Source organism: Setaria italica, chromosome II, assembly GCF_000263155.2.
Source record: "Setaria italica strain Yugu1 chromosome II, Setaria_italica_v2.0, whole genome shotgun sequence".
NCBI classification, from domain to species: Eukaryota; Viridiplantae; Streptophyta; class Magnoliopsida; order Poales; family Poaceae; genus Setaria; species Setaria italica.
Genome location: NC_028451.1, coordinates 14,282,654 through 14,353,112, shown reverse-complemented (window position 1 = coordinate 14,353,112; position 70,459 = coordinate 14,282,654). Strand labels below are relative to the sequence as shown.

At 46.4% G+C, this 70,459-nt stretch overlaps 5 protein-coding genes, 1 long non-coding RNA gene and 1 pseudogene across 8 annotated transcripts in view; 4 read left to right on the top strand and 3 right to left on the bottom strand.

Moving 5' to 3' along the window:
* LOC101765737 (uncharacterized protein sll0005) overlaps positions 1 to 8,665 on the top strand; it is a 10,657-nt gene extending 1,992 nt beyond the window's left edge. For both annotated transcript variants that reach the window (XM_004956079.4, XM_022824461.1), the window contains 12 exons: positions 1 to 156; positions 227 to 268; positions 657 to 728; positions 1,034 to 1,169; positions 1,307 to 1,464; positions 2,362 to 2,440; positions 2,594 to 2,763; positions 3,072 to 3,233; positions 3,895 to 4,044; positions 4,610 to 4,870; positions 5,569 to 5,847; positions 8,312 to 8,665. The exon at positions 1 to 156 is cut by the window's left edge and continues 88 nt beyond it. In XM_004956079.4, the coding sequence (XP_004956136.1) occupies positions 1 to 156; positions 227 to 268; positions 657 to 728; positions 1,034 to 1,169; positions 1,307 to 1,464; positions 2,362 to 2,440; positions 2,594 to 2,763; positions 3,072 to 3,233; positions 3,895 to 4,044; positions 4,610 to 4,870; positions 5,569 to 5,847; positions 8,312 to 8,551 (1,905 nt within the window). In that variant the 3' untranslated portion in view covers positions 8,552 to 8,665. The remainder of the gene's footprint in view (positions 157 to 226; positions 269 to 656; positions 729 to 1,033; positions 1,170 to 1,306; positions 1,465 to 2,361; positions 2,441 to 2,593; positions 2,764 to 3,071; positions 3,234 to 3,894; positions 4,045 to 4,609; positions 4,871 to 5,568; positions 5,848 to 8,311) is intronic.
* Positions 8,666 to 9,798: 1,133 nt separating this feature from the next.
* LOC101759015 lies at positions 9,799 to 11,185 on the bottom strand. Its single transcript, XM_004959170.2, has 4 exons — positions 10,872 to 11,185; positions 10,567 to 10,750; positions 10,212 to 10,412; positions 9,799 to 10,041 (listed from the first exon to the last, which is right to left on the bottom strand). Exons 1-4 carry the CDS (start codon positions 11,183 to 11,185, stop codon positions 9,799 to 9,801), a joined length of 942 nt encoding a protein of 313 aa, XP_004959227.2.
* Positions 11,186 to 27,314: 16,129 nt separating this feature from the next.
* On the bottom strand, positions 27,315 to 29,257 carry LOC101765331. The gene is made up of 4 exons (XM_004956078.4): positions 28,968 to 29,257; positions 28,129 to 28,287; positions 27,820 to 28,032; positions 27,315 to 27,705 (listed from the first exon to the last, which is right to left on the bottom strand). Exons 1-4 carry the CDS (start codon positions 29,187 to 29,189, stop codon positions 27,364 to 27,366), a joined length of 936 nt encoding a protein of 311 aa, XP_004956135.1. The 5' UTR covers positions 29,190 to 29,257; the 3' UTR covers positions 27,315 to 27,363.
* A 1,356-nt stretch (positions 29,258 to 30,613) lies between these two features.
* LOC101758201 lies at positions 30,614 to 31,927 on the bottom strand. Its single transcript, XM_022824700.1, has 2 exons — positions 31,166 to 31,927; positions 30,614 to 31,055 (listed from the first exon to the last, which is right to left on the bottom strand). Exons 1-2 carry the CDS (start codon positions 31,912 to 31,914, stop codon positions 31,028 to 31,030), a joined length of 777 nt encoding a protein of 258 aa, XP_022680435.1. The 5' UTR covers positions 31,915 to 31,927; the 3' UTR covers positions 30,614 to 31,027.
* Positions 31,928 to 37,509: 5,582 nt separating this feature from the next.
* Positions 37,510 to 39,873, top strand: LOC101765080. Of its 2 annotated transcripts, none has more exons than XR_002676378.1 (3): positions 37,510 to 37,669; positions 37,756 to 37,878; positions 39,645 to 39,873. It is a non-coding gene; the product is annotated as an uncharacterized LOC101765080 (long non-coding RNA). The 2 variants fall into 2 exon arrangements; XR_214622.2 differs by having other exon boundaries at positions 37,753 to 37,878.
* Positions 39,874 to 51,036: 11,163 nt separating this feature from the next.
* On the top strand, positions 51,037 to 52,344 carry LOC105913746. Its single transcript, XM_012843608.1, has 3 exons — positions 51,037 to 51,488; positions 51,675 to 51,932; positions 52,335 to 52,344. Exons 1-3 carry the CDS (start codon positions 51,037 to 51,039, stop codon positions 52,342 to 52,344), a joined length of 720 nt encoding a protein of 239 aa, XP_012699062.1.
* A 3,827-nt stretch (positions 52,345 to 56,171) lies between these two features.
* Positions 56,172 to 69,621, top strand: LOC111256370 (annotated as a pseudogene).
* Positions 69,622 to 70,459: the final 838 nt, after the last annotated feature.

Genomic DNA, 70,459 nt, shown 5'->3' with positions numbered 1-70,459 from the left:
GGAAGAATCTTGGGGTCAAGTTCGCGCAGGCTCTTTGCTGACCGAGGCTTTGGTCCATTCCTTGCACTTTACAGGGCTGCTACTATCTCTTTTCATGTTGTGAAGCTCACTATTTGGCATTTATTGCTCAACGACATGCACAAAAGGGCGGAAAAGGTAGTTTTCTTGTTCGTTCCTGGTGGAGAACTGAGCATCATGTCTCTGATTATCATTTTCCTTATTTCAGTTCCGAGAGACCTTGATACGCTTGGGTCCCTTTTACATCAAGGTATGCTGTATAGTACCTTATGAGTTGGCATAGATATGTACAATGTAACAGTAATCTTTTCAATTAGTATTTTTTGACGATTAACTTTTTAGTATGGTGAATATCTCCTAACTAAGTAGGGAACAACATCGTTGTAAAATGTCTTAGGACTGTTATAATCACTGTAGTTATTACTATGGTTTAGTAACATGATTTCTATCAGCCTTAAAGAATCAGACAGAATAAAAGTGGTGGATGTATCAAATACATCTTAATATCCCCTTATGCCCACATCATGTTTTTGAATTACAATACTTCATTATTTTATCTTGTCTTAGGTGTAATATTCCCTATTACCACTGGAAAAATTGATGATATGTTCCTTTGCCATTTCTCTTGAACCTTGCAGCTTGGACAGGCTTTGAGCACACGCCCTGATATACTTCCCAGTGCATACTGTCAAGAGCTTGCAAAGCTACAGGTAACTCCTGTGCATTGTATAATTTTGCTTAACGGTGAAAACCAATTGTTAGATCTAAGAACATATGCCTTCTCCAGTTTATGATAATAGGGACGGAATGAGGGTCATAAAGTTGAGGCCATGAAAGTGGGCCACTGAAAAGTTTAGCTCCTAGAAGGGATCATAGGTCAAAGTTGGGCCGAAATGGGGTCTCCAGCCCTTAGTAATGCTCTGTTTAAAACTGAAAGTCTGAGGAACCTGTATAGTGGATTTACTTTTTTTTTTGGTTTGCATTTCATTGTTTTTGTCGACTGCTTCCTTTTCAGGATCAAATACCACCATTTCCAACTCGCATCGCCCTCAGAACCATCGAGTCTCAGTTGGGTGCCCGAATTTCTGAGTTGTTTGCAGATATCAGCCCGGAGCCGATTGCAGCAGCATCACTGGGTCAAGTTTACAAAGGTTAGACATGTCTGATAAGACTTTTGCTAATAGTTGGTGATTATACTTCTGTACTAATTGTTATTTACCTTAGTATATATTTCAGACCTGAGTTCTCCAAGTTGAAATGCATTTCTTTGATACTTCAAGTCATGCAGCTCATCTACGCTCAGGAGAGCTTGTCGCAGTCAAAGTTCAAAGGCCTGGAATGGCGCCCTTGTTGACTCTAGATGCACTTTTGTTTCATATGATTGGAGGGCAATTGAAACGATTTGCTAAGGCTCGCAAAGATCTACTGGTGGCAGTCAATGAGATTGTGAGCTTCTACTTTCTGAACCAAACTTGTTGATTTCTCCATGCAACTCTGATCTGACTCTTATACTCCCTCCAGTTTTTAAATATATAACGTTTAGGACAAGCTAATTGCTACATTTAAGCTTAATTAGCTTGTCCTGAACATATATTTAAAAATGGAGGGAGAAGTTTGCTAACCTTTGTTGTAGCCTGCTGATTGCTTTAGTTTACTAATCTCTCAATCAGAATAAATTATAATGTTTTCCACGTTATATTGTCAATACTTCATATGCACATTGCAACATGAATAAAGCTTATTTTTGCTCCTCAATACACACAATGCATGGTAGATTCTCTTTGGACTATCTGCTGCATATAATTTTAGTAAGTGTATAATTTGTAGGACTGACTATGTTTATAATTATCTAAAAAATTGCATGCTCCACCTTGTTATGGCCCTCTACATGGAAACTTAACTTTCTGACTTACTGTAATTATAGTACTTTTGGTTTAGGTTAATGCTAGGCAGGACGCCCCCTGGTGCAGTGGTAGCTTCCCCACTTGTGGCCTCTAGGTCCTGGGGTTCAAACCAGCCTCCTTGCAAAATTAAGCAAGGGTAAGGCTCTCTAGAAATTCCCTTCTCCAGACCCCAACTTGTGTGAACTTTCAGCACTGGCTATGCCGTTTAGGTTAAAATTTGTTCTGATCATTTCTTGATTATATCTTTTTGGCTTTGGAGATGCTTGTTCCTTGAACTGAAGCTACATAAAAGAGAAGACATGACTGCCATGCAAGTTGTAGTACTAGTTTCTTATGGTTTTTCTTTTGGCAATTGTCATGCTTCCCCGTAAATTTCAGATCATTCTGCATAGTTTTAGCCTTTGGTATGTGCGTTATATTTTATCTTTGGTTTAAACAGGTCAGGCACATGTTTGATGAGATTGATTATATTTTAGAAGGAAAAAATGCTGAAAGATTTGCTACTCTTTATTCTCATGGTGAGTTCTGAAACATTTCTTTTATTCAATTCCTAATAATTGTTAATTTCCTCTGTATCCATCTCTCAAGTATGATCTCACAATACATTTTTCCTCTCAAGCATATGGACCTTTCACATGCTGACAGCTCTTAAACAATTCATTTTCTGGCAGGTTCAGATGGGGACAATTTTGATGGCAATACAAGTATCATGGTCCCCAAAGTCTACTGGAATTATACACGTAAAACCATATTGACACTGGAATGGATTGATGGAATTAAGCTAACTGATGCTGAGCGCATCAGCAAAGCCAACTTGAACAGGAAAAGGATGATTGATGAGGTATTGCTATGTTGTCTCATAACTGTAAATCGGATAGTAGTGCTAATTTTATTTAGATTGTCTTCTACACTGTTCTTTGTCTCCCTTGTGTGATTCTAATTGAAATTTGTATGACCATATCTTGTTTTATCTTTTTCTTAAAAAAACATTAGCTTGAATTTTTTGGCTAGAGCAAAATTGAAACTGCTCTGTGAAGGTGTTTTACCGTGTTCAGTGTATGTTCTTGCTCTATGCTGAGAGAATGCTGTCTGACTTTTACAGATTGTCATATTGCTTTTGTTTACTAATTTTCAACATAAACTTCACAGGGTCTCTATTGCTCATTGAGACAGCTGCTTGAAGAAGGCTTTTTCCATGCAGACCCCCATCCTGGTAATCTAGTTGCAACTGAAGGTGGATCTCTAGCATATTTTGACTTTGGTATGATGGGAGATATTCCAAGGCACTATCGTGTGGGTCTTATACAAATGGTACATGTGACTGTGTTCTTTACTTGTTCTGCATTCAGCTGATGTAAACTTACAAATAGTTTTGACTTTTCATTGCTATTGTTGGAAAATCAGAAATATTGAGACTTAGGTGTTGCACTGCTTAATCAGTTCTCTCTTTTGGTAATTTCAGTTTTAACAGGCTAAGCATTATTGGTAAGGTCCTCTGAGTGCAGCAAAGTTGGCAATGATTTATAAGTTGGTTAAACGTGGCTAGCATTGTTTCCTGTTCCAAATCACATTATGTAGAAACTAACATAGGAAGTGCGTCAAGGAATAATTTGCAGAAGGGCTTTACTGCTTACAACACTAGCTGTTTAGAATAAACAAAACTGAACTTTGAGACGTGAGTCGACAAAAATACAAAATAGTCCTGTTTTACCACCATTGTTGTGGAACATTATACTTGTAGCCTTGTCCAACCATCTTTGTGAGCTTTGTTGGATTACTTTTTGATGTATGAAATTTATACTATGAATAATCTTCCGTGTTACCATATACAAGCAGGTTATACAAGCAGGTAACTGTAAATTTTCTTTTGTGAAACGAGTGGCACAGTAACTTCATTTCTCTAGTTTGTCTTCTTTATGTCTGGTTCCAACTTCCAAATCAAGAAATAGAGAACTGAATTTATTTTTTTCAGCTCGTACACTATGTCAATCGTGACTCGTTGGGCTTGGCAAATGACTTCCATTCACTAGGGTTTGTCCCTGAGGGAACGGATTTACATGCTGTTGCAGATGCATTGCGGTTTTCTTTTGGTGATGCCAGGAGGCAATCAAATGATTTTCAGGTTAGCTAATATTTCCCTTTCCAGTGCATGTGCTATTTAGGGTGATTGTTGTTTTCTTGAGGGAATTCAATCTGCAAATGCTAACATGTTAGATGCAGTAGGTTTGCATTGGCTAGCATTAACATGGGCTAACAAACAAAATGGCACAACCAGATCATTGTGGCAAAACTTTGGAGTAAATGATGAAACATGTCTGAAATTGACATTTCAATGATGTTTGATAGGATAGTTTTCTGATTATTTTTTCAAAATATATTCTATTAACTTAGTTCCTTAACGATTTAACATAGCAATGCCCCCCCCCCCCCCCCTTGTTTTTTTACTTCTGTGCCTCCCATCAAGGCTCTGACATTTTGTAGGTAAGTCTAATAGGTTCTGTGGTCTGGCATTTACACTGCTGGTTGATTTGGATTTCTATCTTGTTTTTTCACTCAAAATTATTATTTTGGCTCAGTTTTCTTATGTTGTGTATGGTTTCTGCTCTCATCTTCCTGCTTTTATTTTCTACTGCCTGATTGCATCCAGATAGTATCCTTTCTAAATTCATTCTTTCCTTACCTCACAGGGCTTAATGAATCATCTGTATGATGTCATGTACGAGTTCAATTTCTCTCTTCCTCCTGATTATGCACTGGTGATAAGAGCTCTGGGTTCTCTAGAAGGGACTGCAAAAGCACTGGATCCTGATTTTAAAGTTATTGAGAGTGCATACCCATTTGTCATTGGGAGGCTCCTTGCAGATCCGAGCCCAGATATGAGGAAAATATTGAGGGAGCTTCTTATATGCGATGATGGATCAATCAGATGGAATCGGCTGGAGAGGCTGGTACATAGTTCTTAACTGTTATGCACTTTCTTGCTGTTTCTTTTTTTTTATGATTTTATACACATGGGGTACTGTGATTCCATCATAAAAGTAAAGGAACTTCATACATAAGTTTAAATTGAGTTATCCTAGCAAACCATACAATGAAACTACTGAGTCAGAGAGGACACCGCAACCAATAACTTTTAGTGATGGCCTGATGGGCATCCTATGTTTGGGTGAGTCCTGCAGTTTATTTTTCGCCGGTGCCGGTTCAGGGCAAAACCAATGCAACCAGCCAGGTCCAGGTCTAGTACCTAAAACTGTTCATGCCCTGAACACCTGTTTTAAATTTGCTCAGAGTAAATCTTACAAAACTACAACTATTTGTGCCAATAGCTGTTAATTCCTGTGTTACTAGGGGAGCAAATAGCTGGTAGTTCTTTGAAACTTGATGCAAAATTTTGTGCTCTTGTGAAATCATATCTGCAGCTGATATGGTAATAGGCTTGTTAGAGAAATTTAATTGTGAAACTTTAAAGTATTAATCAGGTGATTTTTCTGAAAACTGGTCTTGATCTCTCTCCTGTGGTGGGCTTCTTCAACTCTGGTGTTTCTTTTGTATGAGTGTCATGAAAAAATTGGCAGATATCTGTGTGATCATGTGTAATCTAGTTTTATTTATTTATTTGTTCCTACTAATACCATTTGGTATTCAGATTGCAGCTATATCTGCACAGTCAGCAGAGTCTTCAAATGGATCTGGAGCTGGCTCTGGTGAGAGTGCCAATGGAAGTTCTAAGTGGAGATCATTTGACATGCATTCTGTAGTTGCAGCTACAGAAGATCTTTTTGACTTCATTTTATCGAGGAAAGGATGGCGGGTTCGTGTTTTCCTTGTCCAGGACATCATTAAAGCTTCAGATGCATTCCTCCAAGAAGCAACATTCCCATATATATTTGAGGAGGAGGGAAAGATGGGAAAGCTAAATCCAGAGGTTAGTTGATGTTCATCATCACTTCTCATACATTTGCATGTGATGGCTTGAAGTCGTATGCAGTTGTATCCCATGTTAGCTCCCTAAACAGAAATCTGACTTTATTTTAGATTTGCATGAAGATCAACTAATATTACCCTCTTGTTGTATTTTTTAAGTATACTGCATGTGTTGCCGATGACTTACAGTCAGCTCAACTTACTTTTTATTATGATGCTCATAGACATATAACCATTTTGGAAACATATTTCATTTGCAAAGTTCAAAAGTGCTTCAATTTGACTTTTGAAACAAATTTGTTCATAATATAGTTCCAGACATGTAACTGGTTTAACTCTCTATCAGAGGCGCATTTTATTTGTCCATTTCCAACTACAGGCTAAGGACAACCTAGGATATTCACCTGCTATAATTGTGTCCCACGGTATCTTCTCTGCAATTTCTAGCATCTGAGCAAAAAGAGGAGTTTGGTGCCTCAATTCCTTTTAATATAGCTTGCTGCCCTATTTGAGGGTGGGCCTGATGCATTGGTAGTAAGGATGGCAATGGGGCGGGTTTGGATCGGATGGAGTGCCTGGGCACCCAAAACCGAAACCCGAACCTAAAACCTGAATCCGACCCGAAAACCGATTCGGGTGAAAATCCATCCCTGAAACCGAAACCCGCGGATACCTGAAAACCGACGGATTAACCGAAACCCGAACATGAACAGTACAGTTAGTTAGTACAAAATCAGTTAGTTATCTGGCTATGTTGTACAACACAAATCTGAATGTTATTTGACTATTGGCCAATGGCCACAGGAACTGAAAAAAAGAGAGGATTAAATCCATTACTATGCTATCAGGGAACATAAGGTTCGATGTTATGTTATACTACTCCATAGGTGCTTCGGACTTGTTTTCATATCCTGCTGAAAATCATCTAAGGCAACTGTTTTATTGACCTGCTAAAGGTCGGAAGAACGAAATTCAGAGGGGAGTTCCGATTTCAGATTCCAGTGAGTGGCCTCTAGGGAAACAACTCCGATTCCAGATTGTGCAGCATCTGAATCTCACCCAACGTGCACGATCGATCATCCTTCAACAGTTCAATCCTGCACTCAGATCTCATCAACAAGAAAAACTTAGCTGCTGCAGATTTTATTACTGCTAGTTCATCTCCAGAATCCAGAGACAATGGTGGGTCTGGCATAGTACGAGTCCCATACAGAGAAGAAAAAAAACCCGAGCTACATCATTTACATTTCACAAGTCGCCATCAAGATTCGCCGTTGTCAACTCCAGAGAGGTTCAAAGCAAAGAAAGACTTGCCTTTGGTTCTACTACATCAGCATGGCGGCGGGATGCTGGACCGGTGCACGGCGGCGGGGCGAGGCCTCGCTGGACACGTCACGCGTGTGGGAGGCAGTGGGGTGGGGGTGCCTCGCGGGACGGCAGCGGCCGGTAGCGCGCCGCGCTGGGACGGCACACGGCGGCAGGGTGCGGGCAACCCGGGCGTGCGGCCACACCTCGCGGGAGCGGGATGCTGGACGCGTGCGGGACTGGGAGCCGGGAGGTGGCGGGGTGGGGTGCGGCCGTGCGGCCGGGGGGTGCTGCCTGGTGGGAAGTGTGGATAAGAATGTTATATACCTAGGGTTTGTTATCGGGCTTTTAGTGGACCGAATTGTTTCGGGGGCCCGATGGAGCTCCGCGGGTGCTATTAAAAACCCATCCCAAACCTGCGGTATTTCGAGTATCCAAACTCGAAAAACCGTGGCCGAAAACTAGGAACCGAAACCAAAACCCGCGGACCCAAAACCTGCGGATATTCGCCCCGAGACCGATCCGCTGCCATCCCTAATTGGTAGTCTCTCTTCACTTGTGTGCCTCAATGCCTTTGCAAGGGTAAGGCTGTCTAGAAATTCCCTTCCCCTGACCCCACCTTGTGTGGGAGCTTTCAGCACTGGGTACGCACTCTCAAACTCCACTGCCAAGCATCGATACCAACAAGAAATCAACAGGTGGCCTGGTCGAGTGTGTTCCTTTGAAACACAAGATGATCTCTAGTTCCTAGCCAAAATTATCCCGTGAAGACAGTTATATTTAGACCAGAGGTGTAGGTGATATCACTAGTTGGTTAGACAAATTGGACATGATCTTTGATCATTCAAGCATACTGTTTTCTTGTTTCTTTCAGAAGATTATATTTAATGAAATTTATGGTTGTTGGACTGTTCCTCAAAAAACATGTGCACTGAGCCACAGAGTTACTCAAACATGTGCACTGACATCACAGATAAGCAAGTTTTACCATAACATAGCTGCCATTTAGCGCCGTTTTTGCCCCCCTTCCCCTTCCGAAAGAACGCTGATGATCCTCAGAGCTGCATCACACAACTTGTGTGCAGGAGCTTAGCACGTGGTGATGTTTTACATGTTTATTGCTGCTTCTTGTAATGCTGAAGGTTTGTTTTTCCATGCAGAGAAGCAAGATGATCAGGAGGCTGGTGAATGCTGTTCAATCATTCCGTCAAGCCATCAATTTAGCTCCAGATGCTTGGAGTGCCATGCTAATCCGTACTTTGTTGAAACATGAATCACAGAAATTTGTTCTTGATGTATTTTTGTCCTTGGCAAGCCATTCCAGTTACAAGATTCCAGAAACATTCTGGCTTTGTATTTCGAGATTTCTGAATTACTTGGACAAGAAAGATACGCTTTAGGAGCAGTTGGTGCTGACTCATCTCGTCCAAAATATGTGAGTTCTTTTTTCTTGATGTTGCTTAGCCCTCTGTTAAGATGACTATTGCCATTTACACAAGTTGGTAACTCCTGTCTCTGAAGCGTTCATGCTCGAAAGATCTTTCTGTGATTTTAGAAGAGTAAAGTGCGTGGTCGGTCTAACTTGTTCGGTTGTTCGGCTGTGACATTTAGGTTCCCATACTCTCAATATACTCTCAAAATACATATCTAGCTCCCTAAACTTGAGCTCGGGTGTCATTTAGATCTCTACACTCTCAAAATGCACATCTAAGGCTTCGTGTGTCATATAGATCCCTAAACTTCTTGAAATGCAGTGTTGTTCCACTAATAGAACATGACTTCGTGTGTTATATAGATCCCTATACTTCTTGAAATGCAGTGTTGTCCCACTAATATAACATGATAATGCAGTGTTGTCCCACTAATATAACATGATAAGATCGAATTTTATGCTTTCGAGTAAGCCATTACTTTCATTGGCACATTTTTTGACTTGTTTTATTGCACCCTCAGTTTCTCCCAATATTTATCCAGTAATTTATCTTATAAATCTATAAGTGCAACGCAACTACGAGTTATTCAAATTTGAACAATTTGCCAAAAATAATATAGCACACATGACTCAAATTTTAACAATCTTCCAAGAATAATATAGCACGCTTGTCATACGCACATGCAAGTTAAGCCACCGAAGTAAAAGATCATATCAATCTTTGTGGATTCTAACACATCAATATTCTTGACCCACGTTAAGCTCAAATTCACTTTATTTGAATATAATTAAATTATATCTATATAAAAATAAGTTTTGATCAATTTAATTGAGTTCACAAGGCTTTTAGATAGTATATGAACCCAGATGACACCCAAACATCAAACAAGTGCAACTCGATTATCAAATGTATTTGTTCGGTACACAGCAAAGGGATGCATGGAGGATTTTTTTTCTTTGCATCACACCCATTATACATGGACCACTTGAGACACATGGAAAAATGCTCGTGACATCAGAGAAGTAATAGAATATCATGAAGCATAGTGAACTTATTGAATGAAACCAAACTGATTCCAGAAATACAGTTGTCGCTGGGGACATTATTTCTCAATCATACAAGAGAAAAGAGTCTTATGGAAAAGCAAACAAGTAGGTTCGGTGGTACAGGAGGAAACCCATCTTATTGCAGCGAATAAGCTGGTAACTGTAACTTCACTGACGCACAATAACACCAAGTGCACCAACTGCAACTCCAGTGCTAGCGAAGAAACCCACGACACTCCCACCCTTCTTCTCAGGAAGGCTGAAAGGAGATTCGGATGTTTCTTTACCATATGGCCCCAGTGTCCGGAGATTTGTGACTATCGTCAGTGATGACAAAACAGTATATATATTGTTGCATTTGCCAAGCGTTCCAGAGACTTCATGCACAAACTCAGTAGGACCAAGCTCGATCTACATTAAAGGAAAAAAATTATTGAGCTGGAGCAATGCATGTCCAACAATGCCACAATAATTACTGAAAATGGGTTTCAGCACTTCAACTGAAATCCGTATACCCTAATCACAAAAGTGATGTTATTCTGAATATAAGAAATAATATAATATGGTCACGATTTACTTACTATGCCAGTTTCTGAACCTTCTGTACCCCTTCCTTCAGTGTGCTTGGTGCCATATTGGTCAATGTGACTGTACTCTATCGAATAAATGAGGTCACCATGGTCAATTTTGATGGTCTCAAGGCGGTGAGGTTCATATTTTGGTTCACGGGCTTGCCCTGCGTCCCCACCCTTTGGTCCATCTCTAGTATATGTATGTGTATACTGGAACAAGAATGATGGGAGAGTTAGTTTTAGTTATTAAAGCAGGTGCACTGAGGAAATGAAACAGCTGTGTAAGATCATATTTCACAAAATAGAAGATCATTTTCTGGGATTTCATATGCACACCAACCCTATATATGGACACAGGCCTCACCTTCGTTTGGAAGATCGCATAAATGTCAAGCTCTATAATATTCCCAGTATCAACTACTTTATGCAGTTTTTTGTTGATGAAACCTTGTGCAAAAGTAAACTGTCCAGTCCCACCGACAATACTCCACTGGTCAGTACCCTTGTCAACACCTAGTCCCATCACTTGAAGTGTAGAATCCTTCAGCCTGTATACCACATATGCAGCAATGCAGCATATGTTGCCCTCATGATTCTTGAACTAAACAATAAAGCAACTTCATATTTCAACAGCATTTCCAGCGTTATTATACTCAGTTAGTTACTCACCCATCAATCTCAAAAGCAATGGTGAAGGAATTGTGCCAGTTACCACTCTGCATGTGCAGCCCTTGCGATCGAGCAACGATGGCATCTTTACTGAGGTCAGGCCCGTCGTGTATTGCCCAGTTGTTGGACACAGTAGCACCGAACCCACTTTGACCTTTAGGGCTCAGAAGGGTTAGATGCGTCGGGCTTGGCTCGCGGTAGGCGTGGTGCAGGTATAAGTTGCTAATCTTGAGCTCATTTTTCTTCATTATGGTGGTGGATGGATCAAAACTTTTGATCTGGAAGTTTGAGGGAAGCTTGGGAGAGGCTGCCATGAGTAAACAATGTGGTGACCTAACTACGATTTGATTGATGTGTTGCGTGCTAATGTGCTGATTGGCTTGGGTTATTAAGTTGGTGGTGGTGTGAGGAGGGGGTAACAATGGCTATTTATAGGTATCACGACGGGTAGGGCAGACCTGTTGGGATTCATGAATGTTTTAATTAGTTTTTCCCTTTTTCTATATGCAGCGCGTGGCTCACGGAAATAACACTACATGACACGAAAACATGCATGGAGTCACATGAGCAGCCAGCTGGCTTGGAGGTTAGGTATACAAAACATGGAAAGGAAGCACACTATAGTGCAATGCAAGACACAGGACTCAAGAACCGATGGTGTTTATGCTACTCCGAAGATTTACATTCAATGATTGTGATTCTCACCAAACACATACTAATTAGCATTGTTTCAATGAAACTAGTTCATAATCCCTTTGTTTTCACTGTATAGATTGCTTGTTCCCTTGCCTTTGGGAAGTTGAATTGTAAAAAATTAGCCTTGAGTTAAAAAAACGTGACGGGGGGAGGGGGGGGATGCCCTCTACCGTTTTTTAATGAGAGGAAGTGACTTCGGCTCCCGGTCATGGAAAAATCTTCCGAACCCTGGTTACACCACGAGGGGGATTTTTATTATACAACATCCAGGGTTCAAACCATGGGTGGGTGGCACCTATACTGGATGCCCTACCACTGAGCCACAAGCTCATCTACATTAGGCTTTCGACCACTGAGCTACAAGCACATCTACATTAGCCTTTCGAGTTCAAATGTAGGAATTAGTTTTCATCTGTTTAATTTGAAACTTCTTAAAGAAAATGCTTATGAGGAAAACCAAACGAGCCATACATCAGTTGGTCTGCATCTTCTTTCATGAAAGGAATATTATAAATGAACTTTCAAGGAAAAAAAAAACCAACAAGAAGAAGAAAAGAGAAGAGGAAGAGATAACAAAGGAAACGTGGATGGATCACGGCACACTACTCTTAGTGTATCGTCACTTGATGCCTCAAGATAATACATGACTTGATATTAATTTGATATTGTTGCAATTGTTAAGTGATTATTGGCATTCTTGTACTACATCATATTCTGCACGCGGCATTTATACAAGTTTATAACTCTATAACTTATATATCATGTGGAGTTGATGCTAGATTTAGGTGTTATCAAGCAGGTTTAGGGTGACCACGAGAGATTAATATGGCTTTTTTGTTAGGTTTTCTAGGGCATAGCGAAGAAGCAAAGGTTGAAGCTTGTTGGAGCCCAAAAGTGGCAGCGATATCGATCAGGCTCATAGCCGATTTGATGCATGCCCATCGGTCTGACCGGTGGCCCCGATCGGTTAGACTGGTCAATTCGAGTTTGAGATAGTTCCTGAAATCCTGGTTGAATTGGAGATAAAGCGGGACTTCTTTGCGGGAAAATACCTCACACCCTATAAATATAAAGAGCCTTGGCCGATTGAGGGCTATTACCCAATCGTCAAACACATTTATCTACCTTTTATCTCCAAACCCTAGCTTTTCCAACCTCCTGCTTTCCTCCTTCGTCTCAACGGCGTTTGAGGACGTTCTGAGTGGCCTGACCGATCTCAGAGCAACCCTAGGCTCGCCATCTCCGACAGGGTCCCTCCCGAGGTGGTGAACGTAGGCTTTCACAGCGCCCTGTGTCAGATCGGCCTGCCTGACCGGTCTGACCGGCTAGGAGCAGGAGCTCCGATGAGGTGATCACTTGATTCGTGCGCGAGCTAGCGCATTCGTGTGTTGGCCGAAGAAGGTGCCAACACATTTTGGCGACTCTGATGGGGAAAAAAGATCTGGTTTTTACAACCGTTCCGGAAAACCCTAGCAAGATGGGATCTAATATGGAGATCGACAAGAATAACATCATCGAGGCTTCCGTGGAGGATCTCAGCAAGGAGGAGCGGCGAAACATCACGACGTTCCAGGAATACGTCAGCATGCAATATCTTATGGGCATCAAGAAAGATCACAAGGGCAAAGCGACGAGAGTGTAAGACTTCGAGATGCCCACAATCAAGATGAAGGATAGCATGATTGATGAAGTACGCAACGTAAGTGATTCCCCCTCTTATCAGTCCGCATTTAATGAAGAGTTTCGTAAGAACCTCCAGGAACAAAATAAGATTACTGCCACTTTAATGGCACAAATAAATCAACTTGTAGAGAGTAAATCCATTGCATCTAATAAAGATGATTTTTCTCAAGTTGATTCACGTGGGATCGTGCATACGAGTCCATCGGCAAATCCAGGGGCTACTCCTGAAAACCCTAAGTATGGCCTGCCGTTGAACTTCTATGTAGGACAGACGCCGCCCCGGGTCCAACCGCCAAAGCCGAACACGGTTGAAGCGGTCAGACCAATCCAGGTAGGCGGTCTGACCAGTCAAGCTTCCCAGGCTGGCCAGTTGGTAATTGTCCCTGAATCGCCCGTGCCACTCGTTGTTGTGCCTATTCGGTTGCTCCTAACCGTACTAGTGAGCTTGGGATGAATACACCCTCAATTAGCACAACAACGTACACGTCGCCTCTGATCCCTAACACCACTGTTGCATCTAGGGGTATTTGAAATGACGTGTTTTCTGATTTGCATCGCATTCAGAATGGCAACCCACCCCATGCGAGTACTGTGAATACATCAGCCTCAGAGCTACCCGAGTCACATCCCCTTCGCCAGATTAGAAGATTTAGAGAGGAGATGTTGGCTATGATTCAAAGTAAATTTGGCATAGATACGAGTAGTTCAAAGTTATATCAAAAGCCATATCATGCTAATTTTGACTATATCCCCTATCCTGTCGGTTGGCGCATGCCCGATTTTGTTAAATTCAATGGCAAAGATAACCAAATTACCTGGGAGCACATTAGTCAATATTTGGCTCAATTAGGCGAAGCGGGTTATTATAATGCTTTGCAGGTTCGCTTATTGTCTTTGTCATTAACTAGAACCGCTTTCGCTTGGTCTCTGGCTCCCGGCTCTATTGATTCGTGTGAACAATTAGAGTAGAAATTGTATGATCATTTTTACTCTGGGAGTTTCCAATTTAAGTTGACGGATTTAACATCGGTTAGGCAAGGAAAAAAGAATCTGTCTTTGATTACATAAGATGATTCAAAGAAACTAAAAATGATGCTTTAATTTGTCACTTTCTGATAGTGATTTGGCTGATCTTGCTCTTAAAGGTTTAAGATCATCCATCAGGGATCGGCTAGAAGGTTTTGAGCTTCATACCATTGCACAAGTACTCATGAAGGATTCAACAATGGAACTTAGAATTGCTAAAGAAAAATATAGCTTTAAGTCTCGTCGGTCTAATATGCATGCTATTGAATATGATTCTGATAGTTTGAATGACGACGACAATGAGGTTTATGTTACTGAATTTGTGTGGCCTTCTAAAGCTAAATCCAATTCTTGTGCATCTCTTAAGCCGGCCCATAAGAGTCGGCAAGAAGAAGTAAAATTTACTTTTGATGTTTCCAAGTGTGATCATATTTTTGATGAATTGCTTAAACTTGAACTTCTGAAAATATCTCATACTATGCCTCCACTTGAAGAGCTGAAAAGGAAAGCATATTGTAAGTTTCATAATACTTTTTCCCATGCGACTAATGATTGCAATGTGTTTTGTCGGTAGGTTCAATCAGCTATAAATGAAGGACATTTGACATTTCATGAAATGCAAGTGGACAAGACATTGTTTCCTGTCAATATAATGGACATATAGCAACCCAAGGTACTGGTTCGGCCGCATCAAACCGAAGCTACTAAAGGCAAGAATGTGGTGATCAGGGAAGAGAAGCCCGATTTGAGGAAAAAAGAGTTGACAAGGGAAGTGGTATATGAAAGGACTCCAGATGGCAGAGAGTAATTCAAGATTATTGTAAAAGCCTCTGGACACGCGGAGCAAGCGACGTCCACATCATTTGGTAAAAAACCGCTCAAGTCTGCTGGCCAGACCGAACCAGTCAGACCGATGCAGGGGACTGGCCAGATTGGTCAACCCTAGGAACGTCCCCGAATGTTGAAACCGAAGCGTCTAGAAATTGGGACTTGGAAGCTCAACGTGGCAAAAGATCAGGGGAGCAGCCCTAGGGAAAAAGTCACCTTTGATATGCTTCTGGACAAATATTCCAAGCAAAAGGCCGTTACAAGTGATTGGCCGGTAAAAAAGAGAATGAGGTCACCTACTCATCAAGGGAGACAAGGTTCGCCACCAAGAGCGGTTACAAGACAGAGAAGTGACCAAGTGCAACCAAGGCAATACCTCTCCACATCTTGGGCTCTTCCGGCATCAAAACCTCCATGCCCGGTGTGGGATGATAATGGGGTAATGTGGGTACCTTACCAGTCCATGCAGCTGTCGTCTTTCCATCCTGGATGGGGTGAATCAAGAAATTCGACTTTGGATAGGATCTCACGCCCCGTGCAAGGTTGTTGGGCACCCCGCTCATCTGGTCAGGGTGCACACACCTGACCGGTCAGACCGGTCTACCCCAACAGGTCAGACCGATCTGTCCAGTCACCTAGGACACCTCCTCCAAAGCAAGTGTATCGTCCTAAGTAGAGATAGGAGGAGGTTCAGAAGATAGAAGTAGACTCAGGGAAAGGCAGATAGAAAGCTATTATCCAGATTGGATCTATGGAAGTTCCCGTTGAAGCAAATGTGGGAGGACCGATTGGCACAAGCAATCTGGTCATGCCATCTGTTTAGAAGGTTCCCGCTGCTAATGATCATGAGGCTAGCAGCAGTGGGTCGAGCTCCAAGTACTTCTTGCCAAGGTGGTGTCCTCTGGGTTGACTCGCACACAGAGGAGGAAGTTGTAGAGGCTGAGGCTGCAGGAAAAGAGGGAACAGGAGCTAGAAAAATAGAGGGATGAGGCATTCAACAGATACAGACCCATGGCACCTCAGAAGGAGTGGAGAGTTAAGGCCGACGCCCCAGCTCCACCGGTTAGATCGGCTGAGGAACCAGTTAGACTGGTTGAGGCGTCTATGCCAACACCCGAGCCGGTCAGACCGGTCGAGCTAGAGTTGCTGCCCGGTTTTGCTTCTTCTGTCCCTATGGCTCATGACAATGAGCTGGCATCAGTCTGTGAATCAGAGGACGATGAACAGCTTATTGATTACAGTACTTCGCTTGAGAGCATGAACTTGGACATAAATGTGATTCATATGTCGATGGATGGTTATGTGATCTTGGAAGATAATTTGGCTCATCTTGACTTTGGGCCTAAGGAAGCTGTGTTCCAGAAGCCTAAAGCTATTGAAAGTCATCTGAAAGCACTATATATGAAAGGACATATCAATGGGAAGCTAATTTTTCGGATGTTGGTTGATGGAGGGGCAATTGTCAACTTAATGCCCTATTCCTTGTTCAAGAAATTGAGAGGTTCAGATGAGGAGTTTATCAAGACCAACATGACTATCAGCGGTGTGGGAGGAGGCGAGCCTATGGAAGCTAAAGGCGTTATCTCTATGGAGCTCACCATTGGGAGCAAGATGTTGGCTACCTCTTTCTTTGTCGCCGAGACCCAAGGTAATTTCAATTTAATTTTGGGTCGTGATTGGATTCATGCAAATCAATGTGTCCTATCTACCTTGCACCAATTCTTAATCCAATGGATCGGTGACGAAGTGGAGATTGTGCATGGTGATACGTTGGCTTGTGTTGCTGTGGCCGATAGTTCCACCATAGGTGTGCATGAGAATGTCAAGTGCTTGTCCGGTGTAGATCTTTCTGATTGCGAGTACATTAGTTGCACAAAGGATTGTTTTGTTGCTGCTGTATTAAAGCCGGTTGAGGATCGGCTAGCTTACCACATATGATGTAATGGATGTAAAGCTAGAGTGGTTGCAGCAGAGGCTAGAACACTATCGGGCGCAGAACAACGATATGTGTGAGGCCATTGAGGACCTTGATGATATGAGTAAATTAGGATAAGGGTTCATGTCGGCCAATCCTTTAGAGGAGGTGGATATTGGTGATGGTACTGTACCAAGGCCGACGTTTGTAAACAAAAATCTGGAGCCTATTTTCAAGGCAGATTTAATAAAGTTATTAAAAGAGTATGTTGACTATTTTGCATGGAATTACACTGAAATGCCTGGTTTAAGCCGCGAGCTGGTCGAGCATCGACTGCCCATTAAGTCTGGTTTAGGCCTCATAAACAACCTGCTAGGCACTTTAACCCTATTATTTATGACCGAGTGAAAGAAAAAGTCAATTGGTTGCTTGATGCTAAGTTTATTAGGTCTTGTCGATATGCTGATTGGGTTTCTAATATTGTGCCTATTGAGAAGAAGGGCGCGGGTAATCTCTGAGTATGCATTGATTTTAGAGATCTTAATAGATCTTCACCAAAAGATGAATATCCTATGCCTATAGCCGATGTACTTATTAATGCTCCATCTGGATATAGAATGATTAGCTTTCTTGATAGTAACGCTGGGTATAATCATATCTTCATGGCCGAAGAGGATATATCCAAAACACCCTTTGTGTGTCCAGGATTTGTTGGTTTGTTTGAGTGGATTGTTATGATTTGTTGGTTTGTTTGAGTGGATCATTATGACTTTTGGTTTGAAGAATGCTGGCGCTACTTATCAGAGGGCTATTAATTTGATTTTTCATGATTTGCTTGGAGTAGTACTGGAAGTGTATATTGATGACATTGTGGTAAAATCGGCCGGGTTAAGATCCCATTTGGCTGATTTGCATTTGAGAAGATGTGTCGATATGGTTTGAAGATGAATCTGCTCAAATGTGCTTTTGGTGTATCGACTAGGAAGTTCTTGAGCTTTGTAGTGCGTGAGAAAGGTGTTGAGATTGATCTAAAATGATTGAATCTATTAGAAAACTACAAGCTCCTTCTTGCAAAAGAGAGTTGCAAAAGTTTCTGGGCAAGGTGAATTATTTGAGAAGATTTATTTGCAACCTATCCGGGAAGGTGAATACATTTACTCATTTACTTTGGTTGAAGAATGAAGCTAATTTTACTTGGGGGAAAAATAGCAAGAAGCATTTGAGGAAATCAAGAATTACTTGTCTTCACCGCCCATTCTTCAGGCGTCAAAGCATGGTGTTCCTTTTAAATTATATGTGGCAGCCGAAGAGGGTGTTATTGGGGTTGTTTTGACTCAAGAAACCGAAGGGAAGGAGCATATTGTTGCTTATGTGAGTAGAAGATTGTTGGATGCTGAAACAAGGTACACTTTTATTGAGAAGTTGTGCTTGTCATTATATCATGCTTGTACCAAGTTGAGGCATTATTTATTATCAAATGCTTGCATAGTGGCTTGTCAAACCGACATAATTAAATAATGTTGCAAAAACCTATTTTGAGTGGTAGAATTGGCAAATGGGCGTATGCTCTCATTGAATATGATCTGGTTTGTGAACCGTTGAAATCAATGAAAGGTCAAATTGTAGCCGACTTTATCGTTGAGCATAGAATTGATGAGCAACTTGATTTAAGTGTCGGTTATATTACTGTTACCCCTTGGAAACTGCACTTTGATGGATCAGTTTGCAAAAGTGGTTGCGATGTTGGTGTGTTCTTATTTCACCAAACAGGACTGTTTTTTATTTCATAGCCGATTGGATCACAAGTGTACTAATAACCAGACCGCATATGAAGCTTTGTTATTCGGTTTGGAGATTTTGGAAGAGATGGGGGTAAAACATGTTGAAGCTTATGGAGATTCTCTACTGCTGGTACAACAAGTATCCAAGGTATGTAGAATCCCAAGCGCTCAGTTGACAGAAAAGTCCGACGGTGAGCACTCAAGTTCATTTTGATGGATGGTGAGTTATATCGTTGGACGATTGATGGATTGCTTTCAAAATGCTTTGATTCTAATCAGAGAGGTGCATGAAGGAGTTTGTGATACGCATCAATCGGCTCGTGTGATGAAATGGCTTCTTAAGCGAGCTTGCTTTTATTGGCCTAATATAATAGCTGATTGTTTTCGTTACTACAAAGGTTGTGAAGAGTGTTAGAAGTTCGGGGATGTTCAGTTGGTACCTGTTTCATCGATGCATTCAATTATAAGGTCGTGGCCGTTTAGAGGATGGGGATTGGATTTTGTTGGCAAGATCCATCCTTCTTCATCAAAGGTACATTGTTTTGTAATTATGGCTACTGATTATTTCACCAAGTGGACTGAAGCGGTTTCCCTTAAGAATATGACACATCGAGAGGCGATTGGGTTTATTAAGGAGCGCATCATACATAGGTTTGGTATTCCGCAGACTTTGACCACAGATCAAGGAACCTCATTCATATCTAAAAAAGTGCGGGAGTTTGTGGAATCTTATGGCATTACATTGCTCAATTCATTTCCTTATTATGCTCAAGCTAATGGTCAAGCTGAGTCTAGCAACAAGATTTTAATTAAGCTCATCAAGAAAAAGAGGACAATCCTAAAAGATGGCATGAGGATTTATCTGAAGCTTTATGGGCTCATCGTATTTCTAGGCATGGCGCCACTAAAGTTACTCCTTTTGAGCTTGTCTATGGTCAAGAAGCCGTTTTGCCCATTGAGGTAAATCTGGGTGCATATAGCTTGGCTAAACAAAATGATCTTGACTTTGACACCTGTTATACTTTAATGATGGATAATATTGATGAAGTGATTGACAAGCGGATGTAGGCTTTAGTTGAGATTGAAAAGGATAAAATTCAGGTGGCTAGAGCATACAACAAAAGGGTCAAAGCCAAGATATTCTAGGTAGGAGATCTGGTTTGAAAGACAATTATACCTATAGGAATCAAGAGCAATAAATTTGGAAAGTGGTCTCCAAGTTAGGAAGGGCCATACAAAATTACAAGTGTGCTTCGTGGAAATTCCTATAGTGGAGATATTGCATGGGTTTCAACTACCTGGAGCTTTGAATGGGAGGTATTTCAAAAAGTATCATCCAAGTGTTTGGCAAGATACTTGAGAGATATGGCCGAAATTTTGAAATATCGCTCTTAGAACAAATGGCTGGTGGAATTCATCACCCTTAGGTTTATTTCTTAGTATGCAAGCTTTACCAAGAAACAGGGGGCATGTGTTGGAGCCCAAAAGTGGCAGCGGTACCGATCAGGCTCACAGCCGATCTGGTGCGTGCCCACCAGTCTGACTGGTGGCCCCGACCGATCAAACCGGTCAGCCCGAGTCCGAGATAGTTCCTAGAATCCTAGTCGAATTGGAGATAAAGCGGGACTTCCTTGCGGGAAAAGACCTCCCACCCTATAAATATAAAGGGCCCTAGCCGATTGAGGGCTATCACCCAATCATCAAACACATTTATCTACTTTTTATCTCCAAACATAGCTTTTCCAACCCCCTGCTTTCCTCCTTCGTCTCGACGGCGTTTGAGGATATTCTGAGTGGCCTGACTGATCTCAGAGCAACCCTAGGCTCGCCATCTCTGACGCGGTCCCTCCTAAGGTGGTGGACGTAGGCTTTTGCAATATCTTGTGTCAGACCGGCTTGACCGGACTGGTCTGACCAGCCAGGAGCAGAAGCTCCGATGAGGTGATCACTTGATTCGCGTGCAAGCTAGCGCGTTCATGTGTTGGCCGGAAAAGATGCCGACAAAGCTACAGCAAGGCATATGCTAGCAGCGTGATGAACAAATAAAGATCCTATTTTAAGTTATAGTTTATATATTTACAGAAGTGCTGAGTGTGCACTTTTCCATGTACCTGTTTCTTTTGTCACTGGAACTTCAACACGATGAAGATGCATACACTGCACAAGATTTATTGATCAGTTTGGCAGAATATTTTTGGGTGGCGTGAATTAATCGTAACTTAGTTATTAAAGTTCCTTTTGGTGGAATTTTTCTATCTAGGTACTCTGAGTTTGTGACTTAGCATGGGTGTTTATACGTAATGTAATCTGACAAACTTGTGAGGATGTTGTCAATTTTAAGGTATATATGCTGGTCCAATCTCTTGAAAGTGCTCAGAAGGATACAATGTGTGTGTTTCTGTCCATAGGAGCAAGTGTGCATATGTGTATACCCCCATTTTATCTGTAAAAATAATAATTTAGACGTGAGCACATTATAGATATGTTTATTATGCGTACTGACAAAGCACTATAGTTTATTACATGACCATGTTTGCGTGGAGGAAAAAACAATTGTATCCATAAGTTCCCAACAAGATCTACTCGACCATTATTGAACGGATAAAATTACTACGTCAAACTCACTGCTTCGCGACATTGCTGAACGCATCTCATTATTTGGATTACTGACTACTTCCTCCATCCTAAATTATTAGTCATTTTAGCATTTTTAGATTCATACCTTTTATTATATTATATATCTAGACATAATATATATCTAGGTGCATAGTAAAACTTATGAACCTAGAAATGCCAAAACGACCTACAATTTGGGATGGAGGGACTATGACTCACTAAAAAAACTGTAAGTTGTTGGTCCGTGAAAGATGTTGACAAGTCTCACTTGATCATCACAGTCGCATGGCCATATAGATTAATTATGTTTAAGGACAAATAATATATTCGCTCCGAAAAAGACATTCCTTGTTACTCAACTCGTCGGTGTACTTCACATTCCAGGTTTCACGTGCAAACACACGTTGCAGTTGTTGATGTGAATATCACTGAATAAATATCACCACATGCTCGCCGTGTGATCACCTCAAGGGCTCAAACCAGAGCGCAATAGTTGGGTGTCGATGGAGACCTCGTGCACCTAAACTTGATTGCAGAAATAGTCGTTCTGAGTAGGAAAAATTAATTATCAGAGACAACAAAGAGAATTGATTGACGCTAACATCACTGAGAATATATCATCATAGTCCAAGGAAGCCATTTGTGCAATGACAGGCACAGATGAAGTCTGCATTGCTTGCTGTAATATATCCGCTTCGTTCAGCGAATACTACAATGGTACACGTCGTGTACGGAAGCGCTGTCGAGGTTAAATCCCATGCTCACATCTCTGTACCTACAAATGCAATGCTCACGTACATGCGCAGCACAGCAAGCTGCAAGCATGCATGCACTCACACTTATTATGAAGTCATATTGGAGACTAGGCTGATAAATCTGGAAATTTATGAAGTCAATGTAGACATCTTAATATTACCGGGAATAATGCAAATGAATAAATTGCTGAAAAAAATGCAAAATTTTAAAGATATTAGATTGGGAATGAGTAGGACTGGAATAGCAAATGAAATTATAGTCTTAATGGAATAGTTAATAGGATGGATTCCGAATAAGCATTGCCATGTGTCATGATTTAGAAGGCTCGAAAACTTGCAAACTTGATTGGGGTGTTGATGCTCTTTATTGCCAACGTTTTAGTGTTATTTAAGTGGTGTTTTTGGATTATTCTTATGCTAACCTGTCATTTGGCACGTGAAATAACTTTATTATTACATATGTGTTGTATTTTGCAACATATTGTGTTTTAACATGTGTTTTAACAGGACATACGATATAATTAGAGAGTTTGCATACGGAGCTCAATTCATAGTTGGACATGGATCGTTGAGGAAGGCTGACACGTGAAAGGGGAGGACTAGATGGGTTAGAAAGGGCTCGGGCCGATCGGCCGATCGGCCTAGGACCCTCTAGGCGGATCGGCCTGGCCTATTCTAGGCCCCGTTAGTGCTCTCATTTCTTCAGCATGAAGTCTATGAAGATCCTAGGATTTTTCTAACGTGCATTTGTCCAGACTGAAGGACCATGTGAAGGAGGGAGAGAGGACAGCAAGGTGAAACCCACACATACACCATTCCACCGCTGCTACAAGGTCATGAACAGAGAAGATATTTGATCTACAAAATGTAAGCCAAGGCAAAGTTCAAGAGGAGAAGGAAACACCCCAAGTTGATCAGCTTGGTGGTGCTCAGGCCGATAGGCTAGGGTCCTCTAGTGCCCATTCGTCGCCCCTTTCTATCTGGTTGATCTCCAGAGCCTTCTTTACCCCCTTTGTGCGTCTGTGTAAGATTATGGAATAAAGTCTCTATTTTTCCTTGGGGTTGAAGTGAGATCTTGATTTGTAATTGTTGAACCATTTGTTGAGATCAGTTTGTTATCACATCCTTGTTGATGATGCTTTTATATGAAATGGCTAGCCAACATTACTTTTGGTTGCAATGCTACAATGATTGCATGCCTAGAACCATCAACATATTGTGTTCTTGTTCAATAGTTGATTACCCTCGTGTAGTAACACTTGCAAGTTATCCTAGATCCTTGGGATAAGCGCTACACCTATCTTGTTTACATCCATATCTCCATTTGCTTAGATTGATTAGCTCTTTTACACACTTAATCATATTTAAATAGAGCTTTCTAGTTATCTTAATTAGTGCTTAGTTAAGACTTGCATTCCACTTGTTCCACGGATTGATAAACCTTAGGGGAATACTCTAAGGAAAAAAGCTACAACTGATCCATGCGCTTGAGGTTCACGAACTGACGTGCTAACTGCCGCCAACATTGGGTGGCTATGGCTTTGCCTTGGTTTTTTTTAATATGATTTGGCTACGGATTGAAGTAGCAACACTTCATGATAGGGCCACATGAGGTAGATGAGAAGATGGGAGCAATGGATGCACATGTTGTATTCCAGTCATCAAGCTAGTAGCAGAGCTTGAGTGAAATCTCAAGATGGGACAGATGTATGCACTAATTTCGTCCAAATTTCATATAGAAACTCTATAAAGCTATATGTCCATATCTCGAGCTTTTTCACCATCTTGGAATGGTTATTTTGAGAAGGTTGTTTCTTGCACTCATTTGCCTTCTCTTTGCTCTTTAGCCTTGTCAAGTCTTTTATGAGCCTTTCCACTTCTTACTTGAGCTCTTCATTTTCTTTGCAATGAGATCATCATATGTTTCTACAACAAAATTCTTGATACAAGTCTCATTGCAAAATGGTGAGCAAGATTTATCAATTAAAACAATGTAAGAAGTAGAGGCATCCTTTTTAGATTTATTTTGAAAAGGTGTGGATGCCTTGTTTGAGATAGTTTTAGCTTGTTCAAGAATCTCAATTTTCTTAGTTAGCTAATCATTTTGATCAATGACAGCATCAAACTTTTTAGCTAATTCTGATAAGCTAGCCAATTTTTCTTGAAGTTCCTTATCCTTAGAATTAGAAGTTTTGTTATAGATACCTCTTGGCTACAAACAAGATCTGCAAACTCATGAATAGAAGGGGAGAAGTCATCATCACTTAATTACATCATCATCCGTACCTTTGGCCATCAGGAAAATGTGCGATGAGCTTGATGATGACAAGAAGGCACGTCGCTTGCGGTAGGTTTCTTCATCACTTGAGCTTGTAATATCAAACTCACCCCTTCCAATGCTTGTGAAATCCTTCTTCTTGCTTGTCATTTTCTCCTTCTTTCTTTCTTTTCTCTCTTTCTTTCTTTGCTTGTGTCTCTCTTCCATGAGTGGACAATATTCAAGTGTCCCTCCTCACAACAACCAAGATATTCCTTCTTCTTTTTCCAATTGTTCCATAGTGATGGGGACATCCTTGGAGTTGAGCTTCTTGAGTAGCTTGTTTGCTCCTTTTACAAGTTGCTTGATTTCTTCATCATTACAGGAATCACTACTCTTTGCTTATCATCCTCTTCATATTCCGTCTCATCATCACTCTCTTCTTCTTCATCACTTGAACTTGAAGCATCACTTGAGCTTGAGCTTTAATTTGGTACTTGCTCTTGAGTTTTTCTTTTATTTGGAAGATCCTTGCTTATCTTCACTTTTCTATTCCTTCTCCTTCTCCTTCTCTTCTTTTCTTGATGTACCAACATCTTAACTTGAGGGAGAAAGGTCTTTGCCAATCTTCATGGATAGCTCATGAACAATGATCTTGTTCAAAATATTTGTTGGCTTCAATTTGTTCATTCTTCAAACAAGTGGAAGTAGGTGACGATGGAGGTGTACTTATCATTAAGAAGAATATGGATGATCTTTCTTGTGACATCCGCATCGGTTAGCTTGGTCAAACCTATTGCATTTAGCTCATTGACAATAACATTCAAGCGCGAGTACATGTCATTAGCTATACTTTTGCTCTCTAACGTCACTTGTGCTGTTGTGGATCTCCATGAGCGTGGTCCAAATTTCGTGTGTACTTTGAAGCTCATAGACTGTATTGAAGACATCAATGCTAAAAGATTCAAAAATAGAATTTCAAGCAATAGCTCATGGACAATGCGAAAGAGAAATGAGGTAGAGAAAGTAAACTCCTAGCATAGCAACATGGTGATTTTTTCCGAGGTATCGAAAAGTAGAGCTTTCCACTAGTGCTCCTTGTTTGAGCCGCTCTCAAGGAATGCCCGTGCAAGGGCAAAAGCTTCCTAATCAAATAACTCCGTAGGATAGCCGATGGGCCTTCCATATGCGCAAGTGGGTCTTCGCCTAGCCTCTCTCAGATGCTCCTTGCTGCTCTTCACTTGGTAGAGCTTCGGCAAAACACCAAGGCCTCTCCTCCCTTTCACAAGCACCGACGGCCACTCCACAAATGCGGTTGGAGGGTCTCGCAAGACTTACAAGCCTTGTATTTATAACTTTTGGTGAGCGCAAGCACTGATAACAAGGAGGTGTGCAAACCTCACCTAACTCTAGGCTAATCCCTAAAGCAATGCACTAATAGGCCTAAATTAGCACTAATCAAGACCTAAGCCCTATACTAATTGCTTTAATCTTCTCTTCAGCACTTTGGTGGATAGAGCACTTGTGTATGTGTGGAAACCAAGCCTATAGCTTCTCCAAGCTCTAACCCCCTTGAAATGGCCGGACAAAGAGGTATTTATAGCCCTCAAGCCAAGAAACTAGTCGTTGCTCCAACGGTCAAAAAAAATGACCACAGACTTATACTATGACCTCTTCATAGCCATCATCGTATCGTACTATGATCACCGATTGATCCTATGCTCCAAGTACTGTAGTCACCATATCATTTGATGTATGCATAAAAACTTCCAGAGCTGAATTTGAGCCGATGCCGAGCTGAGCCGATCACACCGATTCATCCTATGATTGTGCCTGTGATCACGTATCATCCTATGATACATGTTAATTTCAAACCAAGCCAATCACCGATTCATCCTATGCTCTTTTCATGGCCGTCACCGTATCATCCTATGATGCATGTTAACTTCAAACCGAGCTGACCACCAATTGATGCTCCCTTCATGGCCATCACCGTATCATCCTATGATCACCGATTGATATTATGATTATGCGATTGTGATCACCGTATCATACTGTGATATGAGATTGGGAGGAATCTTCACCATTTTGCTTCAGTTCTTCGTGTCTTTGTCCCAGCTTCTCTTTTATAATGTTTTCAGTTGCTTTAAGGTCTTCTAGGATCTTGTACATGTTCTCTTGACCTTTGTTTGATGTGTTTGATCACCCAAATCCATCATTGCCTTGCATTCATGTGACTATATCTTATATACTTGCAAATGTTAGAGCGTCTCTAACAGTCATCCAATAAATGTTTCCCAATAACTAGTTAATTGGAACATCCCAATATCCATTCCTTGTTATTGGGATAATCTCGTCCCAATCCAACTACCGTATCGGGAGAGTTAAAACTTCTCCTTTATTTGGGGAGAGTTGGGGAGAATTATTGGGTTGTCCCAATAATTATTGGGGAAAGGTAAAGGGAGTCTGCTGAAGCATTATTTTTTCACCAACTCCTCCAATATAGTAGTTGGATTGGGGAACGAGGAACTGCTGGAGATACTCTTAGTCCCATAGGTTAGTGTTGGCACACCATCCCCAAAATCACTAATGGTCTAGTTAGGACCATTTTCCTTACAATGGGACTATACAAGAGCAGAGAAGCTGTAGAAGGGTGTATCAAATATTCAGAACGCTGAACAAGGCTTCTCCTTCCTCTAGCTACTCTTTATCTTCTTCCCCTGCCTCTTTGCTGTTCTTCCTCTCCTAGTCTCCATTGATGTATCCCTAATCTCTTCTCCGATCCCTCTGCTTTGCTACCTACCCTGTACTTGTTGTGCTTGCAAGGGAGCTGGCGAGATCTGTTACTAACAACGTTGCTATAAAACCAGATGATGACAGCATTAATAGAAAGCTGTAGTAAAACAAATTTGCATTCACATTTAGTCCGCAATGTTCATGATGCTAAAACCATATACAATGTAACTGCATTATACAAAGAATGGATGGTGAAAGAAGCCACCAAAGTTCCAGTTCGACAATAGGTTAACCCTAGATTACACCCAATGACAAACAGCTGAATGAAACCTTTACCGGAGAGGTGTGCTACACTGAAGGCAAGTGAACTCATCACGACAGCGTCCCGCCATTTCACGGAAGAAGACAGGGCTGTTAGAAGGAACCCGCGGTAGATGATTTCTTCAGACAGTGGAGCAACAACACAGTATAGAAAGAAACACAGTAGCTTAGAGGTTGGACTGTCAGAAAGGATTCCTTTTAATATAGGATCATATGCATCCTGCCAGATTTCAAATTGAATGAACGAAGAATTAGGGCCCTAAAAACGGAACTGTGATAGCTTGGTTGAGGAAGATCGATGTGCAGTATTAAGTGGAATAATGTGCCATCTGACCTCAGGTCCTACCACCTTGTCAGGTAAGATGGATGTGATCCATACCAAGGTCATCATAATGGTGAAGCCTATTACGGTTTCTTTGACCCAATTACGTGTAGAAACCTTACTGGCAAAGAAAGCCTGAACATCATTGCCTGGCATTGAACTGTACTGAAGTAGTGCTAAGGCCAAAGAGAGCTCCGCAAATTGAAGCATGACTGTGGAAATAACCTGCATTGACAGAGTATGTCATTGTCTTGTCCATAGAAAAAAAAAATGCAACTCAGGTGAATCAGAATGATTAGTTAACAGAGACTTGTGACCTACTGTTGTCATTGGGTCGAGTGAGGAGCATTTTAGCACTTTGGCCACTACACCAAGCCCTCCAAAGCTCAAGGGGATATGCAAGATGAAGAAATATCCTGCATATATTCTCCATATATCATCAACCTCCCATGGTACAACAGGGGAAAGAACAGAAAAGTCCTGTTTGTCAATACAAAACACCAAATCAGAACTGAAAACTAGGTCGCCATCATGGAGAATTGTAAGGAGATATATATCAACAAGATCCCAATCATCAAGACAAGACAAAAAGAAGGATATATCATAACTAATTCTGGTCAGCATATAGCTGGTGGCCTAATGCACAAGAGCACAAAATTTGATAGTATCTCCTCTGTATATGTATTATTCATGTGACCATCCACATTATACCCAATACTAAATTGTACCTACACCTCACTTCCACTGAGAACCTGAGGACAGCAAAACATGATGGTTTTACTCATAACAGAAAAATGGAAATAGTAATAAGGCATTTCCATATATTCCTAAACCTGCACCAAATCTCACTGTGTGTTGAGATATTGTGGTCTACCTATAACAGCCTCACAGTCCAGAGGAAGAATTTAAGTTGCATCAAAATCTTTGAAAGTAGCTACTGTACTAGCCAATACCAAATAAGATAGTCGGGAAATCCAAAATATTGAGTAGGACATTCTCCCATTCACAATGAGCTTGGCAAATAGGAAACGAAGGGTTAAATAATTGGAGCAATTTGTAAGCTTGCTATCGGAATCAAACGCTAAGCAACTAGCGGTGAAGAAAATAAGCTTCTTCCTAAGACTGAAACAGAACGTGCTGTTAATTCAGTGAGAAGTTACGTCGAACAGGTGACGGGCTCTGCCCTCTCCACCATCGCCGGGATCGGGATCGGGAGACGGAGAGCAGGCGCAGCTGAGAGTGGAGGAGGAAGAGCGCAGCTGTAGCTCGGTCAAAGCTTCTGGTTTAGCCGTGCGGAGACCAGGCAGAGGTCCTCGGCCTCTGCTTCGGGCTCTCAGGAATGGAAGCGGACGGGAAGCAGCGGCTGACGCAACGATGAGCATCCTCAAGGTAGCGCCAGTAGTCCACAGAGTGCCGTTGGACCCCGGAGCGCCTGATCTATATGTGGGCCCAGCCTTGTGAGGCCCAGAAGGACCTTCCTACTCGTGAAGTCATGTGGGCTTGGCGAGCGAGGCCTTTCAAGCTCACCAGCAGCGCTGGAGCCCTCTCAAAGAAAAACAAAACAGCGCTCCGAGCGAGGCAGCGAGTCAACGGTAAGGGGGGCAGAAACAATTTCTTTTTAACAAGTCAAGGTTGGCTCGTTCATTTAACATGAACATATTCATCTACTACAATATCTTAGACGCAACCAGAAGTACACTGCCTAAAGATCGAGAAAGCAACTTACTCGTCCAAGTAGATGAGCCACCTTACATGAACAAATGAAAATGTAGCTTTAGCCAATAATTCATATTTAATCCCAATGATTATAAAAGTATTGTTTGAGAAAAATCTTCTAATATGATTTTTATTGCTGGAAATAGAAGTTTCTTGTAATGTTTTCTCTTTTTTTTTTATGGAAATAGACATAGACGCTCACATATATGCATGTACACTTATCCTATTAATACACGCACGTAATCATACTCTATGAGCACATTCAAGAGATTGAACAGGCATATCTCGAGATTGATAAAGTTACCGCTAGCACCTTGCTATTGATGAGCACATCGACTACCACCGAAAGAATAGCGCCAGTTAATTACTGGAATGCGAGCACAAAAACATGGATGATACCACATATTGTTGGTGCAACATAGATTTTTCTTAGAGCAAATACATTGCTACACCTCAACAGTCTTATAGGTCGTCTAACGCAATGTCGTGTATGATTTTTGCTGATGTGGAGGAGGATGAGGAGGGAGAGAATGAGGTCGTTGTTTCACGCAACAACTACCTCATAAGCTAAATTTTTAGACTACGAGATGACTACTTCACCATTGTATGAGTTGTGGTTGTTGTGCAACTCATAATATTTATTTTTTCTATGCACAAATTAAGAAAAATAGGATTACTACGAGACAACTTAAAAAGACAACCTATTATATAGGAATTTTATCAAGTTATCTAAAAATTACATATTAAATATGAGACCGCCAATTAAACAACACTAATATACTTACCTTTGTAGAACAAGACTTTCCCTTCTTTAAGCTCAACATCTAGCCCATACCTAATTTACTTTTGCCAAAACTTCCCCAAAACATGGGATAACCCAACTATGCAAGCCTCCGTAAAAGACGATCTGCGGTTGACTTCTTCGCACTCACTGGTTCAAATATATGAAAAGACAATATTTGGTTCAACATGTGCACCCTCTTAGTGCTGGTCTGCTGGATCATCTGGCGTGCATAAAGAATTAGGACCAAGCCAAATTTGAGTGCGGCAACTTGGTCACACTTTTTTTAATTTGTTCAAAGCAGAATAATACCATGAGAAGTGTAACTAACATTTAACAAGTACAATTTTTGATAGCATGGCCCTTTACCCCGCCACTTATATTTAACAAGCATGGAAGCGCGGTGGCCATGGCAGCTGGTACGGATAAGCCGCAGCCGGGCTTTTGCTCCCTATCCTCGTGCGTTCGACGCTCATGGTCTCAAGCTCAACGGAGACCAGGCACCTCTCCTCCTTTGAGGCCAGAGTGACACAACGGCCACTGGCCGTAACAATGTTTGCGGCTACATTGCCGAAGTACTCCTTGCGCCCTGCAGGAAACCAAGAGGTGGCCATGGCGAAATTTACTTGCTTCTCAAGCATCCAGTCGCTGCTGCCATCATTCCAATAACTCCTAGAGAAGACCTTCAGGTAGGCTCCCTCCAAACAGGCAATGCGCACCTTGTCATCCATCCCATCGACAACCCGGAATGCTGAAAAATCGACAAACAAGTTCGAGATGTGTTCCGGAAGATTGAAGAGTGAGATTTGTGTGCTCCAATGGGCACAAATTAGCCGTTGGGGCTTCTCATCTCTAACCCACCAAAACGAAGCGTTGACAGCGCACCCTACAAACTGCAGTGCTTCTTTGCCTTGAACACTAAGGTGGAGGCTAGCAATGGCAGAACTTCGTCGGCCGACACGCCATCGCCAGATGCTGCGCCGGCCTCTACCGAAGACACATGCCCGGACTGTGCCAACCTCGCCGGACACCCCTGTGTAACTTTGGTAGAGCACGCAGGCTACGCCAAAGTCTGATGTCCGGTTCCCGAATACATTCAAGAAGACGCCGAGGCACTCATGATGCTTCATCTCCTTAGGACAGGGTACAACTTGGTAGAAACGCGTCAAGGGCTCGCAGACAACAAGGTCAGGGAAGCAATGGCGCATCCACCCACTCTTCTTTCTAGCGAGGAGGAGGAGGCTGCGCCTGCTGTCGACAAGCTTCCATGACTTGCTGCCGCCTGCGGGGAGGAAATCAAGGGAGAAGTGGCGGCGATCGACGGAATCGATTACCTGTGAGGAGGGGACAAATACAGGGCTGCTACCTGACAGCGGCTGCGGATTATGGTAATATCCCGCAATAGGGTGTGGATGCTGCTGGTGCAGGCGGCCAGTAAGGATGCGGCGCCACCGCCTGCACGCGGCTGCGGCACGGATGATCCACAGAGGCGAGGTGAGGTGGAGGAGAATAAGCTCAAGGAGCTTGTCGGGGACGTCGTTCACGGTCGTCGGCCTTGCCGGTGACTTCTTCCTCAGGGCCATCTTGCTCTTTGGTTTCTCCTCCGCCATGAGAGGCCTGAGATATCAGCCTATGAACTATATTGTTTTCCCAATGGATTACGTGTAGCTGCAACGCTTTATAGCTCATTATCTTCTTCATACCGTTGACTTTAATTAGGAAGATTTCGCACATGTCCACAAGCTGGAGTGGCGTGCCCGCCAAGTTGTTGCTATATATTCTGACTCGATAACTGTTTACATATTCAACAATCTTTGATGAAGAAGTGGGTGCGTTCTTGGTTTTGTCCTATTACATGCTAACGTCAATAAAAGGTACCTCTGCGTTCAGGAGCAGAAAGAAACAGTAATGTTTTCTTGGAAGGACGAAGATTTCAGACTATCAGGCATCCTCGAGAAAGCAGGAGCAGAAAGAAACAGTAATGTTTTCTTAGGAAAGGAACACAATAAATTGTTGTTCACCCCCAAATAGCAAAGACTACAAAAAGATGTGCCAATTTTACTGTAACGACAAAAGTTTACATTATTGATGGTCTGTAAATACCAAATTGACACCTCTCATCAGGTTCCCTCGACTGAGCAGATGTCACCTGCTCTTTCAGCCCTTCCTGCCCTGAGAACATTGTGAAGGCCCTGCAATTGTGCTCTTCTGATGGTACTCCATTCTCCTGAAGAACCCGTCAACTGGTGAAACTTCTGCTGGTAGTGGTGTTTCGTTCTTCAGGACCTTGACTGCAAACTCGACGCACGAGTCTGGCACGGAGACACCACAGAGTGAACAGAGTGATTCCAGAGCAGATTCTGTTGTCAAAGTATCAAACTTTTCAGCCCCGTTGTTTAGATCCAAGCCTGGAATTATTGCAGGGTCAAACTTAGTACACCTCTTCTCTCTGTCTTGGTACAGACTGATAACATCAGTTGTGGCCATGAGATCATCGGCAACTGCACCTTTGCTCTTCGTGAAACCAAGAAAAGTGTTGTTCATGAGGATGGCAGCCTGCTCGAGGGAGATTTCACTTGGGCCATTGCTCCCTTTCACTTCAGATGATATACTAGCAGACGATGAATCAGATTTGGGCCTGCTAAGATGTTCAATAGCATTTGTTTGTGCTGCACGGCCCATGGACTGGGTACTAGCATCATCTTCACGTCCAACATGTTTCTTTCCCTTAGCCGCCCTATTGTTCACACGCCATGATTTGGTGGCTCGACGAGTTCTTTTCATATTCTTTGAACCAACACCCCGATCATTCCGACGCACTCTTCTTGCCACGTTTCTGGATTTTAAAGCCGCAAGCTGTTGTATCCAAGGTTCAGAACTCTTTACCCTTTGTCGGGCTGAACGCTTTCCCCGTTTCGTAGAGTGCATAATCTTGGTGATGTCTATTTTTGCTCCCAGTGAGTTAACATCTGTAATTTCCATATCCCACTCTTCTTGTTTCTGCTTGTCTGATTTCTCGCTCAAAATGCAGTCTACGGTTTCTTGCCTCACCCGCTGTGACGAGCATCTTGGAGCTGCCTTAACCAATTTGTTTGCTGATTCTACGGGCCTGCTAGATATTTTCGTGGCTGAAGTTTGTTTTGCCTCACGTTCAGAACCTTTCACTGCTCCTGCCATTAAAAAAAAAAGTAAACCAGCCCTTAATAAGTCACATGCAGAAAAGTATGTTGACAAAATCGGATTCATGTAAATTATATTGCAGACAATAGACATGAGACAGAACTACCTGTGGCAGTAATCGAGCTTAAACATAGATAAGAAATGCATAATTTTTTTATCAGATAAACATGTTATTACCCTCTTCTTCACAAACAGAAACAAACTATATTTTCACAATTGAAGAGATGTAGACACATGATACCATGGGATAGAAAAGAGTTAAAGATGGCATAGGCTAGTAGATCTGGGTTCTTGCAGTAGAAACCTACTAACCTCCTGTGTTGAATTTTGCCATGAAAGTCATTCCCCAATCGTTTCGAATCTTCATTCTTCTTTCTTTTCAGCAGCTTAAACCTTCACTATAAAAGTAAATGAAGTGATATAATAGAATGAAAGGGGAAATTAAATGAGAAAACAGTACAAGAAACTTCTATTTCCGGCAACAAAAATTCATTTTAGAAGATTTTTCTCAAACAATACTTCTACAATCATTGAGGTTAAATATGAATTATTTACCAAAGCTACAATTTGCAGATGCTGTCGATACAGAAACATGACATAATTTTGTCGTTAAAGGAAGTAGTATTGCAGAACATATATAAAAGTAAAACAAGCGATGTATTTAATAAAATGAAAATAAATAGGAAATTAAATTAGAAAACAATACAAGAAACTCCTATTTCCATCCACAAAAATTCATACATGAATATGTTTTGAAACAACACTTTTACCGCCATTGAGTTCTATAAATATAGCAAAAATATTAACTATTTTGCCAAAGCTACATTTTGCAGATACAGTCAATGCAGAAACATGACACATTTTTTTCACTAAATGGAGTAGTGATTTGACAGAACAGTATATTTAATGGAAATGTATGAAACATGCAGATAGTACTCAATAGTATAGACAGAAACTAATTTTATTGTCATTGCTGGAAAATTCATCAGACATCAATTGCAGATTAATTCAATAGGTAGCTATAAAAGAAAACAATGACAATAATAATAACTAAATATCAAAATAACTCAATTGGAAATAGCTTTTCTCCGTGGCTGGCTATAAGGGCAAAGAGTGTACTATTTGCTGAATAGCATGGACATATATAATTTTCGTCATCATCATTGTGTATGCTTCAGTCACAGTTGCATCTAATTTCCACTATCATATAAATGCCATGATTATGCTAACTAACATTTTTAAAGTTTTTATAAGCAAGATGATGACATTATTTTCATACTCATCAACTTTAGGAATCCTAGAGTATCGAACTACTTGACTCCGCGGACCAATGATATCGTAGTAACTGGTAAAAGAATGTAGTCATAAGAACATTGCTGACAAGGAAATACAGATTAACAAAACTATAAGAAAACGCTGGCAATTATCAGATACCAATTTAGTTGATGAGTTGCATGCTTCGAATTAGACAGAAACAACAATGCACAAAAGCATTATAACTTGTGCAGAAAAAGGAAATAATTCCTTCAAAGTGATGGGAAATACCCCAATAAACATGCTTGTTGTGCACATTCAATTCAAGCAGGGCTCTTGAACTTCAGAAATCATGATGACATCATATTGCTAGCCTGGCGCACAAGATCATTAACCCCTCCTGTCCTCACCTCTCAACCACACATGAGGTGTCAGTGTATGGAATAGAAATGGACCCACACACTCACCGGACAAACAAAAAAAAAGGAGCGGACACATCTCTTTTAATTTCCCCAAGTTAGCATCTCTCACTCATCTCTCCTCCCAATATAGCACCTACCGCATAAATCCCCGCCTCCCCCCCTCCCCCCACGCGCGGAGAGTATACTGCTCAAAGGTTGGTAGTTCCCACTAGCACCATCTCCAACCCTCCCAAACCGCTTGTGATCCTGTTGCTAGTAATAAACGTTACCAATAATACATGAAAAAGAGAAGAAATTGTCACTTACCAAATGGATGCGCTGATATATATCAGAGCAATAATGGTCAAGTTCCGAATGAGGCCATGGAGGATGCCGTAGTGACGAGCCCTAGATGCGCAAACTTACGAATTGGATTCCTTAAGGATGAAGGAATAAAGGATTAAGTGCTAGAACTCGATGTTTGATTGGATTCGTAAAGCAGATGAAATGTCAAGGGATTTGAAGAAAAGGCTTTAGCTACAAGAGGATGGGGAATTCCCTTTTCTTATAGCCCTAGGCAACAATTTATTATGGAGATGAGATTGCATCCATGTAATAAATTTAGAAATAGGGGTGCTTATGTAAATTGCCAGCCAGTTGGTGGCATATCTTCTATTGATAGAAAAGTTGCTTTGTAACGTCACGACACACCATCCCATGTTACATGTGTTACATGGTCCCCACCGACCTATCCTTCAGCATTGTTATATCTCTTAGGAAACATAAGGTTTTTCCCTGAGATATATTTATATATTATGTTGCATGGTTAGTTGAACAACTATAGCACTATTATCCCATCTGGGGCATAATTAGGGCCAGTAGAGATTGGATACACTACTATCTATGCTAGCATCACAACCGGCATGGATAACCAACACATTTATGTGGTTCAGTTCCTGACATCCTAATGGTACAGATTAGGGTTAGGATTCAGCATGGATGAGAGTTTCTATAGTAGTGAGAAGTATAGTCTTGATGCCTCAAATGCACAAGATTTGTAAATCTCAAGCTCATCATGCAGTTGTGGCTTTTCCCTAAGAGTATTCTTTCAAACTTTATCGAATCCAAAGAACAAGTAGAGTGCTATTTTTTCACTCTATACTAATTCTCCTAAGAAAACTAAGCAAAAGGGATTTATGTGTCTAATCTTATGAAAGAAGTAATAAAACTAATATTAATAATGATTGTGAACAAGATAGATGAAACTCTATTCCAAAGGATTAGGTTCAGTCGCATATATGCTTCCACCACATACACAAACTTGTTATAAGCATTATGTACCGGCTATGCATTCACAAGGCCTTTTCCCTCCCACAAGGTATCATCACACAAGGGTAATTAATGATCTCACTCATGTACTATGGCGATGCATCCATAGAGATTAAGCAAACCACCATGACTATCATTAACCCTACTAAGATTTGTATGATTATCGTAAATATATGGAATAACCATGCATTGATAAAAAAACCACACTAGCATAAAAGATCGGAATCATAAGCGTGGCAGTTGCATATCAAGATCGTCCTTCAATTTAGGGATGAAAGAAGAATTTACCCCCATGATCTTATGCATACTATCCACATTAGGATGAACAAACTTTGAAGAATGTTGTCACATAAGATGTAGGTGAGGGGATGTTAGAACCCCGTGGGTGAATCGGCCTAGATCCTTGTGTTGATCAGCACAAGGTGGTTCTCCACCTTCCCGAAGCTGCTGGTGTTAGTCCTCATGTTGATTATTGGTATTTCTTAGTCTAGTAGATAAATCTCCAATCGTACGGATACCAATGTAGCTTTCATCTAAGAATATTCTATAATATTGATTTACATGAGGAAGGAGAAGTGTACTAAACCTAAGCTAATTTGTTCAGCTAGAATGGGGTGAAGATGAAGAGAAGAGAAATAGAAAGAATATAGGAGCCTTGATTCCCCTGATTAACTAAATGACCAAAACCTTACTTGCGCTGTCTACTTCGGGGGCAAACTGTAACACCCCAAAAACGTAAAGTGTAAACTTACACTTGCAAGTCGGAAAATCTTACATGGTTGACCGGCTACTGTAAAGCAAGGCCAAAAGTTGACTTTTTCGTGCGTTGCTCGGATTCACGATCGGACAGCGCAGATGCGTAGCTCTTGTCGAACAAAATCTGTTTGACTACCCATATGCATTGTTTGGATTTAGATCAAAGAGTTACATTTGTTTTTTCACCAAGTTTGATGGCGCTACAGTAATTCGCGTGAACAGTAACAGACCCTTGATGGTTCTGTCCGTTTCCAATTCACGTACGTGCACCCCTCAGCCGCACCTTTCTTTTTCCTGTCGCCTCCCCTGGACAACATCCCCGCCTAAACACTTTGTGCCGTCCTCCCTATCCATGGCCGCATAGAGATCATTAGGGAGACAGAGAATGAAGAAGAGAAGAGGAGAGGAGAGATTAGAGGGAGGGGTGTTGGTGTCTCTCCTACTGGTGAGTTTTCTCGTCTACCTTCTGGCGTCGATTTGATCTCACCTCCCCTCTGATTTGGTTGTTGCTGCTGCCATGGGAACAAGAAGGGGAAGGGGAAGGCAGCAAGGGGAACAAGCAAAACGGAACGAGATTGAGGAGTGGATCACGAAGATGTGCTAGATCGCCGTGTGCTCGTTGTTCCCTTCGTTGTTGTTCACGGCAAACCCTAGGTGAGGCCTTAATCATCTGTAGAATATGCAAATTACATGTTCTTAGTCGTAGTAGCTTGTGCTAGATATCGTTTAGAGGTGAGGATTCATTGGGGGTTGTTGAATTGATCAAGTTCTGGACGCCCAGGATTTTTCAGATTGCAGTTGGTTGATCAAGTGATATCTCGAATTTGTTTAGGCCCTGTAAATTAGGGAAAAATTCATATTGATTGAGAGGACTTTATAAGTATACTTCGAGCTCAAGAATTGCAATTTTAGACCTGGTTATTTAGGAGATATGGTGTGTTCTTGAAGGCTATCTGTTTCTGTGAATATTCAGAATAGTTTTAGATCTATTCAGTTTTGGACCATCTTAGTGTCTGATTTTCTCTGGGGAATAGTTGGAAAAGTTTTAGATAATTCCTCTATCATTCTTTGGAGAGTCTGATGAACCTTTTTTCCCCAGTAGTTTTTGAGATATCGTTGCTGCAAGTTGACTGCTGGAAAAGGCAGCATTCTCTGACAGTACTATGTATTTCATAGTCTTAGGCACCCTTTCAGTAGACAATGGTTTACAAAATGATACTAGTGATGTATTGTTTTTCACAAGTTTTCCATCCATGAATGGTACAAATTTTTCCAACTAGTATAACTGCAGATATGATTTTTCTAAGTTTGCCTATCCTGCTTGGTTGTGAGAACAAGTCAGCCCTGTTTGGAGAAGGTTTAGGTTGCCTTAATGACCAAAATTATTTATCTGTTGCACAGAAAGTTGTGGTTCTCCTTCTATAGGTTTCAAAAATGTATTTGTTTGCTATAGTTTCTATTTTGTATTAAAAGATACAAACAATATAAGCTATGCTGCTCTTGTGCGATGAATGTGAGATGTACTATCTTGTTTGCGTGTTTGATAGTTCAGATCCTAGGATCATTTTACCTAAGGCTTTTATATATACTCTTTCGAGGCTGTATTCTGAGATTATTTTATCAAAACAGGTGGTAGTGCTTTGGATTAGACTAGAAAGGTCATCGCCTTTGATTGGAGGCACGTCACTGTAGCGGTGGTCTACTATTGTTTTGGCTTGTTATTTTTATTACCTCCACTTTAAATTCAAAACCAAGATACTCTAAATATGAGCTGAACACATGCTGCTTTCATTCATGTTTAAGCATATTACTCAATTGTCTTATATGTTGGTATTTTTCTCATATGAGAACAAAGTTGACATTTGAGTTGATAATTTTTATCACAATGCATCACATCATGTGCATTTTCATCTCATATGCATTTGTAGAAGATCACAATCATATAGTTGTGATTGTACCGGTACACATCATGCATTGCCTGAGGAGGGGTGCGATGTAAAAGAAGTCATGACATTGCATCCATATGCATAGATATATTGTTTTGATTATTGAATATTTTAAAGTTGCATTGGAAGTTGTCATGAGAAGTGGTGCTTTCCAGTGGTGGTTTGTATTACAATATGGCTTGCAGAAATATGAAGGTAATGTTGTTTTACATTGCATTCATGAAAGATACTTCAACATTTATATGTTGTGATGGATATGAAGATGGAAAGATTATATGTCTTTGGATATGAAATTATACCCGGCGTGTTGATCTTTATGAGAAGCATAACTTTTCTATTAATGCTATGATCTACCATATGATAGAAAAGTTCTATATTAAACTTGATGCTTAATCCACTTGTGATTTAAATAACTTGTCAAAACAAGTTGCTTGCTTATATTTTAAAATCTCACCCTTGCTTTACTCTTTACAGGTAGTCAAGGCATGTCATGATGGGATGGGAAGTAGAAGCACATTTCATTGAACCATATTTCCACTTAAAATTTTGTGTTGTAGCCATATTAAAAGTTTAGTTCATGAAGTTCTTTGTTTATTTTTTTTAACTGTGTGACAATTGTTTAAGCTTATATGCTTCTTTCTTGGTGCTTGTTTGGATAATGTTATAAATGATTCTTTGCTTTATATATCATTTATCACTATTATTGCTTTCGTGTTACTCCATTTATAAACGTGATGATGCTGAATTTCTTGTTGGATTCAATCGTAGATTGTGTAGTTTAGTGGCATTCCTAGAATTGGTGGCCTGGGGTGTTACACAAACTCACCTTCGGAAAGGGATGAGAAGGGAGCTGACTCACTATACCACTTTCTCCTACAAGCTTCTAGCCACACTCATGTGGTGGACTATGTAGGTCGGACAAGACTGTGCCGTCTACCACAACAATCCATGAGGCTGGGCATATTCCAAAGGCAATCACCAGCCTAGGCACCATGCCTACACTATTGATCACTACCCTACTCCATGCGAGAGCAAAGCACCCTACTACCTAAGTAGCGAATGAGGAACCCATAGACAGAATAAGTAAGCAAATGATGCTCAATTAATCAGGAAGGACAAGAGTTATCAGACAAGACCTAGATGTAGTCACTCGAAGAGGAGCTACATCTGCCAAGGTACAAAGTGGAAGAGTAGCTTATTTGGAGGTTTAAACATTTAAATTATTGGCTTTGGTAAGAATTTAAAACCACTGAGTAGATGTGAAGTTGAGGGTTTTTAATTTGAGCTTAGAATAAAATTCTCCAAGCAGCACTTGATCAGGAAAGGAAGAAACACTTCTATCTTGTTATATCACATGAACCAATAACTTAGGCAAGATCATCCTAATGAATAATAATCCCACAAGCATGGAGTACCAATTAAGGAATAAAATTTAGGCAAGCTATAATGTGAAGGACCAAGCTATACTCAAGTTATCTCCCTAGTTGTTGGCGCTCGTTAACGATACCATTTTACCCATGTTTATCTTCAATATTGACATACAAATGAAACCATTATCATTGATCATACCTAACGACCATATTTACATATACCTTGTGTTTAGGAGAATATAGTGTTTTTTTGGAAAATGGCTCAATTTGGGCCATATATATTCAAGGTCCGAAACCAATGTCAATCCCAAAAGGAATGAAGATAAGAAGGCCTAGACTTTGGACAATTTCAGAGGCCACAAACAGCAGCAATCTTGTGCAATCCATATTTCCCACATCCGAACTCCGACGATTGAGGCAACTTTGGTGTCTAAACTGCATAGCTCGAAAAGATCTACAACTTTTATATGGACACCCTGAACATTTGAAGCCCACAGGGGGCTAAGCTAATCGGCTTAAGGAGGCCCAAGTCGATCGGGCCGGCCCGTTTCTTCGCCCGATGATGCTCAGCTTTGACCCACGATCATTCCAGAAGACTTAGGGATAAGTTCCTGAAGATTAGGCAAGTTGATCTGCCCACACGCAAGTGAAAATAAGACCCCAAAGGATCAGAGAAGACTTGGGCATGAAGGAGGGCACGAGAGGTCAAAAGGAAGGGCAAAGCCGATCGGCTTGGACCCACCTAATCTGATCAGCTTAAGGCTTTCCTTCGCCCCCTCGACTTCCCTTTCGGACTATGGCCTCCTCTAGGTATGAATACACCGATTCTTGATGAACCAATAATCCATTCGAAGCAGAAGCTGAGAAACTTGTGGGACAACCATCTACAAAGATATGTGGACCATACAGTAGTTTGGAGGCTAGCTCATGCATGCTAGGCTCTAGCAGGCTGTTGACAATCCTTATAACCAAATTCAACCGTCAACTTCTGTATCAAATAACTCTATAACAATCACCAAATTAGAGATAGGAGCTTTATTCTAACTATTTCCACAAGCTTTGGTGAAATGTTGTATACAGAAACCCATAGGTGTATAGATGGAGAAAATGGGCTTAAATGAAGAAGAAACATACAACACGGCAATCTACACAAGCCCAAGGGAAAGAAGGGTCCACATGACAGGGCAAACCAGCCAAACCGAAGGCAGGCAAGAAGGCCCAGCATCTACACTCACCTTCCGAGCAGGCCTGACTTGGGGTCGGCCGAACCCCCAGTGAGCCCAATCGCGCCCACCTTCCACGTAGACTCTCCTACCGCCTTGCTGAAGGCGGTTGCGGCGGTTTGGCACGAAGCAATGTACCTGGACGTCGGTTCCTTCACAAGTGGAGGGAATAAAGGAATATTCCATAAGGATCTCCACTCTCCCAAGGCTCCCTCTCCACTATATAAACAACCCCCTCCTCCATTCAGAACACACAACACAAGAAGAAGGAGAAGAGAAGAGGGACTCTACCACTTAGCCTACTTTTGTAGTATAGGATAGGGAGTGTGTGAGGAAAAAGAGAAGAGAAAAGTCGGACCTCTTGGCCTCACTCTACCTTGTACCATGTTGGATACGAACCTCCTTTTGAGTAAGTATTCAAGTTTGTCTATGTTGGTGAGTTCTTCGGTAAGGCTAAGCTTTCGTTGTTATTCATTTACAGGTTCATTGTTCACTCTTGTAGCGATTGCTCTAGTAGAGGACTCTTGATAAATATGGATAATCCTGCTCAATGCTAGAGTAGTAATCAATAGCATAGACGTAGTGTCTAGGCTAGAGGTTACTTTGTTTGCTCCGTGCTCCACGGTTTGGAATAAGGTAGGCGGTAGGTGGTGATAGCCTTGTCTGTCCATTGTAGTCCTCCCCGTTCGAGTCGGAGTAGAGCTAAAGGTCGGAGGCACTTGGCAGACCAGGTGTGAACCGGTGCCCTGAAGTAAACGTTTAGTAGCTGATTTTATCTACTGAGAGTCTTTATCCTTAGACGAACCATGCTACCCAGACCATTCTATCTCTTATCCTTGGGTAAACTAGATAGAAGACCTTTGCACCTCCATTCCTTGAGAAATATACAATACCCTAAATACTCTCTGGGTGAAGTGCTACAACGGTATATTTGTGCGCTTGCAGATTTATTCATGAACGTTAAGAAATACCAACAAGTATTTCTGGCACCATTGTTGGGGAATGGGTGCTATAATTGTCTTTGAACCTAGTCTGCCCGTGTATCCTTTATTTACCTTTCTATTATTTTTATCCTTTCTTTACCATGGAAAACATCTCTAGCCAAAAACTTTCTACTCCCAAGGGTGAGTTCTTAGAGCCTATACCCTTATCAAAGCCCATCACAGCTTCCAGCTATGAGCTCCGTCCTGGCTTCATTGCCATGGTTCGGGAACAAACCTTCGTCGATTTTGATGATGAAAACCCATACCACCACTTGCGAGAGTTTGAGCAGCTGTGTTTGTGCCTGACAATCTTAGGCATGGCACAAGAAACACTTCAATGGAAGTTGTTTCCTTTTTCCCTTGATGAGAGAGCGAGGCAATGGTATGCCCATAATGTAGGAAAGGTAAATGGAGATTAGGATGAGCTTAGAGACAGATTTTGTCTTGCCTTTTTTCATATATCTTGTATTGCTTCCCTATGAAAAGAGATTCTCAACTTTCGACAGCATGAGAAGGAAACCATAGGTGCAGCCTGGGCTAGGTTTTCAAAGTTAACCCATACTGGCCCTGACTCGTCCATACTCAATCACATGTTGTTGCAACACTTTTGGTTAGGGCTTAGCAAGGAGTTCGCCCTACAGCTTGATATCACTGCTGGAGGATCATTCACCCCACAAAACCACTGTTGAAGGAGAGGTGCTTCTAGATCGCATTCTAGAAAACACTTTTTTTACCGAATCCCTTTCAGTAGTAGAACCATCAAGCCACAAAGAAGTCCCGTTGGTTGAATCCATACCCATTTTGCTAACCTACCCATAGTCAACCCCAGAGCCTTTCCCCGAACCTAGAACTTCAGAGAAAGAAGAAATTCAACCTCCAGAGTCCCCATTTGAATTCAAGGAAGAGGTATTCGAAGATTATGGGAATACTTCGAATTACTTTTGCCGAAAGAGACCTCCAGTTCCAATCAACCCTCCAGGGCCTCTTCATAAGGTTTTCCTTAAAGGGACCGTTAGAGAGTTGACATCTGTCATGTGCAGTGAATGGCTACAAGAGGGGGAACTTTCTTCTGAAGCAATTCAGATATGCACCCCCTCCTTAACCGTCCAACGCCATATCCAAGGAATTGCAGTAGAGGCCCTTTATAATCCCAAGGTTGGAGCCAACATCATGTCCACATCTTTTGTGCTCACTCACCTAGGTGAGAACCCTTTAGCCCCAACCAACAAAACCTTCTGGATTGCACCATGTTCTATCATAGAAGGAGTTGGGATTATGCACAAAGTGCCTATATGGCATGAGAACATTGAGGTTGCCCTTGATTTCCATATCTTTGAAGTCTATGACTTCAACATTTTGATAGGGCACCCCATTGAAAAATTGTTCCTAGATGCACCCATACTAGGAACCCTCAACGTAACTCTTGGGAAAGACGCCTTTTCGATTCTAATTTCTCAGTCGAAAAACTCAATAGCAGATCTTCTCCCCCAAGAAGAGTCGATGGAGGAAGTGGTAGCTGTTTCACCCTTTGAGCCCCCTGAGACGTCCTTAGAAAAAGATGCTAAGCTTTTCATTCACGAAGAGGATGATCTAGGAGAAATGCTTGAGCAACCTACCCACAAAAAGCCATCACGACCACCAATCGAGCTAAAACCCCTTCCTTCTGGCCTTCACTATGCCTTCTTAGAGGTAGACACAGAATTCCCCGTCATCATTAGCGATAAGCTATCTAATGAGGAGACAGCTAAAATCTTAGCCATTCTAGAGAAGCATAGTTATGTTTTCGGCTTCTTGCTACAAGACCTCAAAAGGGATTAGTCCTTCCCTTTGCACCCATCGCATCCCTATCAACCCATCTAGCACACCATCTAGGGAGCCTCAGTGTAGGCTAAATAATGCGATGAGGGAAATTGTTAAGAAGGAGGTCCTTAAGCTCTTGCACGCCAGGATAATCTATCCCGTGCCGCATAGAGAGTGGGTTAGCCCCATTCAAGTGTGCCGAAGAAGGGAGGAATGACGGTCGTTGAGAATAGTAAGAATGAGCTTATCCCACAACAAACCATCACGGGGTGGAGAATGTGTATTGATTACCGAAAACTTAACTTGGCAACTAAGAAAGATCACTTCCCGCTGCCCTTCATTGATGAAATGTTAGAGCGGTTGGTGAAGCACTCTTTCTTTTGTTTCCTTGATGGGTACTTCGGCTATCATCAAATTCCCATCCACCCCGATGATTAGAGCAAGACCACGTTTACATGTCCTTATGGAATGTACGTGTTGGGGGGAAATATTAACGCTCCCCTAAGACACCATTTAAGGAAGCAGACACGGAGGCCTGGGCCCACTTAGACGTGATCAAAGCTCCGCCTCGCCCGACCAAAACGCCAGGGTCGGGAACGTGCGACCCCTCCGCAAAGTTTCCGCCTCGCCCGACCGCGACCCCGGGGTCGGGGGCGCCCGACCCCTCACCACGGAGCTCCGCCTCGCCCGACCCCAAGCAAAGGGGTCGGGCGCGCTGGGGCCCCCAGGGCGGGGATCCCCCCTCGGATGCGGTCCACATGGGCAAGACAGACAAATCCTGTGGGTCTCCCCATCGGCCTCGCCATAAATGCGCCGCAGGCCTGGCAGAGGGAAGGACGACCGCGCTCCTCACGCAACCCAGCGCAAGTACCCGTGCACGACCGCTCTGTACAGGCTACAGTGCCGGCGGCCGGCTCCCATTCGCCGCAGGGTACTCATGGCCTGCGCCGACCGGAGCAAAGGAGAGAGCGGCCTGTCCTCGGGTCCCACGCACCCTCGTGTCCCGCGCATCCAGCAGCACGGATGCGACGCTCTCCCTCTCAGCAGCCATCGCCTGAGCAGCGGCATCCACCGTCCTCCCTAACGGACGCCGGGGAAACGACGGAACGCCCTCATCATGATCTGATACCTACGAACATCGAAGGAGCTATCTATAGGGAGGAACAACACTTGGCACAAGGCGACCTCCCCCTCCGGCATGCGCGCCGGCACTCGTCCAGGGTCGGCAGAGGCATCGAACGCCTAGGATCTTGCTCCTCCTTCCTGCCGTACCTTTTACCATTCTACGCTTTACCCTTTACAGTTCTCTTTACCCGATCCCAAATGTAACTCCGGCCACCCCCCTTGCGATATAAAAGGCGGAACCTGGGGCCGGAGAGGGGATCGGCTTTTTTCTCCCCCAAGCCATAGTACACAACAACGCTCCCGGAGAGTGCAAGCACCAAAGAGACTAGGGACCAGTCCCTCTCTCGCATCGATCTGTAACCCCCTACTACAGAACCCCACGTGGGCAATACTAGCATCCTCGATACTGGACGTAGGGCTTTCCTTGCCCGAACCAGTCTAAATCAGTATCTCCCACGCAACCACCTGAGGCTTACGCGCATAAAAGAAATTTACTAGTCAAAGTCTTGATCCGCTGATCTTGACAACGACAGTTGGCGTGCCAGGTAGGGGACCTTTGCGCATACATCTCCAGCCTCAGATGGCCAATCGCGATAGCAGCTTTGCTCCGGGCTCCCTGATCCGTTTCGGGAGCCTGGACTTCCTGGCCACCGGGGAAGGGATCGAGCTGATCCCTGTCCTCGTCTTGCCTGCTCGTCCCGCTACCCTCGGCCCCGCCGCTAGGACGGCGGCGAGCGGCCGGTCGCCTACCAGAAGGACCTCACCAGAGGGACAGCCCTTCGGGCTACGCAACGCCACGGGGGCTTACGGTCGCCTCCTAGCGCGGTCCTTGACCACGTCGCCCGCGAGCAACGAGCTCGTGGGCGTGGCGAGGACAATCTCCGACACTGGCTCCAGTAACGGGAGTCCCCGCCCCTCGCGCGAGTGCCTTATGGTTGACGCGCACTCCGAGGGGTCCAATGGCGATGGTGCCGAGGGGAGGAAACGGGCTCCCCCCTCGCGCGCCGCAGCTACAACTGGAGCCTTACCCAGGGTCCCAGAGTGCTCTCAGCAACCGGAAGCACACGTGGGCGCTCGCCAAGAGGTAGAGCACCCCCACCACGAGGGGGGAGCGCGACAACGGGCGCGCGACGTCCAGGAACACATCTGTGCGGACGGAGAGCGTCCGCCGCTCTTTGCCCGCGCTAGTCAGAACGTCACTGCCGCGGCGGTGTTGCTCCGACAGCTCCCCGAGCCAGCAATGCCCGAGGAGCGACGGGCACGCCAAGAGATGCGCAACTTGCTCGAGTGCGCCGCTGTCCAGCAGGCGGAAAGTTCAGCGTCTCGGCGACGCGGCCAGAACGCCAGTCGGGCGACGCAGGGCGCGCCCCCGGAACGGCGGGGGGAATCTGTCCATCAACCCCCTCCGGGGGCGAATCCGGCCGCGTCCGCCCGACGAACCCCGCCACCCGCGGTAGGCGAGGCTCAGTCCGTCCACCAGCGCGTCGGTCTCGCCCGCGACGCCCGCGACACCCTGAACGCGCGGAGACGCTCCCGCGCGGACAGGGGGGACGGGGCAGATCGAGGCTACCACGTTCACCATGGCGGGCGCTACGACAGCGGGGAAGACCGCAGCCCGAGCCCCGGAGCGGCAGGGCCTCGGGCCTTCTCCGCGCGCATCCTAAATGCGCCCTTTCCGCCGCGCTTCAGGCAACCCACGAGTGTAGCCAAATACTCGGGGGAGACAAATCCTGGGGTATGGCTCAGCGATTACCGGCTTGCATGTCAAGCTGGCAGGGCGGACGATGACCTGTTCATCATCCGCAACCTACCCCTTTTTCTGGCAGACTCCACGCGAGCCTGGCTAGAACATATCCCTTCAGGACGCATTCGCAACTGGAACGACCTGAAGGAGGTTTTCGTAGGAAACTTCCAAGGGACGTACGCGCGCCCCGGCAACTCCTGGGATTTCCGGAGCTGCCGCCAGGGGGCGAACGAGTCCCTCCGGGATTACATCCGGTGCTTCTCCAGAAAGCGCACCGAGCTCTCCAACGTCGCCGACGCCAACGTCATAGGAGCCTTCCTAGCAGGGACCTCTTGCCGGCCCCTCGTCCATGAGCTAGGGCGCCGAGGCCCGCGAACCACGGAAGAGCTCCTCAACATCGCCACTAGCTACGTCTATGGCGAAGAGGCTGTCGGAGCGATCCTCGATCGTTCCAAAGGCAAGGCGAAACGGGAGGAGGACGCCGACGAAGGCACCTCCAACCGCCAACAGAAGAAGAAGGGCAAGCAGCGGCGCGAGGCCCCCCTCGTGGCCGCAGTCGAGCGCAAGCGGGGGCAGCCGCCCCCCAAAGGCGCTCCCGGCTTCTTCGACAAGCTGCTCGAGGGACCGTGCCCGAACCACGAGTTCCTCGTCAAGCACGCCTACAAAGACTGTAACCTCATGAAGAGGTACTTCGTGGGCAATCCGGTGAAAGGTGACCGGAAGCGGAAGCCCGATGAGGAAAAGAAGGGCGACGAAGAGAAGGAAGACGGCTTCCCTAAAGTTGACGGCTGCTTCATGATCTTCGGGGGGTCCGCTGCGTACGACACCAAGCGCCAGCAAAAGCTGGAGCGCCGGGAGGTTTACGCGGCCGAGCCTGCGACTCCGGCCTTCCTCGATTGGTCCGAACCTGCTATCACCTTCGATAGGTCCGACCACCCTGGACGCATCTGGCATCCGGGGCGTTACCCTCTCGTCGTCGACCCCATCGTTGGTACGACGCGCCTCACCAAGGTGCTCATGGATGGCGGCAGCGGCCTCAACCTCCTCTACGTCGAGACTCTCGACGCTATGGGGATCGATCGCTCCCGCCTCCGGCCTAGCGCAGCACCCTTCCATGGTGTCGTGCCAGGGAAGCAGGCGACGCCTCTTGGGCAGATCGACCTGCCCGTCACGTTTGGGACCCCTTCCAACTATAGGAAGGAGGTCCTCACCTTCGAGGTGGTAGGGTTTCACGGAACCTACCATGCCATCTTGGGACGGCCGTGCTACGCGAAGTTCATGGCAATCCCCAACTACACCTACCTCAAGCTCAAGCTGCCAGGGCCCAACGGGGTCATCACCATCGGCACAACCTTCCAGAAGGCATACGAGTGCGACGTCGAGTGCTGCGAGTACGCCGCGGCCATCACCGTCTCGAGCGACATGGCGGTCCAGCTTGTGGAGGCGATCGAAGACCAGCCCGACGCCAAGCAGTCAGGTACCTCCTTCGAGCCCACCGAAGGTATCAAGGAAGTCCCTCTCGATCCCGGCTGTTCCAATGGTGGGGTTGTGCGAATCAGCGCGGCCCTATCCCCCAAATAGGAAAGCGCGCTCGTCGACTTCCTCCGCGCGAACAGCGACGTCTTCACGTGGAAGCCCTCGGACATGCCAGGCATCCCGAGAGAAGTCGCCAAGCATTCCTTGAACATCAGGGCTGGCTCCAAACCAGTGAAGCAAGGCTTGCGCCGTTTCGACGAAGAAAGGCGCAGGGCCATTGGCGAAGAGCTCCAGAAGCTCCTGGCGGCCGGATTCATCAAGGAAGTGCGCCACCCCGAGTGGCTAGCCAATCCTATCCTTGTACTGAAAAAGAACGGGAAATGGAGGATGTGTGTCGATTATACCGGTCTCAACAAAGCGTGTCCAAAGGATCCGTTTCCTCTGCCACGCATAGATCAAATAGTTGACTCAACCGCCGGGTGCGAAACCCTCAGCTTCCTCGACGCATATTCCGGCTACCACCAGATCGCGATGAAAGAGGCCGACCAGCTCGCTACCTCTTTCATCACCCCCTTTGGCCCCTACTGCTACGTTAAGATGCCGTTCGGCCTCAAAAACGCGGGGGCTACCTTCCAGTGATGCATGCTGAAGTGCTTCGGGGATCTCATCGGGCGGACCGTTGAGGCCTACGTCGACGACATCGTGGTTAAATCCAGGAAGGGTGACTAGCTCGTTCCCGACCTGCAGCTAGCCTTCGAAAGGTTGAGGGATAAGCGTATTAAGCTTAATCCCGAGAAGTGTGTGTTCGGTGTCCCGAGGGGCATGCTGTTAGGCTTCATCGTCTCTGTGCGCGGCATCGAGGCAAACCCGGAGAAGATAGCGGCCATCAGCGACATAGGGCCAATCCGGAACATAAAGGGAGTGCAGCGCGTCATGGGGTGCTTAGCATCCCTAAGCCGCTTCATCTCGCGCCTCGGCGAGCGAGGACTTCCTCTCTATCGGCTCCTGAAGAAATCCGACCGCTTCGAGTGGACCAGCGAGGCACAGGAGGCACTTGACCGACTCAAGGACCTCCTGACGAAGGCCCCAATTCTAGTTCTGCCCGCCGACGGCGAGACCCTTCTGCTCTACGTCGCGGCGACCACCCAGGTGGTCAGCGCGGCCCTAGTAGTGGAGCGGGAGGAGGAGGGGCACGCTCTTAAGGTACAACGCCCGATATACTTCACCAGCGAAGTCTTGTCCGAGTCCAAGGCACGATATCCAAAGATCCAGAAGCTCGTCTACGCCGTCCTCATCACGAAGAGGAAGCTGCGTCACTACTTCACCTCCCACCCGGTAACGGTCGTCTCTTCATTCCCGCTTGGAGAAGTAATCCGGAACCCAAATGCAACAGGAAGGATCGCGAAGTGGGCGCTTGAGCTTATGGACCAGGGTATCACCTACGTCCCCCGCACCGCCATCAAGTCCCAGGTACTTGCCGACTTCGTGGCTGAGTGGACGGAGGTACAAGCACCGTCGGCGACAGAGGAGCAGGAGTACTGGACGATGTACTTCGACGGGTCACTCATGAGGGCCCGCGCCGGAGCAGGCCTCGTCTTCGTATCTCCGTTGGGCGTGCGCATCAGGTACATGATCCGCCTCCATTTTCCTGCATCCAACAATGTCGCTGAGTATGAAGCCTTACTCAACGGGCTCCGCATCGCCATCGAGCTGGGCATCCGCCGGCTAGACGTCCGGGGCGATTCCCAGTTGGTCGTCGAGCAAGTCATGAAGGAGTGGAGCTGCCACGACCCTAAAATGGCGGCTTACTGCAACGAGGTCCGTAAGCTCGAGGACAAGTTTGACGGGTTGGAGCTCAACCACGTCGCAAGGCGCTTCAATGAGGCCGCTGACGAGCTGGCGAAGGCGGCATCCGGCCGGATGCCCGTCCCCGACGGCGTTTTCGTTAGCGACCAGCTGAAGCCTTCAATCCGTTACCTGGAGCCAGCAGGGGTCGGCGAGGCATGCCCAGCCCTGGGGTCGGGACCCGAGCCGGGGGAGGTCGGCAGCGCACCACCTGTCCAGGACCCGAGCACCGGTCCCGAGGGAATCAACGCTGCCTTACCCGACCCGGCCCTGGAAGCCAAGCCATCCGACCCCGTGGTTATGGAAATCACGGTGAGCCCTGCGGCGGGGGCCGACTCCGCGACCGACTGGAGAGCCCCGTACCTTGACTACCTTGTCCACGGCACGCTCCCGGCTGACAAAACAGAAGCCCGCAGGATCGCGCGCCGTGCAAAATCCTTCACCATCATCGACCAGGAGCTCTACAAGAGAAGCCACACTGGGATCCTCCAGCGCTGCATCCCGATCGAGCAGGGAAAGGCGCTGATCCAGGATATCCACACCGGGGCTTGTGGTCACCACGCTGCGCCAAGGACGCTTGTGGGCAACGCCTTCCGACAAGGTTTTTACTGGCCAACCGCGGTCGCGGATGCTACCCAGGTAGTCCGCACCTGTGAAGGATGCCAGTTCTTTGCCCGCCAAACTCACCTGCCCGCGCAGGTGTTGCAAACCATCCCCATTACGTGGCCATTCGCGGTCTGGGGGCTGGACCTCGTCGGACCCTTCAAAAGGGCGCCCGGGGGCTTCACCCATCTGCTCGTCGCTGTCGACAAGTTCTCCAAATGGATCGAAGCAAGGCCAGTGGCGCAAATCAGGTCCGAGCAAGCGGTACAGTTCTTCACCGACATCATCCACCGCTTTGGGATCCCAAACTCCATCATCACCGACAACGGCACGCAATTCACTGGGAAGAGATTTCTTCAATTCTGCGACGACCACCACATTCGAGTGGATTGGGCGGCAGTGGCGCACCCCCGCACGAACGGGCAAGTCGAGCGAGCCAACGGCATGATACTCCAGGGTCTCAAGCCACGGATCTTCGATCGCCTTAAAAAGTTCGGCGGACGGTGGGTTGCGGAGCTCCCAGCGGTCCTCTGGAGCTTGAGGACGACCCCTAGTCGGGCGACGGGGTTCACCACGTTCTTCATGATCTACGGGTCAAAGGCCATCTTGCCCACCGACCTAGAGTACGGGTCGCCAAGGGTCAAAGCATACGATGAACAGGGAAACCAGGCATCACTCGAGGACGCACGAGATCAACTCGACGAGGCGCGAGATGTAGCCCTACTCCACTCGGCTAAATACCAGCAGGCCCTACGGCGTTACCACAGCCGCAGGATACAAGGTCGCGCCTTCAACGTCGGTGATCTAGTGCTCCGCCTCGTCCAGGACAACGGGGGTCGGCACAAGTTGACTCCCCCATGGGAAGGCCCATTCATCGTCGTGCAAGTACTACGGCCAGGCACCTACAAGCTGGCAACTCCCGACGGGCAAATCTTCAGCAACGCCTGGAACATAGAACAGCTAAGGCGCTTTTACCCATAACTTTTATTTCCAAGTTATGCATAATCTGGCCGTCTTTTCCGTTCTTTCGTTCAAGCTCAGGGGCATCCGACCCTGGCCTCGTCCCAGGGTCGCACACCCCTCGGGGCCTACCAGTTTTGTTCTTCTGCGAAAAAAGAAACCCTGAGCCATCTTGGCTCAGGCCTTTTCCTTTAAAGCTCAGGGGCATCCGACCCTGGCCTCGTTCCAGGGTCGCATACCCCACGGGGGCTACCAGTTTTGTTCTTCTGCGAAAAAACAAGGTCTTTTCCTTTAAGCTCAGGGGTATCTGACCCTAGCCTTCCTCCGGGACCGCATACCCCTCGGGGGCTATCAGGGGTCCCGACCCCAGCCGCTGGGCGCCATCTAAAAAGAAAACGCCTTTTCTTTTTCAAAACCGAACACTCCCTTTCGAAAACCTTTGGATGCAAAAAAGATAAGGATGCGTGAACGGTGCTCAGGCAATTTGCTATCGGACTGCGGAAAAACCTACGCCCCAGCGGCTACGGCACCTTCGCTCATCAAAACTTACTGACGCACCCGGCAACGCATCCTAAAGCTTTCAAGCCCAAAGGAATAACAAAGGGAATCGGGTTCTTTTGTGCAAACAAAGAGTCATAAGAACAGGCCCGTATGGCCAACGCAAAACGAGTTCAAAGGACTGACATAAGTACAAACTTTTTGGGCGCGAGCCCGGTACAGCTAATTCGCAGAGGGGTCGACAGGAGCGGCGGCTTCAGGGTCGGCATGAGCGGCGGCTTCAGGGTCGGCAGGAGCGGCGGCTTCAGGGTCGGCAGTAGCGGCGGCTTCGGGGTCGGCAGAAGGGCCAGCTTCAGGGTTGGCAGGAGGGACGGCTTCATCCTCCAGGAGCTTCGCGAGGGCCTCCGCCGGCGCGGTCACCCCGGCATCGATCTCGTCCAGCTCGGCTTCGGTGTAGCCGGCACAGTACCCTTCACTCATCCCGGCAAAGTTAATGCCGGAATAGTGAGAGCCGAAGACCCCGAACGCTCGCCGCACGCCAAGGCGAAGCGCGTCCACGGCGATCTCGCGACGGCGACGGCGCACCCCGAGGACACGAGCCGGCAGAGAGCTCGATCCCTCCTCCGGAGCTACACCGAAGTCATCGCAGATGACGCGGACCGCATCTCGCAGGGCGCCGTGCTCACCGTGCTCCTCGTCGAGCAGAGCCCGCAAATTGGCAATCTCACCTGCAGAAGCCACCCAAAAAACCCCCACCGAGTCAAAAGGGCAGAACACAAACGACACAAGAATGCAGGAACAGAAAGAACCTCACCGTCGGCCTGGGCCTTCAGCTCGCGCTCCCGGTCGGCGCTGCGGGACAAGGCGGACTGAAGCCCCTGCACTTGCAAACGGAGTTGATCGTTCTCCGTGCGGAGGGCTCCACGCTCCCCCCTCAGCTGCGCCAGCTCCTCGGCGTCGCGGCGGGCCCTCTCAGTAGCAGCGGCTTATAGCCCCTCGGCATCGCGGCGGGCCCTTTCCACGACGGCCTAGAACTCCTCGAGGTCGAGGCGGGCCTTCTCGGCGACGGCCTGGAGCCTAGCCTCCGCACGCCGCGCCTCCTCTAACGCCGCCTGCTCACGCCCCTCCAGGTCGCGGACGGCCCCCTGGGCGGCGCCGAGCTGCAGGGACAGGTCCCTGGTGTGCTCCCTTTCAGTGTTGAAACGCTCCCAGAGACCCTGCTGCCGCCGGAGGAAATCAGATTTCCCCCGGCTGCCCTCTTGGAGAGCCTACAAAGCAATACGCCGTTTAAGGCAAAAAAGGCAAAGAGGAGGTAATCATCACCAAGTAGTAGGAATAACATACCTGGCTGCCAGGGACCACGGTGTTGGCCAGAACTCCCAGCGCCGAAGTCAGAGCCGCCTGAACCTGGGCGACGCCACCATGCATCGCCTGCCACCTATGCCACTCGGTGGCGGCGTCCAGCGCGAAGAGGTGCCTCGGCGGGTCATCACGGGATGACCAGCGAAGGACGGACCCTCTCCACGCCCTCGGGACGGAGGAAGCCGAGGTTGAGACAGGGGCTGACCCTGACATCACCGTCGAGGACGGCACCACGACGCCAGAGGCCACTGGATCCGCCGACGGCCCCGGCGCCTGCACACTCGTCGCCGCCGAGGCCGCCAACGGTACCCCTGTGGGCACCTCCACCTCAGCCGCCAGAGTCACTCCCGCGGGGGTGACCGGGGCGGAGGCCCCTGCCTCCGTCACCGCTGCCTCCGCCGCCGCCGCGCCTCCGGGAGTAGGCGCCCCCTCCGCCTCTGATCCCGCCACGACAGCGGGGGTATCCGCCCTGCCTCCTGTCGCCACCGCCTCGTCGGCGTCGAGGTCGATCACCTCCCCGGCCTGAGGGCCCGAGGGGATCACGCCCTGAGCTGAAGGGGCGATCAGAGGAGCCGAAGGCGGAGTGGAGCCCGCTCCCCCTCCTGCGGCTGACGCCGCCGCCGCTCCGCCAGCCGCCTCCGCAGGGGCCACCTCCGCGGGGGGACCTGCGGCCACACCAGGAACCCCGCCGCCCGCCGCTAGCGGGGCCGCGGCCCACCGCCCAGAGGAGGTCGACATCCGCAGCGCCTTCTTGGGCGCCAGCTGCAGGGTGAGGCCATGGGGAGAAGTGCTGCACATCGACGGCCAGGCGCCAGCAGAAACAAACGGAAAAAGAGGAGAAGAATGACACATAGGAAAAGCCAACTTACGCCCTCAAAGCGCAGGGGCGGCGCGCGCGCTTCGACTCGGAGCCGGACGCCGACCCCGGGGCATCTGGCAGCGGCCGCTTGTCGCCGCCTCGCTGCTCCCTGCCAACGGGCACGGCGGTGGAGGCAGGCTCCACGGATCCCCGAGGAGCGCCCCGAGCGGACTCCTGGGGAGCGCCCCGCGCCGGACCCAAGGCGGCGGCGGGGGCAGGCTCTGAAGACCCCCGAGGGGCGCTCCTTGCCGACCCCGGGGGAGCGTCCCGCGCCCGCTCCTGGGGGACGCCCTGTGCCAACCCCGGGGGAGCGGCCCGCGCCCGCTCCTAGGGGACGCCCTGTGCCGACCCTAGGGGAGCGGCCCGCGCCCGCTCCTGGGGGACGCCCTGAGCCGACCCCGGGGGGGCGCCCCGCGCCCGTTCCTGGGGGACGCCCTGCGCCAACCCCTGGGTGGTGTCCCGCACCTGCTCCCGGGGGACGCCCTGCGCCGACCCCTGAGGGGCGGTCCGCGCCAGCTCCTGGGGCGTGCGCTGTGTTGGCCCCTGAGGCACAGCCCCAGGGCCCGGGGGAGCCGAAGCCCGGGCGGACGCCTCCGCCGCTTCACCCCCCGCGGCCGTCTGTGGGGGCGCATCACGAATCACCAAAGCCCCCGGTCAGGGGGGAACCAGCTCTTCCTCCTCTTCCTCTTCCTCATCTTCATCCTCTTCATCATCATCGTCGTCGTCGTCATCGTCTGACACAACTGCCCCCCTCCACCACCGCTGGAGCTCCTTGGCGGCCTTCTTCCGCCTCCTCGCCGTCTCCTTGTCCTTACGGCGCTTCTGCGCCTCGGCATGGAGACGGTTGCGAGCCCTCCGCTCGGCATCTTCCGGCACTGGCGGGAAGGAGTCCGCGACCCGGGTTAGCGAGCCCTGCAAGCGCCAAACGGCTCCGCATCAGAGCAGCAAATAGCAAGATACAAAGAAAAGGAAAATGATGTCCCAACTCCTTACCAGGTCTATGAAGCCCGGCTCCGGGCGCATCGGCGGGTGCCCGGGGATCGGGTACTCGACGTCCCTGTCCTCCAGCGCCTCCCGGAGTCGTTGCCGGATCTCGGAGGCGGCGAGCGCACCCATCGCGAGGGTGGTGCCCTCGGGCGGCGCGTCAGGAGTCATGGCGCCGAGCGGCCGGGCCCGGAGCATCAGCGGCGCCACCCGCCTGGCGTGGTACGCGCCGATGACCCCGACGCCGGTGAGCCCGTTCCTCTTCAGTGTTGGAGGTATGCCCTAGAGGCAATCATAGAGATGATGATATTCCATTTGTATCCATGATTTGTATATTGTGTTCATTGAATATCCATTAAAGGCTACTTGAATTGATTAGCAATTATGTGAATTGTATGTGAAACTCTTTACTTGTATGGTTATTCTAAAGTTGTCCCTAGTCGGAGTTTCATGTGAGGACACACATGAATATTAGACTAGCACATGTATTAGTTGATGACTATGTTTCACAAGTCATGGACATGGAGATGTTGAACTAATAATGTGGACACATGTGGAGACATGTGTTAGGACTGACCCAACACGAGAAGTAGTTCTCTCTTTAAACAACATATACGCTTTGTCCTTAGACCTGAGATTGTCGCATGTATTCTAGATGTGGATCGACCTACTTAGGGGCTATCAAACGCTACGCCGTAACAGGGTAGTCATAAAGGTAGCTTTCGGGTTTGTCAAGAAGCATGCTATGAGACATGGTCAATCAAGAAGGGATTTGCCCCTCTCTGATTGAGAGTGATATCTCTGGGCCCCTCGAGTGATCGGATCCGAAAATGCATGGCCATGCTACGTACGGTTAAGAGTTAACCTACAAAGGGATTCCGAATCACAGGATCGAGAAAGAGCGGTCGGTTTGAAGCTAGACCAAATATCGTGAGGCAAAGGGAATAGCATGTATATTATGTTGTGATGGTTCGTCTGATATGATCTTCGTGTGCGTATAGGAGTTGGCACGTCTTGCTAGAGGCCGCTACCGACTATTGGGCCGAGTAGGAGTACTCGGGCCATGTCTATACGTATCCGAACCCAAAGGGTCGCACACTTAAGGGGCTGGAAGCCCAATTCGGATTTGATCCGAGTTGGATTAGGTTTAGGAGTACTAATGGGCCTCGGATCCAGAAGCCCATCAGGAACCCCTATAAATAGAGGGGTGGGGGCGCCCTAGGGTTTTACACCTTTTGGCTGAACACTCTTGCCGCGCCTCCCACGCCCTCGCCTGTTGCAACTCGCGGATCTAGCAATCCGGCTTGCGACGCTTCCTCCCTGCACGTGTGGATACCTTGGAGGTGTTGCGCCTGCAGCACTTGGACGAGCCATCGACGAGCCGCCGACGAGCCACGACGAGCCGACGACGAGCCGCGGCACCGGAGGCGATCTTGCTGTGCACGTGGACGAGCTGCTGAGGAGCCGCTGGACGTGATCGACTACGTACGACTACGTTGTTCGACTACGTACGACTACGTGATCGTCTTCACTGCACCGACGCATATCTACATCTTCCGCACCAGTAGTGCGTCGAGTGGTAATCCCGTGATCCTTATACGGCAGTTCTTCCTGGTTATACGCGGTAGAAATTTTGATTTGCGCTAGCGTAGCCTACCTCGTATCCCAACAGTGGTATCAGAGCCGTAGCTGCTTAGTTTTGGATTCGGGATGTGTGCATATGGAGATATGCGAGTTCTCTGTTTGATCTATGTCCTGATTTCGTGCCCTTACTGCAATGGTAGTGTAACGACATACTCCTACCGGTCGGTTTCCGCCATCGGAGTTAAGTGATACACGTAAATCCAGTTACAGTGAGGGAAGATCAATATGATTGGTCGAAACGAGATCCAGGGTCATACGCCAGGCGCATAAATGTGCTATAGTAGATGTGATCTACTGCCGGGGTCGGGTTTTTGCCGTATGCGCATGCTTCGGTAAATCAGCCGTAACTTTTCGGTACGATCTCGGATCGGGGCGATTTCTATACGAAAATTGATCTACAGAAAAAGTTACACGTGAATTTCAACCGCTTCGCCGTTTTCGGCGAGATTAGATTTGCCAAATTCGGCTTGGAAGATGGAGTTTCGGGCCTCCCAAGTTTGGAACGTTAGGACGCCTAACTCTCTTTTGCAGGATGTATGTATATATCTTGTGATCAGTATGGCCCCCTTGTGTATGTGATGCATGTGTGTAACTAATTCGTGACCTGCGTGTCGCGCGTACGGCAACACGGCAGGAGCCATATGTGTTGTCACTTTATTGTAATTAATGGTCTGCGTACCAATCTGTGATGATCCAAGCAACTATGTAATCTTCATTACTAGATTCTTTACTAGCTATTAGGCGTAATAGCATGCTCTAGTTCTTGGAGGACTCATCACTAGGAGGATGGCGCACATGGAACATGGAGATGGAGATCACCATGGTGAACAGGTTCTGTGGAGATGGAGATCACCATAAGAAAAACGGGCCATACTGTGTCACAACTTTGTGAATGCTATTCTGTTTTATGTTTTACTTTCTGCATGCTGTGATGTTAGAAGTAGAACGATCCCTCACAAAGTTTAAGTTAGTATGCCCTCCCAACTAAAACTTGCGCCGTCCCATGTCTTGTACAATTAGTGGTGGGTCTATGAAATTAGGGTGCCACTAGTTTTCCTTGACTAGACGGGTTTGTGTCGGACACTTACACGCATAAGGGTTGGTTAGCTTAACGAGGTCATCTTAACGGTTAAGGACCTTGGGGCATAAAGGTTGGGCGCCGAGACATAGAGATGTCACCCAACAACAGGAGTCATATGTGATATGATTAGCAAAAGTTGCTTACCGATCTACCTCGTTTGCTAGCGGTGATGCTAAAGCTCACTAGTAGACTTGTTAGTTGTGGATCCTGAATCACTAAGTTTTAATAGAGGGATATTGATTTTAGTGGGAGTAGATTCTGTTAAAATAGTTTAATGTAATTTGCTCTATCTTGGATACGTTTGTCTTAGTGTATTTTGCATTACTTTTGTTGTAGATTAAATGGCACCTAGCAACACCACCACATCGTTTGCTTTGCGTTCGGTCCTTGAGAAGGACAAGTTGAATGGAACAAACTACTCGGATTGGATCCGCAACCTGAGAATTGTTCTCAGGGCTGAGAAAAAGGAAGATGTTCTAGACAACCCACTACCAGAAGAACCTGCTGAGGATGCACCCGCTGCTGCTAAGAATGCTTACAAGAAAGCATGTGATGCTAACCTCGAAGTAAGCTGCCTTATGCTTGCTTGCATGGAACCCGAGCTGCAGATGCAGTTCGAAACAAACCATGAGGCGCACGATATGATCGTGGCGCTTAGAGACATGTTCCAAACACAGGCCAGGACTGAAAGGTTCAATGTGTCTAAGGCCTTTGTTGAGAGCAAGCTAGCAGAAGGCGCAGCAGTAGGACCACACGTGATCAAGATGGTTGGTTACACTCAACGGTTGGAGAAGCTAGGCTTCCCACTGGGCCAAGAGTTGGCCACTGATTTCATTCTTTCATCTCTTCCGGCTAGCTATGGGAACTTCATCTCGAACTACCATATGCATGGGACGGAGAAGGGTCTGAATGAGCTGTGTGGTATGCTCAAGACAGCAGAAGCTGACATTAAGAAAAGCGCTAGTACCAGCCATGTGATGGCGATACAGAACAAGCCCAGCTTTAAGAAGAAGGGCAATTCTTGGAAGAAGAAGGGCAAGGCTGGAACGTCCAAGCCAAACCCACCGCCCAAGGCTAAAGCTGGACCTGGACCTGCTCCAGATAAAGAGTGCTTTTACTGTCATGAACTTGGTCACTGGAAGAGGAACTGCAAGCAGTACCTAGCTTCGTTGAAGAACGGCGGAAGTAAGAGTACTTCTACCTCAGGTACGCTTGTTGTTTATGTTATAGACAACATATTTCTCGCTGATACAGTTATTAATTCTTGGGTATTTGATACCGGATCGGTTGCTCATATTTGCAATTCGATGCAGGGAATGATAAGAAGTAGAAGCGTGGAAAGAGGAGAAGTTGATTTCCGCGTGGGCAATAATGCAAGAGTTGCTGCTTTGACCGTCGGGACGATGCAACTCCACCTCCCGTCAGGATTTATTATGGAGTTGAATAATTGTTATTTTGTTCCTAGTTTAAGTCGAAACATTTTATCTCCTTCATGTTTGATGAAGGATGGTTATTCATTTGCGAGTGAAAACAATGGTTGTGTGATCTCTAAGAATAATATGTTTATGGCTTTTGCACCCATTGTGAATGGATTGTTTGTTTTAAATCTTGATGGTTCACCTGTCTGTAATGTAAGTGCTAAAAGGCCTCGGCCTAATGATTTGAGTCCTACCTACTTGTGGCATTGTCGTTTGGGTCATATAAGTGATAAGCGCATGAAGAAGCTCCATTCTGATGGACTTCTAACTTCGTTTGATTTTGAATCATACGAGACATGTGAGGCTTGCTTGCTAGGCAAGATGACCAAGACGCCTTTCACAGGATTTCCTGAGAGAGCAGTAGACTTGTTGGAACTCGTACATAGTGATGTATGCGGACCAATGAGCACGACGGCTAGAGGAGGATTCCAATACTTCATAACTTTCACTGATGATTTTAGTAGATATGGCTATGTCTACTTGATGAGGCACAAGTCTGAGACCTTTGAAAAGTTCAAGGAATTTCAGAATGAAGTTGAAAATCAGCGTGGCAAGAAAATTAAGGCCTTACGATCTGATCGTGGAGGCGAGTATTTGAGCCACGAGTTTAGCAATCATCTAAAGAGTTGCGGAATTGTTCCACAACTTACGCCGCCTGGAACACCTCAGAGAAATGGTGTGTCCGAGCGACGTAATCGAACTTTGTTAGACATGGTTCGATCAATGATGAGCCAGTCGGACCTACCGTTGTCATTTTGGGGATACGCTCTAGAAACAGCAGCTTTCACACTTAATAGGGTACCATCTAAATCCGTAGTTAAGACACCATATGAGATGTGGACTGGAAAGGTTCCTAGTTTGTCTTTTCTAAAGATTTGGGGATGTGAAGTGTTTGTCAAGCGACTTCAGTCGGACAAGATCACACCCAAGTCGGATAAGTGCATTTTCGTGGGATATCCAAAGGAAACTTTGGGATATTATTTCTACAACCGATTAGAAGGCAAAGTGTTTGTCGCTCGGAACGGGGTTTTCCTAGAGAAAGAGTTTCTCAAAGGAGAAAAGAGTGGAAAGACAGTGCATCTTGAAGAAGTTCAAGATGAGCCAATCGGGCAAGAATCAATGAGTGATGCTAACGTAGCAGAACAAGTTGAGATACCCATGGCAAGAGAAGCACCGCCACAACCACGAAGGTCAGCAAGGCTCCGCGAAATGCGAGAAATATTATTGTTGGACAATGATGAGCCTGCGACATATGCAGAAGCAATGATGGACCCAGACTCCGAAAAATGGCAGAGTGCCATGCAATCCGAAATAGAGTCCATGGGAGACAATCAAGTTTGGAACTTGGTTGACCCGCCTGATGGTGTTAAAGCCATAGAGTGCAAGTGGATCTATAAGAAGAAAAAGGACATGGATGGAAATGTTCACATCTACAAAGCACGACTTGTCGCAAAAGGTTTTCGACAAGTTCAAGGAGTTGACTACGACGAGACCTTCTCGCCCGTAGTGATGCTTAAGTCCATTCGGATTATTCTAGCTATAGCTGCATATTTTGATTATGAGATATGGCAGATGGATGTCAAGACAGCTTTCCTGAATGGAAACCTAGCTGAGGACGTGTATATGATACAGCCCGAGGGTTTTGTCGATCCGAAAAATGCTGGAAAGGTATGCAAGCTTCAGAGATCCATTTATGGATTGAAGCAAGCATCTAGGAGTTGGAACATTCGTTTTGATGAAGTGGTCAAAGGGTTTGACTTCACCAAGAACGAAGAAGAGTCTTGTGTTTACAAGAAGGTTAGTGGGAGCTCTGTAGTATTTCTAATCTTATATGTGGATGACATATTACTGATTGGAAATAACATTCCTATGCTTGAGTCCGTAAAGACTTCACTGAAAAATAGTTTTTCGATGAAGGACTTAGGGGAAGCGGCATATATTCTGGGTATTAAGATCTATAGAGATAGATCGAGAAGGCTTATAGGTTTAAGCCAAGATACTTACATTGACAAAGTGTTGAAGCGGTTCAGCATGGAAGAGGCAAAGAAAGGGTTCTTGCCTATATCACATGGCATACATCTCAGCAAGACTCAGTGTCCTTCGACTGCTGATGAGCGGGATCGCATGAGTAGAGTGCCATATGCCTCGGCTATTGGATCTATCATGTATGCAATGATAAGTACTCGCCCAGATGTTTCATATGCGCTAAGTATGACAAGTAGACACCAATCTGATCCAGGTGAGAGTCACTGGACAGCGGTGAAAAACATTCTTAAGTATTTGAGAAGGACTAAAGATATGTTCCTCGTTTATGGAGGTCAGGAGGAGCTCGTTGTAACAGGTTACACCGATGCTAGTTTCCAAACCGACAGAGACGATTCAAAGTCACAATTAGGATTTGTGTTCACGCTAAATGGTGGTGCTGTTAGTTGGAAGAGTTCCAAGCAGGAGACGGTGGCCGATTCTACGACAGAAGCCGAGTACATCGCGGCTTCGGAAGCCGCGAAGGAAGGTGTTTGGATAAGGAATTTCCTCATTGAGCTTGGTGTGTTCCCGAATGCGTCCAGCCCATTGAATCTCTACTGTGATAATAATGGGGCAATTGCGCAAGCAAAGGAGCCAAGGAACCACCAGAAGAACAAACACGTAATGCGGCGATTTCATCTCATTCGAGACTTCGTTAACCGGGGTGAGATCAAGATATGCAAAATACACACGGATCTGAACATTTTTGATCCGTTGACAAAACCACTCCCGCAGGCTAAGCATGATGCGCATGTAAGAGCTATGGGTATTAGGTACCTTCTAGATTGACTCTAGTGCAAGTGGGAGACTGTTGGAGGTATGCCCTAGAGGCAATCATAGAGATGATGATATTCCATTTGTATCCATGATTTGTATATTGTGTTCATTGAATATCCATTAAAGGCTACTTGAATTGATTAGCAATTATGTGAATTGTATGTGAAACTCTTTACTTGTATGGTTATTCTAAAGTTGTCCCTAGTCGGAGTTTCATGTGAGGACACACATGAATATTAGACTAGCACATGTATTAGTTGATGACTATGTTTCACAAGTCATGGACATGGAGATGTTGAACTAATAATGTGGACACATGTGGAGACATGTGTTAGGACTGACCCAACACGAGAAGTAGTTCTCTCTTTAAACAACATATACGCTTTGTCCTTAGACCTGAGATTGTCGCATGTATTCTAGATGTGGATCGACCTACTTAGGGGCTATCAAACGCTACGCCGTAACAGGGTAGTCATAAAGGTAGCTTTCGGGTTTGTCAAGAAGCATGCTATGAGACATGGTCAATCAAGAAGGGATTTGCCCCTCTCTGATTGAGAGTGATATCTCTGGGCCCCTCGAGTGATCGGATCCGAAAATGCATGGCCATGCTACGTACGGTTAAGAGTTAACCTACAGAGGGATTCCGAATCACAGGATCGAGAAAGAGCGGTCGGTTTGAAGCTAGACCAAATATCGTGAGGCAAAGGGAATAGCATGTATATTATGTTGTGATGGTTCGTCTGATATGATCTTCGTGTGCGTATAGGAGTTGGCACGTCTTGCTAGAGGCCGCTACCGACTATTGGGCCGAGTAGGAGTACTCGGGCCATGTCTATACGTATCCGAACCCAAAGGGTCGCACACTTAAGGGGCTGGAAGCCCAATTCGGATTTGATCCGAGTTGGATTAGGTTTAGGAGTACTAATGGGCCTCGGATCCAGAAGCCCATCAGGAACCCCTATAAATAGAGGGGTGGGGGCGCCCTAGGGTTTTACACCTTTTGGCTGAACACTCTTGCCGCGCCTCCCACGCCCTCGCCTGTTGCAACTCGCGGATCTAGCAATCCGGCTTGCGACGCTTCCTCCCTGCACGTGTGGATACCTTGGAGGTGTTGCGCCTGCAGCACTTGGACGAGCCGCCGACGAGCCGCCGACGAGCCACGACGAGCCGACGACGAGCCGCGGCACCGGAGGCGATCTTGCTGTGCACGTGGACGAGCTGCTGAGGAGCCGCTGGACGTGATCGACTACGTACGACTACGTTGTTCGACTACGTACGACTACGTGATCGTCTTCACTGCACCGACGCATATCTACATCTTCCGCACCAGTAGTGCGTCGAGTGGTAATCCCGTGATCCTTATACGGCAGTTCTTCCTGGTTATACGCGGTAGAAATTTTGATTTGCGCTAGCGTAGCCTACCTCGTATCCCAACATTCAGCTGCTCGATGGCCTGCAGCAGGTCGGAGAGCCGCTTCTTCTCCTTCTCCACCGGCCCGTACGCCCATACCTCGGGCGCCACGTCGATGGTGCAGCCGGTGAAGACCGGAAGGGGGGAATCCAGGTAGCTCTTCACGTAGAACCACTGGTTGTGCCACCCCTTGTGGGACACCGAGGTCTTCACCGTCATGTACTCCCCGGAGCGAGTATGACGGAGATGGATCCCGGCGCACACGATCGGCACCGGAGGCGACCGCTGCTGGCCCCCGGCCTTCCCCGTCTTCTGGTACAGGCTCACTATGAAAAAGTACTTCCACAGCGCAAAGTGGGGCTCGATGCCTAGGAATCCCTCGCACAGCGCGACGAACGCCGCGATATGCTGGATCCCGTTGGGGTTGAGGTGCTAGAGCTCGAGCCCGTAGTGGTGGAGGAGCCCGTGGAAGAAGCGGCTTGGGGGAGAAGCGAATCCCCGCTCGTGGAAGTGGGCGAAGGAGACGACGTAGCCGGCGGGAGGCGACGGAACCTGCTCCCGCCCCAGCAGCTCCCACTCGCCCGCCTCCATCCTCTCGCAGAGGAGCCCCTTCCGCACCAGGCCCTCGGCGCGGGAGGAGGTGAAGTGAGAAACTCCCCAGGAAGCCATCACCGGAGGAAGGAGGAGATCGACGGAGATGGAAGAAGAGCGCGCGGCTTGGAGCGAAGGAAACGAAGCGAGCGCAGAAGAACTGAGTAGGAGGCAAGAAGGCTCGAATGCGAGAGGAGAGAGGAACCGGCGCGGCAGGCTCCTGCTTTTATAAGAAGGGTACCGGGGAAGCCAAATTGACACCCCGGCCGCCATAAATGCGGCGCCAGGTACGCCCCTGCCACGCCCGTTTCCTTTTCGAAAACCGCACGCACAATCGGCCGCGAAAACATCCTATCTTCCTCGATTCGCGGGACGGCGCTTCCATAACTCCACTTCCCGGGTAACGCGCCCACGATGCCCCCCACGTTCGGCCCGGGCGCAACAACCGCTCCGCTCCGGCCCAAGGCCCACAGGGAGGTAAGAAAGGGATACGGGGCTGAAAACGCCCCTACGGCCCATTATGGTCCAGAGGTTCGAAAGCTGGCCCAACACGGGTTCGACAGCTGCCTCAGGACATCCCCCGAGCAAGGGGTGAGAAGGGACGGGTCCGCTAGCGGCCAATACCCAGGCGAGCGAAAGCCAAGGGCGTCCCAACCTCACGTTCGAGTCCCGCCCGGTACAAAGTTCATGGTTTTTCCACGGGGAAAGGCAACGAGCCCCCAGATCCGGTCGAACGGGTCCGGGAACTATATGAACTGGCCGGCGGGAAATTGGGGTACGCCACCAGCTTGGCCCGAGCCGGACCCCCCCGAACAAGGACCGGGACTCCACTCGAACTTACCCATTTGCAGCTCAAACAAGCACCACGGTTCGTCCAACGCGGATAACGTGGCCCGGCTCAACCCCTCCGTCCTAGCGAACGGACGCTTGAGGGGCAGCGATCAAAAAATCGACCTAGCCTCCCGATCGGTTTCCTGCAACGAGCAGGAGCTCGGGGGCTAGTTTCGCAAACCAACTACCACGCGTGTGGTCACAAATTGCAGGTTTCCCCCAGCCAGGCTGAAACAAAGCAAGCGCGCCATAAACACAGAACCCGCGACAAAACAGCGAAAGAAGCCTCCGGAGGAGCACTCCTGCTCAAAAACAGGCTCGGGGGCTACTATTGGGGGGAAATATTAACGCTCCCCTAAGACACCATTTAAGGAAACAGACACGGAGGCCCGGGCCCACTTAGACGTGATCAAAGCTCCGCCTCGCCCGACCAAAACGCCAGGGTCGGGAACATGTGACCCCTCCGCAAAGTTTCCGCCTCGCCCGACCGCGACCCCGGGGTCGGGGGCGCCCGACCCCTCGCCACGGAGCTCCGCCTCGCCCGACCCCAAGCAAAGGGGTCGGGCGCGCTGGGGCCCCTAGGGCGGGGACCCCCCCTCGGATGCGGTCCACATGGGCAAGACAGACAAATCTTGTGGGTCCCCCCGTCGGCCTCGCCATAAATGCGCCGCAGGCCTGGCAGAGGGAAGGACGACCGCGCTCCTCACACAACCCAGCGCAAGTACCCGTGCACGACCGCTCTGTACAGGCTACAGTGCCGGCGGCCGGCTCCCATTCGCCGCAGGGTACTCATGGCCTGCGCCGACCGGAGCAAAGGAGAGAGCGGCCTATCCTCGGGTCCCACGCACCCTCGGGTCCCGCGCATCCAGCAGCACGGATGTGACGCTCTCCCTCTCAGCAGCCATCGCCTAAGCAGCGGCATCCACCGTCCTCCCTAACGGACGCCGGGGAAACGACGGAACGCCCTCATCATGATCTGATACCTACGAACATCGAAGGAGCTATCTGTAGGGAGGAACAACACTTGGCACAAGGTGACCTCCCCCTCCGGCATGCGCACCGACACTCGTCCAGGGCCGGCAGAGGCATCGGACGCCTAGGATCTTGCTCCTCCTTCCTGCCGTACTTTTTACCATTCTACGCTTTACCCTTTACAGTCCTCTTTACCCGATCCCAAATGTAACTCCGGCCACCCCCCTTGCGATATAAAAGGTGGAACCTGGGGCCGGAGAGGGGATCGGCTTTTTTCTCCCCCAAGCCATAGTACACAACAACGCTCCCGGAGAGCGCAAGCACCAAAGAGACTGGGGACCAGTCCCTCTCTCGCATCGATCTGTAACCCCCTACTACACAACCCTGCGTGGGCAATACTAGCATCCTCGATACTGGACGTAGGGCTTTCCTTGCCCGAACCAGTCTAAATCAGTGTCTCCCACGCAACCACCTGAGGCTTACGCGCATAAAAGAAATTTACTAGTCAAAGTCTTGATCCGCTGATCTTGACAACAACAGTACGCTTACCGTAGGATATCTTTTGGGCTTTGCAATGCACCTGCGTCGTTCCAAAGGTGCATGATGTCTATTTTCTCAGACATGATTGAAGAAATCATGGAAGTCTTCATGGATGACTTTTCTGTCCATGGGAAAACCTTTGCTCATTGTCTTGAGAATTTAGACAAGGTCTTGTAGAGATGCCAACATAAAGACTTGGTACTGAATTGGGAAAAGTGCCATTTTATGGTCCGTGAAGGCATTGTGCTCGGGCACCTTGTGTCCGAGAGGGGGGGATCAAGGTGGATAGAGCTAACATCGAAGTTATAGAACAGCCTCCACCACCTGTAAACATGAAAGGCATCCATAGCTTTCTAGGTCATGCAGGGTTCTACTGTCAGTTCATTAAGGACTTTTCGTAGATTGCTAGGCCCCTTACAAGCCTTCTAGCTAAGGATGTGCCTTTTGAGTTTACCGATGAGTGTTTAAAGTCTTTTCATATCCTGACAGAAGTGCTTATATCAGCTCCAATCATTCAACCCCCTCATTGGGAGCTGCCATTCGAAATAATGTGTGATGCTAGTGATTATGTTGTTGGGGCGGTCCTTGACCAAACCAAAGATAAGAAGCATCATGCAATTGCTTATGCAAGCAAAACTCTGACAGGACCTCAACTAAATTATGCAACCACAGAAAAAGAGCTCTTGGTTGTTGTGTTTGCAACTAATAAGTTTAGATCTTACTTGGTTGGTGCAAAAGTTATCATCTTTACCAATCATGGTGCCTTGAAATACTTACTCACCAAGAAAGATGCTAAACCTCGTTTGCTAAGGTGGATCCTGCTACTCCAAGAATTCGATCTTGAAATTAAAGATAAAATAGGAGTAGATAATACATTTGCCGATCATTTATCGCGTATGCCTATTTCTAACACACAAGATTTACCCATAAACGACTTCCTACGCGATGACCTGCTACTAAAGGTGACGGACTCCAACCCGTGGTACGCAAACATTGTGAATTTCATGGTTTCAGGATATGTACCACCTGGAAAGCAAGAGGAAGCTCGTCTATGAAAGCAGACGCCACTTCTAGGACAACCTGTACCTATATAGGGTATGCGCTGATGGACTGCTTCGAAGGTGCGTACCAGCAATTGAAGGGATCCAAATCATACAGAAGTGCGACACCGCACCACACGGGGGCAACTTTGGAGCATTTCACACTCAAGCGAAAATATGGCAAAGTGGTTTCTACTGGCCGTCAATGTATGAAGACACAAAAGAGTTCATCCAAAGGTGTCAAAGGTGCTAGATGCACGGTGGCATCACAGCTCGTAACGCAATGCCTGTCACTTACAATCTTTAAGTCGAGCTATTTGATATGTGGGGCATTGACTTCATGGGGCCATTCCAAAAGTCCAAGGATTGTGAGTATATCCTGGTCGCCATCAACTACATATCCAAGTGGGTGGAAGCACTGCCATGTAAAGCTGTCGACGCCAAGCATGCCCGCAAGATGTTCCACGAGGTCATCTTTCCTCGCTTTGGAACATCTAAAATGGTCATAAGTGACAGAGGGTCTCATTTCATCGACAAGATGTTCCTAAGCTTTCTGAGGGAGCTTGGATCACAACACAACATCACAACTCCGTATCACCCCCAAACCAGTGGTCAAGCAGAAACATCAAACAAACAAAATCAAGAACATTCTACAGAAGACGGTCAATGAGATGGGAAAAGGGTGGAAAGCAGAGCTACCTGATGCACTCTGGGCATACAGGATAGCATACAAGAACCCCCATCGTCATGTCCCCATACCAGCTCATCTATGGGAAAACATGCTAGCTACCCATTGAGTTGGAACACAAGGCCCACTGGGCCATCCGGCGCTGGAACATGGACATCAAGCTAGCCGGAAGAAACAGAAAAATCCAGCTCTCCGAGCTAGAAGAATGGAGAGAAAGAGCTTACCATAGTGCCAAGATCTACAAGGATAGAACCAAGAGGTGGCACGACAAGAGGATCAAGCCCAAGGAATTCAAAATGGGAGATAAGGTATTAATGTTTAATTCCAGGGTTAAGCTCTCAGGCAAGGAAAACTTCTCAGCAAATGGAAAGGGCCATACACCGTCATCAACTCATCTTCACATGGAGCAATCACACTCCAAGATGATGATGGTAAGATCTTCAAGGTAAATGGTCAACGCCTAAAAGTTTTCCTCGAGCCTTTTTATCCAGAACAAACAATAGATGTAATTGAATTGGTTGATTTCAATTATCCACACTAAAGCTTTATATCTACCTCTTCTTCCAAATAAAAACCATAGGGAAGGATGTCGCTTAGATTCATCTTTTGCCTTCCCGCTTTATCCTTAGGGCGCTTTTAGTTCCCTTCATTTATTCCTCAATTTTCATTTAGTTATAATGCACCCTCCTTTTGAAATCAAATAAATATTTGAACTCCCCAGGATTCAAACCGGTAGAGTTTTTTTCTCCACTTGTTCTCTTCTGTCTTGACTAAAAACGCAGGTTTAGAAATAAGTGTGGGGGGAGGCTTCCCCAGACACGCTGCATAGACTAGCAACGAATTGCATGCCAAAGCTCATGGACTCAAGGCCCAAACAGTGGGTCGGTCGAACCACTCGGAGGCCCACAAGGCCTTAGCTACCTCCTATACACTGGTTTGCGCAGCCCTCTCACTCACCTCCCAGATTCAAATAAAAATTTAAAGTTATTTTCAAATAAAAATCCTCATGCACTCCATGCTTTCATATGATAAATTTGCATACTCTTTATTCCTCGCATTTCTTCCTACTCTTGTGAACAATCTTTTCATAGGGAACGCATGCTTATCTAAATAATTGAATGATGTGATATGTTTAAGATGAATGGAACCTTGCTCTTTCATGCAAAGTACTTGGGATTTTTTTTGCAAAAAAATAAAAAATACAATAGCTTGACTCCTCAAGTTATGATCAATTCCTACCAAAGCCAAAGAATGATCACCTTGCAAAACCTTATGATCATGCAACTTGTCTTTGCTTTGAGCTTTGTCAAATTCTGTGACCCTTGTTAAAAACCTTTCATGCTGATCACATACACTCCACCGATATATGTTGACTTCTA

Coding starts and splice junctions, on each gene's coding strand:
- LOC101759015 (XM_004959170.2), bottom strand. CDS start 11,185: ATGGCAGCCTCTCCCAAGCTTCCCTCAAACTTCCAGATCAAAAGTTTT. Junction 10,751..10,871: donor ATTGCTTTTGAGATTGATGG/GTGAGTAACTAA, acceptor TGTGGTATACAG/GCTGAAGGATTCTACACTTC. Junction 10,413..10,566: donor ATGCGATCTTCCAAACGAAG/GTGAGGCCTGTG, acceptor TTCTTGTTCCAG/TATACACATACATATACTAG.
- LOC105913746 (XM_012843608.1), top strand. CDS start 51,037: ATGGAAATCACGGTGAGCCCTGCGGCGGGGGCCGACTCCGCGACCGAC. Junction 51,489..51,674: donor GCGGTCTGGGGGCTGGACCT/CGTCGGACCCTT, acceptor CAACGGCACGCA/ATTCACTGGGAAGAGATTTC.
- LOC101758201 (XM_022824700.1), bottom strand. CDS start 31,914: ATGGCGGAGGAGAAACCAAAGAGCAAGATGGCCCTGAGGAAGAAGTCA. Junction 31,056..31,165: donor GCTGTCAACGCTTCGTTTTG/GTGGGTTAGAGA, acceptor TCGATTTTTCAG/CATTCCGGGTTGTCGATGGG.
- LOC101765331 (XM_004956078.4), bottom strand. CDS start 29,189: ATGCTCATCGTTGCGTCAGCCGCTGCTTCCCGTCCGCTTCCATTCCTG. Junction 28,033..28,128: donor CACTCGACCCAATGACAACA/GTAGGTCACAAG, acceptor CTGTCAATGCAG/GTTATTTCCACAGTCATGCT. Junction 27,706..27,819: donor ACAAGGTGGTAGGACCTGAG/GTCAGATGGCAC, acceptor GAAATCTGGCAG/GATGCATATGATCCTATATT.